Source organism: Ictidomys tridecemlineatus, chromosome 3 (genome assembly GCF_052094955.1).
Source record: "Ictidomys tridecemlineatus isolate mIctTri1 chromosome 3, mIctTri1.hap1, whole genome shotgun sequence".
NCBI classification, from domain to species: domain Eukaryota; kingdom Metazoa; phylum Chordata; class Mammalia; order Rodentia; family Sciuridae; genus Ictidomys; species Ictidomys tridecemlineatus.
This window is the reverse complement of record NC_135479.1, coordinates 211,435,443-211,506,325: the sequence shown is the minus strand read 5'-3', so window position 1 is coordinate 211,506,325 and position 70,883 is coordinate 211,435,443. Positions and strand designations below refer to the sequence as shown.

At 52.3% G+C, this 70,883-nt stretch overlaps 1 protein-coding gene across 5 annotated transcripts; it reads right to left on the bottom strand.

The window, feature by feature from the left end:
- Nucleotides 1-33,280: 33,280 nt before the first annotated feature.
- On the bottom strand, nt 33,281-70,369 carry Igsf5 (immunoglobulin superfamily member 5). 5 transcript variants are annotated; one of them, XM_078044660.1, is made up of 11 exons: nt 70,161-70,369; nt 70,009-70,055; nt 69,509-69,639; nt 67,427-67,505; nt 62,572-62,892; nt 57,492-57,791; nt 47,916-48,056; nt 45,891-45,915; nt 42,544-42,644; nt 40,972-41,045; nt 33,281-33,681 (listed from the first exon to the last, which is right to left on the bottom strand). In XM_078044660.1, the coding sequence occupies exons 4-11, from the start codon at nt 67,482-67,484 to the stop codon at nt 33,586-33,588; spliced, it is 1,116 nt and encodes a 371-aa protein (XP_077900786.1). In that variant the 5' UTR covers nt 67,485-67,505; nt 69,509-69,639; nt 70,009-70,055; nt 70,161-70,369; the 3' UTR covers nt 33,281-33,585. The 5 variants fall into 5 exon arrangements, with proteins under 5 accessions (XP_077900786.1, XP_021580932.3, XP_077900787.1 ...); XM_021725257.3 differs by lacking the exon at nt 69,509-69,639 and having other exon boundaries at nt 70,161-70,365; XM_078044661.1 differs by lacking the exons at nt 69,509-69,639; nt 70,009-70,055.
- Between the last annotated feature and the right edge of the window lie 514 nt (nt 70,370-70,883).

Here is a 70,883-nt window from a genome sequence, read left to right as displayed (position 1 = left end):
TTTTAGCTTCAGAGGATGGAACTTTTTTCATGTATAATTCTATTAGTCGATGCCGAAACTATTATTTTCAAATAATTCTGTAACTTTTATGAAGATAAAACCTTGAAGGTAATTAGACTGGGATAGTTAAGCAGTGACAATTCAAATACAAGAAAAATAGCTGCTCTCATTACCTTTGAAAAATACAGGGTATGAAAAGCAGTCCTGGTTATAGTTATTTGATGTAGAAAGTTCTCATGTTCTTACTTTAAAATATGGTTCAATTATGGTAATGCATTTTCATTTTATTAGAATTAGCTGTACAATAAATAAGTAGATACCCGTTAGGTTTCAAGACAAATGACAAGACCAATTTCAAAGTAGGATCACAAGAAAAAGACTTGAAAAGTTGAGAAACCAGGAAACGTTCCTATAGAAATTACTTTTAATTAACAAGACTTCCAGTTTCACAGGCAACTTGCTTTTTTAATTAGGGAAAATTGACCTTGAACAATGAAGCCCTGTTCTTCTGCTCTAAAAGCATTCATCCCCTGTGGAGTCGGGTTGAGAGGGGCATCTCTACATCTGCACCAGGTTGGGTGTTCAGAGGGGGGTGGAGGCTCGCTCCCTCTCCGCACTCTCTCAAGGGCAAGGAGGAGGAGAGCTCAGGGTCCGCTTGGTGAACTCCTGATCTAGTTTCAAAAACAACCCGCACACCCAGTTAGAAGCCAAAGAGAAGAGGGAGGTGGCCGGGGAGGCAGGGCAGCCTCCTGGAGGCCAGGGACAGGAAGCAGGTGGCCCTGGGAGGGCTGGACGAGGGTCCTGGAGGTCCTGGTGACCCCTCCCCATCACTCAGGCCACATGGCAGGTGACCACCCTCAACCCCTAAATTTACGGCGGTGGATGCTGCGTGCACACGTGGTCAGACTTCTCAGGAATCGGCCTTGCGTGGTGAGCTGCCCAGGGCCAGGTGACAGAGTATACCTGGGGTACGGGCACACGAGCATCCTAGCCCAGGAGCAGGTCCTGAGCCTGCGGGGCGGAGCACAGCCTCCAGAAGGGCCACGCAGGCAATCGGTCAGTGACCCATAGAAACAAGGTCCCACATTGGCTAGGAGCTGAGTGACAACTCTGGGCGATTCACTTCTACTGAAGACCATGAACCATGGTTCTAGAGAGGAGGAAACGGGCCCTTGAAACAGAGCCCTGTTCTCACAGGACACCGCACACACCCTGGTGCCCACATGGGGACGCCCACCAGCTCTCCCTCTCCACGTGCCCTCAGAGCACTGTGCTGCATCCTGGGGAAACGCACCCGGTTCTAGGCCCACACGGGGTAGGCCCCAAGGCACAGAGCAAGGTGCCACCTTAGCAGACACCGCCACCTCCTGAACCTGGCTCCTCCCCATCCAGGAAAGGCACAGAATGATCCTTCCCCAGAGACTGGGAGGAGGAGGTGAAGTCTGCGAGCAGAGTGAACCACAAGCACATCTGCTGTTGTCGGTAAACAGTTGAAGGCCTTCAAGTTCACCCAGGTCAAGCTGGTACCCGTGGCTCTCCCACGGTGCCTGGTACCTAGTGAGAACTCAGGAGTGGAGGTAGGCAGCATAGGATGTGAACAAGCCTGGGCTGAGCAGAATACAATGCAGAAAGCAGCTTCCACCTCAGAGTGCTGCGGCCCAGCACACCCTGACCTTGGACCGGAGACCACAGGCCACACCAAGACCCAGGCCACGTGGGAAGAAGCTGTCCTTTGGGGAGACTTTAATTGCATGCCATCTGTGGCGGCTCAGAGAGAAGTGGCTGAATGATAACAGGAAGAGCGGGAGCTGGGGAGCTGGGGAGCTGGGGAGCCGGTGGCCGAGCTGCCTGGGGCTGGCGGAAGGTGCTGGAGAAAGCCATCCTGTGCTGTGACTCACGTCATCCCCGGGGAGAAGAGGCCTCACTCTTTAGCGAGGAATTGGAGGTGGGCACCGGGATCCAGCTGGAGGAGAGGTCCACTGCGGGGGTAATCGCTCTTAATGGCTTCAACTTTGCCTTTTGCATAAGAGAGATGGCTCTTACCCAAGCTCCCCAGGGCCCTGCGGCCACTTGTGCACAGGGCCACCCTCTGGTCCCACCTGGCTGGATGCTGAACCCCTGCAGGCCTGGGAGGCACAGGGAGGGGAGCTGCCTGGGCACAGCACCGGCTCCGTCCTCAGTACTTTCCTCTGGCAGTTAACTTTTAATTAAAAGGGGAAAAAAGACATTAATTATCAGTTAACGAATTTCCATCTCTACGCAGACATGGGAATTAGTGTGTTTAAAAAAGGCCTCAATAATTATTTCTTAAAGTTTAGAAACTGGGTGGAGATGAAAGTACTTCTCTTCCCTCCACGCTCTTCTGGTTGGGGAAACAGGTGTGGGCACCAGCAACCCCAGCTCCCATGTGACAGGGCTCCCAGTGAAGGGCCACTTTATAAAGAACTCTAAAAGGAAGGGCATGTGGCCCTGCCCGAGGGAAGGGGTTTGCAGGCCAGTCACCTTGGAAGCCAGGGACCCACCCAAGACCCCCTCTGCAGTACACTCCTGCCTTGTCCCCCACAGACCTCCCAAGCACAGAGAGCAGCTGCTCACCTCCAAGCCAAGATGGCTCTTCACACCCAAACCATGACGAAACGGTAGTAATCCAGGGGCCGGATGCAGCTCAGTGGTAGGGCACTTGCCCAGCCCTGGCCCCAGCTTCCAGCACCAGCACCACAAAAAGAAAGAGAGCAAGAAATGATAACCGTGCATTATATGTCTTCAAAGAGTCAGCAGCAGGATTCTGAATGTACTCCCCAAAGAGCAATGATAAAGCCTAAAGGTGAGGAATACACTAATCACCCTGTCAACACACGAATCGAAACACCATGCGGTGTTTCATATATATGTTCACATATCATGTGTCAATCAAAAATTAAAATAGTAAAACAAAACAAAAAGTCATTAGGGCTCAGAGAAAAATGTCCCCAAAAGGTGGGGACAGGGTCTCCCACCGCAGTCTAAGGGAGGTCATGTTAGTGGAGGTTCTCAGTCACCCTCCAGCTCACCCCCGGCTTCTCCCGCTCTGGCCGGCTTATTTATACCCCACGAGATCTTTCTCCCCAAGACCTCGTTCTCAGATATTCTCCCACTTTTTCCAGGACAGTCATTTTCTTTCTTTCCTCCCTTTCCTCAGAAAGAAAATTGAACTGGAGGTGCCTGCTTGAATTATTCAGCCACTGAGAGTGGAAAGTGGAGCAGATCAAGAGGCGGTAAGCTCCAGGGATGAAGTCCTGCCCCAGACATCTGCGCCAGATGTGCTCTCCGGAGGGCAGCGGAGCGCACTGAGACCCGCGGCAAGTGGAGCGAGGAAAGCTCTTTTGTTTATTCCGGGGTTTTATTTTTATTTATTTATTTATGTGTGTGTGTTCAGCCAAAAGACCCCAAAGTTGCTCTTCCAAAGATACCACTGACCAAAAAAAAAAGACTCCACTGGCCACGAGCATGTTCTAAGGTCACACAGCCAAGGACTCACCAGGGCTCCAACCCGACAGGACAAAGAAGGTTACAGAAAGCAGAGACAGTACTGACCCCCTATCATCAAAGACGCTCTGGCCTCACAAGGGGTGGGGGGCTGGCATTCCGAACTGCCCAGGGCCCTGTGTACACGAGGGCCTCCCGCAGCCTGGGGCTACCCTGGCCTGGTCCAGCTGCCCTCAAAACCTGCTGAGTGTCCTCCCGCCCCTCCCTAGCCACTGCCACCCCTTGGGAGGAGCCTGTACTGGGCCACCTTGCTGGGGCTCGCGTCTGTGCCAGCCATCACCAGAGAGGCTTGCTTTCTGGGTTGTAGACCTTCTCATGCTTTTACCCACACACTGCTGACCTCCGTGCTGTCCCCAGGAAGAGAGAGGATCAAACCCGCCAAACTCACAGAATTTCCTGGGCTCTGGGCTCTGTGGGACCTCTCTGAGCTCCAACTCCCTGTTCATGTCAACCAGGACCAGAAATAGTGACCTCAAAGGAGAATCAATGGCTCCTCCGTGTGGGTGGTAAACACGGAGTGCCCTTCTGGCAAGACTCAGTCGAAGACTCGATGCTGAATATTTGATGCTGAGCGGGTCCCCTTGCCTCCGAGCAGGTAGCCCATGATGTCAGCTTCTCCAGTCACCATGACGCTGACCAATGGCTGCACTGAGTGTCCCCGGACCTCTCCATGGAGAGGAGGAGCTTCCGTGGTAATCAGTTCATAACCTGGGGACCCTGTGAGACTTGGGACCATCCCGCTCGCTCCCCATGAGCTTCGCCCATCCCAGGCCCAGGACGGTTTTCTCCTTCCTCATTTCCCATCTAATCCCATCTCTTCCTTTGGCCTTTGCCACTTGGACGTGAGGGAAGAGGAGGCTGTGTCTCCAGCAGAAGCCAGGAAGGAAGCCGAAGGAGGAGGGGGCCCTGGAGATGCACCAGACCCACCCTCCAGCCACACCCTCGCGCCCACTGATCCGGTCAGGGCTCTCAGAACCCAGGCGCTTCCCCTCTACCGTTTCTCACATTGTCCCACATTGGAAATGGATGTCCACAGGGTGTCCTGACTGGGCTAGGCTTAGGTGGCCTCTGGTCCCCAGGTGTTTATGCACACCTGCTAGTTTGCGTGGACACCCGTGGGGAGTCACCCAGGAAGACGCTAGGACTAGAATTGTGCCCACAGTTGAACCCACAGTCGGCTAGTGCCTGAGCAGCCCTGGTGTTCACCCTCACTCACGGGGTGCTTGGTAAGCCTAGCGCTAAGTCTCATCCCTTGACACCACAGTGCTCATCTGGACGAGGGCCCCGTGTTGCGCAGACACAGAGCGGCTGGGTGAATGTGCTTGATCCCGCATCCCAGGGCACTGATACTCCTGAAGATAGATATTCTATGACAAAATAAGTAGGAATACAATCAGGATGCAAATTTCAGACAAAATGTGATGTAGAACTGTGAATTTCACAAGAATTTTGAGCATTTGGAAGGTCATTCTGGACATTAGTGAGCACCCAGTAGCCCAGGGAAAGACACCGTCTGTAGCAAAGAACACCCTGAGAATAACTTTGGAATAACACTGTCCAGAGCCAATAACACTGAGTGAGCCACCAGCAGAAGACAGGAAAACAGATGACCCCCTGGGACTGCACACAGGGCCGTGGAAAGGGGACTGGGTACTGACTTCCTGGGAATCAACAGGATAGCCAGGTGAAGGGAGAATGCTGGTGTAGATCTTCAAGAACGTCTCGTCTTATGCCATCCTATTGATAGGCTTCTTAATGATCTCATTGACGACATTCCTATGGATAACCAGATACGTGGGGTATGTTAGTAAAGAGAATCCAGAGTCTCTTTGTTAGAGTCTTTATTTGAGGGTTCAAATTCTATATTTTGCAAAGAAAGAAAGAGGGAGATTGAGACTCAGTCTCATACAGTAAGAATTCCAGGGTCTTATCAGGGTTTGAAATCTGGCCCATCATTTCATTAAACATCAGAGAAAAATCGAGCCTTTAAATGGACAATAAAATCATTATTTTGATGGAATTTATAAAAATCCAAGCTCTGAAGGCTTGGCTTGAGTTGAGCCATTGGTAAACACAGCAGAAGAAACTAGAAACCAATAAACCCTATAAATACACACTTTTCCAACTCATACTGTCAATTTTAATTCTGGGATCTCTTAAATATTTCGTTTATTGCCTCTTTGGAACCAAAGTCTCAGCAGCTGAAATTTTAATGATGTTGGAAAGTACCTCCCGGGACGCCACACGGGCTGCAGTGACGTGGTCAGAGGACACCAGGCACCCCTGGAGAGCAGCCTTCTGTAAGAACCGGGTCCTCTAATTCAGCGTGCAGAGCACTCACCTGCTCAGGTCCTTCCCACCAGGGAGTGTGGCAGGGCGGGGCCCCGCGAGGGGCTGCAGGGCAGCGATGCACCGTTGCACCCCCTCTTCACCCTCCAGTCCTTAAACCAGACTCGCGGCATCCAGGCACAGAGAGGAGCATGTGGCCTGGACTGCACCCCTGAGCCTCGCGCTTTCTCTCCCCGCAGCACAGACCTTGGTGGAGATGCCTGAAGTGCTCCTACCCAGAGTCCTTCAGCAGCCAAAGCAGCAAATGGGTTTGAATTCCAATGACTCCTCTTGCCTGGCACCATCCTCCTGAGTCCTGGGCTGTGGAGCCCCCTGGACTATGTGGGGAAAGGCCATCATCAGTCAGAGACGTCCTCCAAGGTCCCTTATTCCATACTGTTGGCAACCCTCCCTGTTGCGTTCCTCGCGACAAAGACACTCGGGGTCACTCCAGGGGAACTGGGCTGCATGAAATAACCACACAAGACAGAGAGACCTTTTCCTCTGGGGTCCTGGGACGGCTCCTCTGACCTCAAGGGTCTGCAGAGAGAGAGAGAGAGAGAGAGAGAGAGAGAGAGAGAGAGAGAGTGGAGAGGCCATTCCAATGAGGGGTCAGGGTTCTGGGGGCTGAGTCTAGCTTCATGATGTCCACTGTCAGCAGGTTGACTGACATCTAGGAAGGCCACACCCAAGGGCAGAGCAAGAGAAGGGGACACTCAAAGGGCGGTTCCATGGAACATTCTATCCCCAACAGGGCAAGGGGGTAATATCACAAAGGAGCAGGTGAGCGCAGCTCCATCCATGGGGCAACACACCTACGTCTGAAGATGGGTCCTCAACCTCCGGGACCAGGCAATGTCCAGGTCACTACGAGACGTAGTGGTGGCCAGAGCCTTTCCCCTCCAGGAAGGGGACTGCACATCGTTCAGACTGGCTCCCACACCTCCCTATGAGGGGGACATGGAGGTCGGGGGCCACTTTGTGCCTTCCTGTCACAATATTGGGCTTGCCGTGGGCGCTCAATCTGATTAGATGGACCAGTGGTGATGTCCACCTCATGAGGTTCGCACCATGCTCTCTGTCCACTCCGAGGCTTCTAAGGGAGGGCAATCAATCACTTTGGGATGGAGACATGCAGGACAAATGGCGTCATGATTTGGATGTGAAGTGTCCCCCAAAAGCTCACGCATGAGACAATGCAAGAAGGTTCAGAGGAGAAATGATGGCGTTTTAAGAGCCTTAACCCCATCAGTGAATTGATCCCTTATAGGGAGTAACTGAGTGGTAACTGAAGTGGTGGGTCGGTGGCTGGAGGAGGTGGGTCCCTGGGAGTGTGGCCTTGGGTGCATATGTGTATCTGGAGAGTGGTGTCTCTCTCTGCTTCCTGGTCATCGTGTGAGCTGCTTCCCTCTGCCACACTCTTCCACCATGATGTCCTGCCTCACCTCTAGCCCTGAGGAGTGGGGCCTGCGGTCTATGGACTAAGATCTCTGAAACTGTGAGCCCCTAAATAAACTTTTCCTCCTCTACAATTACTCTGCTCGGGTCCTTTAGTCACAGCAGCAAAAAGCGGGCTGAAACAAATGGGCTTCTATCTGATTCCAACTAGTGATAATCCGACAGAGCAACTGCTGCAGGCTGAAGGTCCCCACAAAACTCAAGTGGAAGTTATCCCTACTGTAAGGGATCAGGAGTCAAGGAGAAGTGGGACCTTGAAGAAGCGATTCACTTTTGAGGACTGTCCTCCACTCAATAGGTTAATGGAGCAACTAGAGAGTGGAGCAGTAATTAAAGCGAGTTTGACGCCGTCTCTTGCAGGAGCTCCTATTGCAAGTAGTGCCCTGTGCCACCTCAGGACTCTGAAGAAGGTACCTGCCAGCAAGAAGACCCTGACTAGATGCATCCTCTTGACCTTGGACCTCCCAGCCTCCAGAACCATGACTGAATAAACCTTAATCCTTATAAATTGCTCATTCTCAGGTATTCTGTTATAGCAACAAAAAAACAGATCAATACACTGACATCTGTACGAGTCTTCTGATTCATGCGGTGCAGTCCAAGACATTTCTGACTTCAGTTATACCCAGTATTTTCTGTGCTCCCATAACCCACAGCCCTTACACACTGTTAGGATTATGCATTCATTCATTTGCAAGTTCTGTTAGGTCAGTGGTGATTTCTAACTCATTCTTTTCATTCACCCCAAGAACAGTGCTTGCTATATGAAATGTTCTTGTTAAATGCTAATTAAATAAATGAACTGGGAATCTTACACTAAGAAAATGGAAATGTTGACTTAACAATAGCAATTGCCAGATATTTGAGCCATGACTGACACCTTGGTTTTTCTGTATGTTCCAAAGTCGTAGAATTACTGAATTTGAAGAAAATGATAGGTTCGGCAAGAGAGAAAAGTGGTCAACTTTTCTCCAAAAATACCTCACTGTATACTTAAAAATCAATATTTTTCACTATAAGTGAAACGTAGAGAAATTTTTACAGCCATGTATGCTCCTTTACCGCCCTTCCTATCTTTATGTTGAAGTTGCCACTTATTTCACATCTACATACATCGAAACCCCACTGGGCAGTTTTAAGAGTTTTGCTTTCAGCATATTTTAAATAACTTAACAAAAATCTATTATTTTTGCCAAGGCATTTACCATTTCTCTTTCTCTATCTTCATTGCAAAGTTTCTGAGCATCCCTCTGGGATCATTCCTCTGCCTAAGACTTTCTTTTGGAGCATGCCTGCTGGGGACTTATTTCCTTTCACCTGAATATCTGTATGTTTCTTTCATTGGTGAGAAACAATCTTGCTGGATATAGAATTCTGGGCTGAAATTTCTTCTCTTTGAGCATTTATAAAATGTTCCTCCATTGTCTCTGACCCCCACAGTTTCTGATGAGAAATTTGCAGTTCACACAGCTCTTCTGGGTGGAGTATGTCTTTGTTTTACTGAAGATTCCAAGACATTTTCTTTATCTTTAGTTCTCAGTAGTTTGAAGATGATGTATGTAAGTTCGATTTCCTTCAAGTGTATCCTTTTTGACATTCACAGAGCTTCTTGAATCTGTACGTTTGTATTTTTACCACATATGGGAAGAATTTTTACCTTTGCATTTATTTCAAGAGTGCCTGTCTCTCTTCACGGCCATGTTCACAGCCGATTCAGACAGTGAGAGCATTTTTACACGTGGGTCATCTGCATGTGGGTGTCTATCGGTCATCTTTTCTCTCACAAGGCCTCTGGGTTTTCTCTGTCGTTGTTGGAACCGTCCTAACTTGTGGTCTGGGCACTCTGGACGTCATTCAACCAGACTGGTCATCAGGATCCGTGGAACTGGAACGGCATTTCGTTCTCTTCCTGCCATCAGTCTGGTTAGGCTGGGCCACAGGTCCAGACCTGCCTCTCGGGGGCAGTGATTCAGGGTGAGTTCAGAGCCTGGCAGGGTGTCTGTGTCCACCTCACACTTGAATCCCTCCAGTCCAGTCTGCAACCCTGGTGGAGGCCCACCCCACAGCAGTTCTCAAAACTCTTGGGTGGTTTCCACACCTGCCCACTCAGGACGAGCCTGGAACTTGTACACAGCCTTCTGGTTCCCTCTCCTGGTCTCCTCCTTACCACCTTCCCCACACTCCTGGGGCTCTGAGGACCCTTGCCTGGTCCTCCACCCACAACGCAGGGCATGAGCCTCCTTGCCCTTCTTCCTGTAACTGGTTCACCTCTGGGACAAAGCGACTCTTGCTGTCACTTCTGCTGCTGTGGCTGTTGCTGCTGCCACCTTGGAAGAGCAGCTGTGGGTCAGGATTCTGCCTTGGGGTCGACCAGGAGAAGGAAACTAAGATGGGGCTCCCCCTGTGCACTCCAGCCTCAGGGACCCCCTGGCAGCCCTGGTCAGGAAGGAAGGCCTCTCTTGGCTCTGCCTGAGGTGCTGCCCCAGGTTCTGGCTGCTTTGAGTCTAAGCAGGAGATACAGGAGGGGAAACGGGAACTCACCATGCATCTGTCCTCCTCAAGCTTTGATTTCCCTTCAATCTGTCCGTTATCTTACTCTGGGTCAGCGATGGGGTGAACTGAGGCTACTCTTGCTCTCTGTGCCATCAGCCCTCCGTATCCCAGGACTGACCAGCCAGAGCCCCTCAAAGAGCCAGCTCAGGTGTGCACTGGCTAGACCTGGCCAAAGCTGGGTGAGGACAGCTGCAGGTGGGTGGGGGGAGGTGGGCAGGAGGCAGGGAGCAGGTCCTGGTAGGAGGTCCTGGTTAAGTTCCAGTTTGGTGTGTGTATGTCCCACATAGCACACGGTGTCTTATCTGGGGCTGCTGTGACGACCCTGTGGATTGATGGCTTATCAGCCGAGGGGACTTATTTCTGACAGTGCTGGAGGCTGGAGTCCAGGGCTGGGCGCTGTGGGGCCAGTCCTGGAAGGCCTCCTTCAGCCGCCTTCTCCCTGAGCACTGGCAAGAAGAGGGTGAGAGAGCTCTCTGGAGTCCCTTTTCAGGGATCCCCCCCCACATGCTCTTATTATCTCCCAAGGGACCCCTAATACATGAACTTGGGGGTGAGAGTTCAACCTGTGAATCTCAGGGGACACAGACATTCAGTGCACAGCAGATGGACATTCTTGATCTGGGAAGTCTGTGTCCTTTGCATGAATTCAAGTCTATCTGGGCATCTTGTGTGACACCCAGAGCCCCCACACCAGCCTCAGTGAGAGAGGAAAGTGGGGGACAGGGGTTGGTGGCTTCTGGAGAGGGTCATCCTCACAAGGCCTGCTCCACCCTGGCCAAAGTCACCCTGCACAGCCCCGCAGTGCCACTCCTTCTCTCCCGCCCCACCAACAGGTCAAGCTTCCACATTCAACACGACCTTCCAGCAGACCCAAGGCCAGCCCATGGACCTCTGCACCCTCCTGGCCCCTTCTGACCCCTTGCTCAGCAACACCACCAACCTCCAGACGCAGGTGGCAACCTGCTCTAGGTCCCCCGTAGATCACCAAGTCCGGCCACATTGGTGAGTCCCATGGCCACCTCACCAACCTGCCACCCACACACAGGGGCTCCAGACACAGTGATCACCTCCAGGCACATGGCGGGAGTCACGTCTGCATCCCACCAGTGGCCCTGTGGGATCCCGGGCCCTGGAGACGGGCAGACATCACCCCGCCCTCCACCTAGCTTCCTCTTCCTTCTTCCTCCTTCTTTTATCTTTTGATATATTTAAAATACAAAAGTCTTGAAGTGCTATTAAAAATCAAAGAACATAAAAGTACGTAGAAGGCACAGTAATCGTAGCATTAAACAAATAGTGACTGTCACCTTCCACCACTAAAACACTCAGGGTCACTCCAGGTGAACTGGGCTGCACGAAATAATCACACAGAGACAGAGAAGTACCTTTTTCTTTGGGTCCTGTAACGGCTCCTCTGACCTTAGAGGTCTGTGGAAAGAGAGAGGAGCACGTGCTGAACTCTTTTATTGGGAAGAAGCCATTCAAATGAGGCAAGAGGTAGGATTACAAGGGAACAGGTGAGTGTAGCTCAGCACCTCTGGGTGCCACCTACACCTAGGGCCACTCCCAGGGCTACACCTTATTATCTCAGGGAGGGAAAAGACTGAGTCACGAGCCATGGCACTACAGCACCAGACTACGGTGATCTTTCAGCCCACCTGGTGCATCAGGACTTAAAGGTGCGTGCATTTGGAGTGGCTCCCCACAAGTGACAGCAGACGCAGCAGCCCAGGAGCCTTGGCACTTGGCAGTCACCAATGTGCTGACAACAGCCTTGGCTACACGCACCCACAAGGACAGGGAAAGAGGCACGCCCCCCACTCGGGCACTCTGCTTCTCCTTGCACAGTGATGCACACCCACACTCGAACAGGCTGCACACTTTCACGAGCACACACACACCTGACTGCCCAGTGGCCCAGGTATGTCCACACATGAACATGCTCACACACATACACAGGGGGCACATGTGCACATGCACGCTCTCACATCACACCATCACACACCCACACACGCACCCCCTTGCTTTCTCCCTCACTGTGCTATGAGACCTGGAAACCAAGGCTCTGCCTCAGGCCCCCAGGCTCACTGCCTTGTTAGGCTGCCAGCCTACACCTCCTGCCACCCTGGACTCCCCAGCCCCACATATGTGTCCCTCCAGCTTGGGGTCCATCATGAACAAGACCTCCAGGCATGTGCTGCAACTGAGCGGCAACTCTGACCGGTTTCAGAAGGAACTTGGGAAGAGCTGATTTCTGGAAATCTGGACACCACCAGGGGCAGCCTGGACACATGATGCAGGTCACCACCTGCATGGTGAGGCCATCGCCATGGTGGCCTCTCCCAACGCTCCAATCCTAGAAGCCCAGCAAGTTCTACAGGGCCATTCACTCTGGGCACTGCGGGCCTGTGCAGGGTGCCTTCAGGCACCAACCCCCGTCCCCCAATATCCTCTCTCGCGTGGGGGCTCTGGGTGACACACAAGATGCCCAGGTAGACTTGAATTCAGGCAAAGGACACAGACTTCCCAGAGCAAGAATGTCCATCTGCTGTGCACTGAATGTCTGTGTCCCCTGAGATTCACAGGTTGGACTCTCACCCCCAAGTTGGTGTATTAGGGGTCCCTTGGGAGATAATAAGGGCATGCGGGGGGGGGATCCCTGAAAAGGGACTCCAGAGAGCTCTCTCACCCTCTTCTTGCCAGTGCTCAGGGAGAAGGCGGCTGAAGGAGGCCTCACAGGACTGGCCCCACAGCACCCAGCCCTGGACTGCAGCCTCCAGCACTGTCAGAAATAAGTCCCCACGGTTGATATCACCAATCCACAGGGTCGTCACAGCAGCCCCAGATAAGACACCGTGTGATATGCGGGACATACACACACCAAAAATGGTTTGCTTTCTTACCTGAAACTGGAACTTAACCAGGACCTCCTGGTCGTGTCAGGGACTTGAACTGGCGACCTCACCCTGCCCCACTTAGCCGCCCCTGTTGGCCTAGGCCTGGGAAGAGCCAGCATCATCCATCTAGGGTGGGGTGCAAGGGTGGCTGGGAGAGAGGGGAGCAGGGAGGGCTGGGGGGAGGATGGCAATGGGCCTGAACGTCACCCAGGACTGCACGGTTGCCTGGTGGCTCTGGACAAGGTCCAAGAAGCCTGAACATTATGCAGGGGCTCAGTGTTGAGCAGACCACACAGCGACCCAGTCCTGGGGGTTCCTGAAGTGGACTCCCCTCCTCCCCCCAGCCACACAGCGGCACCCCAGATCAGGTGTCTCCTCGCCCACGTCCCTGCTCCCAGGTCCCGGGACTAGATCCACAATGTCTGCTCCAGAGTGCAGACTCCCAGCAATCAGACCCTGCCTTGGCCACAGGCTCCCAGCTGTCCACTCCTCGGGGCCCAGGCACACTTTCCACACGTGTGCAGGAACATGGTCAACAACAGGCGTGACCTGAGCGTGTGCCCCACCCAGGGACGTCCCCGGGCTGCCTGGGCTCCCGTGGGCTGTCCCTTGAATCCTGCTCCTGTATTCTGCACTGCCATTGCATTCCTGCAGGACTGTCCCCTGGGGTCATTTCCTGAGGGTTCCCTCCAAGGTCTGGGGTGAAGAGCTACCAGAATTCGTCTCTGTTTAAATGTGGGCCTGCACCCCAGCCCCCTCACCCCACGCTGACATCCTAACACTCTCCTGGGGCTCTGGTCCCCTCTTTCCCCATGAAAACCAGGAGGGGAGTGGGCCGCAGCTCCAGCCAGCAGGAAGCCCTGCCCGGATCTGGGAGGGCCAGCTGGGGAAACTGAGGCAGTGCCCAGCCTCCTCCTCAGGGGGAATTGGCTGCTGCAATGTCACTCACTGCTGGTCTTTGCCCTGACAGCAGCTTCCACTTGGCTGGGCCCAGGAAGCTCAGTGCCGACCTGAATCCCCGCGATGACCATGTCACCTGGAGGACAGTGCGTACAGTATCAGCGAGGAATCCCGGAGCACCCTCCTGCCTCAAGCGTCCTCTGAGGCCCCAGTCCTTTCAGGACGAGGGACAGGGACCCATAGAGAGGAAGCAGGTGTGGCCGCAGGATGGGAGGCTGGGAGAGTGGCCACAGGATGGGAGGCTGGGAGAGTGGCCACAGGATGGGAGGCTGGGAGAGTGGCCACAGGATGGGAGGCTGGGAGAGTGACTGCAGGACAGGGAGGCTGGGGGAGTGGCCACAGGATGGGAGGCTGGGAGAGTGACCGCAGGACAGGGAGGCTGGGAGAGTGGCCACAGGATGGGAGGCTGGGAGAGTGGCCACAGGATGGGAGGCTGGGAGAGTGACCGCAGGACAGGGAGGCTGGGAGAGTGGCCACAGGATGGGAGGCTGGGACAGTGGCCGCAGGACAGGGAGGCTGGCAGAGCATGAGGCAGGGCACCTATGGGCCCCTTTGCCAGCATCTGTGTGCTTCCTTCCAACCTAAGTAACACTCAGGAGGAAACTTCCCGAAGCCCAGAACAGCAGGTTAGGTCTCTGGGGACCTGTGAGTGGTCAAGGTCCCCCTCCCCCTACAAACACAAGGATCCTGCAGGTGCCATCTCCCCATGCCCACCTGCCAGGCCTGTGACTGGGGCTGCACTCCTGCCCTGAGTCCCCTCTCTGCAGCCCCCTACCCAGGGCAGCTGGGCCCCGCCTGCCTTCCCCAGGGAGACTCACCAGGGTCAGGGTCCTCGTCCTGGACACTGACCCACCTCAGGGCCCATCTCCTGTCCTGGGATCTGGGTGTCAGAACCAGCAGACGTGGTGGTGGCGTTTCCCTTGTCCCCGGACCCGAGGAGTCTCTCTGGTCTGCAGATCCACTTCTTTACTTTGGGGGCTCTTGCTTGCTTTACAGCCACACGTGTGTGAGACACGTGTGTGAGACACGGCAGGAAAGGGGGCGACCTTGAGCACAGAGTGTGATGACCTCAGGAAGCATGGAGGACCAGGAGCCCCTGGAGAGCCCCGCCTGTCCCCCTGGGAGCTCCTGCTCCCTCCTGCTGGTCTCTGCTTCAGGGCCCCCATGTGTCCACGCTGGATGGCTAAATCCGTGGCCAGCGCCTCACTCTTGAGGGGGCTCCTTTCGTTCCTGGAGCCCTCTTCTTTGGTCTCTCCTTCCTCCCCTCTTGGCCACCCTGTGGGCCGCCTGAGTTCATTTGCTCCAGTTGAACCTGGGGGACCTGTTGGCGTGGACGGGGTGCATTCTCCCGCTGCACCTCCTCTGAGTCCTGAGTCACCTTCTGCCCGTGGGGTGGCGCTCTTGCTGGGGAGGAGGCGCCCTCTGGGCCTTGGGCTTTTGCTTCATGCCCGTGGCTTCCCCCTGAGCGTACACCAGCACGACCCTGTCCCCCAGTGTGGCCCACAGCCAGGCCTGCCATCTGACACTGGTGACTGGAGCCTGGTTTCTGAGCCACTGGGCAGTTCGAGCCCACAGACCCGAGTGAGCTGGTGCTGCTTCTGTTGAGTTGCTTTCCATTTGGGGACAGGATTCTTCCTATAAAGTGCAGAGGTCATATGACGTCACCAGGAAGCTCTTCCTTGCTCTGTGGTTCCAAGCTGGCCCCTGAGGGTCCAGACCCTTGATGAAGCCTCCACATATAGCTCCAACCCACAAAATAGGGGTGAGATTGGTGTGCCAGTAAATAGCCATGACTTGCCAGACCCTCTGCTGGGCTCCACGGAGCCGCACCGGCACCCTCAGGTACCCACCTTCATTAGAATGAGGATGCTAAGGTCGTAGGCAGAGCCATTTGCTCCAGGACATGTCCCTGGTGGTCAGCAGAGCCAGGATTAGAGCCCTGAGCTGCTGTGGCTGTGACCAAAACACTAGCAACTCTTCACACCATGTCCCCCATCTGGGAGCACCCAGCCTCTGATCCATAGCTTTCCATGAAAATGACCGCTGTAGGTGGGCCTGGTCGAGGTGGGGCCCTCAGGCAGGAGGCAGGACCCATGGTGGTATTTCTTCCCTCAGTGGACACGCCACGTCTCTGGGGAGTTTGCCATCAACTTGGACTCCGCCACCAAGACAGGGTGGCAGAGCTGAGGTGAGAGGTGACACAGCCACAAGCAGGTGGCTTCCAGGGATGACTGAATCAGGGCTGGGGACAGCCTTTCCACAAATGCCTCCATGAGCAGGAGCTCAAAACAGACAAACAGGCCCTGGGGCTCGGCATTGGCTTTGCAGCGGCCCGCCCAGCCCGCCTGGGGAAGAAGCAGCCTCCTGTCGACACCCTGTGTCTTTGCAGGTGCCTTGGAATCAGGCTTGATTTCTGCCCCTAGCGAGTTCATTTCCACTCTACCAACACGGAAACTGAGGCCTTGGGAGGAAGACAGAATCTGACTCTTGTCATCAGGTGTCCTGGGCTCCCTCAGGGCACAAAGCAGTGACCTTGCCTCTGTCCACTCATCTTTGAAGAGAGTGACAGATTGATCTAGTGGTGTCCCAGCAAGAAGTGGCTGGGCTTCAGGACTGGACAGCTTCTCCAGTGGTCAGGGTGGCTCCCTGCAGTCCTCTCTGCTCTGCCTGTTGGCCTGTTCTGTGGGTACAGCAGTCTGGCACTGGCCTTGCCAGGCTGACCAGTTCCCCATCCCACATTCCACTACTGGAAATGTGGCTGGGTGCAGCCTGGCTTGAGAAGGCAGATGCACACCGGGGTGGCATCTCCAGGAGCCCAGCTAGTCCATGCAAGATGCCCAGGGGTTGCTGGGGCTCCCAGTCCAGGGAGTTGGTAGATGGACTGCAAGAACTAGACTCACAGCCAACCTGTTGCCTGCAGGATGCAGACTGAAACCAGCCTAGGTGAAAGGCGCACGGGGCGGAGTCCAGGAGACACCAGCAAGCTTCCAAGGCTCCCTCCCCACACAGGCGTGGGCAGTATTCAGTGCTCCCAGCAGCAGCATGTGACCACACACAGGGGGCCTTGCCACGCAGCATAGTGCTCCCCAGCCTCGGTCCTCAGGGTTTTTATTCAGGTCGATTGCGTAGACATGGATGATGGCTGACCTCCAGCCCCTTGGGAAACCAAGCCGATCCAACCTGGCCCAAGGTGCCCCTAAATCACACTGTTGGGCTGCCTGGAGTGGCCCCAGCCCAGGCCAGGATGTTCTGAGGTCACCTCCCCGGGCCAGCCCTGTCTACAGTGTGCAGGGCGTGGACAGCCCTTTACCCTGCAGCATGGACTGGGTACAAGGGGAAGTGCTGCACCTCACTCCCTAGAGGAGTGCTCTGTTCCCAGCAGCTGCCCAGCACCTGGTCCTGAGGCCAGAAGGAGACGGTGCAGGAGCCTGAGCAGAGGAAGGGGATGTGGCCATCGTATTTATACCACCTAATGACCAGTTCTTCAGAGCGGACAGGCCCGGCCGGCCGGCCTCAGGTCCCAGCTCCGTTACTGCTGGGCCACCGGGGCCTGTTTGTTAGCATGAATCCTCAGCTTCCTCCGCTGAGGGGTGATGATACCCACCTGGGAGGACCCTCACAGTCCTGAGCTCCCCCACATATTGTCGACCTTATTAAGAGCCTATCCTCGTAAGCAACCCTCTAAATTACCCAAAGTGTGTGTTCTTCCTGGGGAAAAGGCGCCCAGAACGTACTGTTGACCACAGTCCCATCCCCAAGCAGTCCCTGGGGTTCCAGGCTGCCCCCTTCAACCCTCTATCTCATCACCATCCCTTGCTGAATTTAAGCAGTCCTGGAAATGAGTTTCTTCTCAAGAACTTTCTACTCTATAAAAACAGTGGCCAAATCTCTCAGTCTGCAGAGTGACTCTTCATCTCACTTCCTCAATACCTGGTGATGATGAAGCTGAAAGTCTGCTTTTAACATCACTTAAATGTTTGCCCAGTCTCTCGCTTCAGTAATCTGCTCTGTATTTTAGGCTTGAAAGAAGCCATAATTCACAGCTTTATTTTATATTGTGTCACACTTAGACAGATGTTACCATTTTTGTCTTTATGATGAAATAAAACATTGATGCTCTCCGTAAACATGGCCGACCATAGTCAGTGCCCCGACCACAATGTGCTTTGGTCTGCAGAGTGGGGAGCTGTGCTTTTTCCAAAGAGCAGACCTAAAGTTTGCATTGGGCAGGTCCCTCTTGCACCTGCCCGCATTTGCCCTGAGAAGATGAAGAAGGTCAAGCACGTGGCACACATTAACTTTAAGGCTGGTCGTTTCTGAGGGTCTGTAAGAGAAGAACCCCTTGGGCCCCAGAGACCGTGGAAGAATGCTCCTCCATCCCGTGGCTTCTTCCTTAACTTGCTCTCCTAATTTATAAGACAATTTCAAGAGCAGCTGCGAACACTACAGTTTCCCCCCAGTTTGCCTGTAAGCCAGGAAGATGTGGTCAATTCATGATGCCAGAGGTGGTCGCACTGAGTCTGGGCTGTCAAATCCTCCTCTCTTCCCCTGACATGTTCCTGAACATGGAGCCAAGTAGGAAAAGGAAAAAGGAGGTGACATTCCCTAAAGCAGATGCCACGGACGCCCTGGGTCCACTCTGCGTCTGTCCACAGAGGCGGTGCAGGGTCCACAGAGAGAGACGCCTTTGCCCAGCGTAGCATCCCTCCCAGGCAGACACCGCCGTCTTTCCTACTTGGCTGTGGGATCCTCTCTGTTAGGGGGATATTACTCTTCCCCGTCATCGGAAGTGGGAGAAGGTGGGTAAACACTGCAGCCTCCCGTCCTTCAGCATGCCGTCCTTCAGGGGGCCCACAGCAGCAGCCCTGATGCCTTACATCCTGCACTATGACTTACGCACTCTGCCATCGGCTCTTCCTATCCCGGCTCTGTCTCCCACTCCCTGGCTTCCTGGAATCACTCTTCTCTGTGGGGGAAGAAGCTCAAGCTAAAGCCCTCCCCACCCCCATCAGGGATGCTACTACTGGATCCTTGTCTAATCGGGACATTGGGGCGGGGGGGGGACTGAATTTATAAGACAATTTCAATTTTAAGTGACAATTTGGGATCCTCTGAACATGTCACTAATATCTCAAAAAGACCTGACCTGTTCGTTGACTGCAATATAACCAGACTTTGAATAAATGTGCACAGACCCGAGAAGCAAAGCTCATCAACCTTCCAGTAACACGAGACTCAAAGACAAGTTCACGGGGGAAGAATCAGAAGTGTCATGGTTTGGATGTGAGTTGTCCCCAGAAGCTCATATGTGAAACAATGCAAGAAGGTCAGAGGAGAAATGGTTGGGTTATAAGAGTCTTCACCCAATTCGTGAATTAACCCCCTGATGGGTATTAACCCAGTGGTAACTGAAGATGGTGGGGTGTGGCTGGAGGAGGGGGGTCCCTGGGGACGTGGCCTTGGGGTATATATTGTATCTGGACAGAGGAGTCTGTCTGCTTCCTGATCATCACGTGAGCTGCTTCCCTCCACCACACTCTTCTGCCATGATGTGCAGCCCCACTCGACCCCCAAGGGATGGGCCTGTTCAGATATTAGTGACATGTTCAGATGGGCTGTCTATGGACTGGGACCTCTGAAACCGTGAGCCCCCAAATAAACTTTTCCTCTCTGCAGTCGTCCTGGTCAGGATATTAATCCCAGCTGCCAAAAAGCTGACTGAAACAGTAAGCCACAGTTAACCTTGAAACAGTTCAGACAGCACCACAACTGAGAAGCTGCAAGGACAGCGCGTGCCACAAATGAGAAGCAACTTGGTAAGGACAGAGCGCGTTCTTCACATCCTGAGGGACTTGGAAGACCAACAAGTGCTCATTGGCTGACTTCAAAGCTCCCACACAGTCACAGAGCAGGGTCTGAAGCAAACTCGGCCTCCGTGAGCCCGAGGCTTCTGTGGTCCCAGCAGGGCCACCCCGACCCTGGGCCAGACCCCCCACCTGCAGCAGCTCCCTTCTTTGTTTTTGATTTTTATAGCTTTTATCCCAGAATTTGCTGACTCACATGACAGAAAGGCCCTTTATTGTAGTTTTCCTCTCTATTTTCTATTTCTAAGCCACACAAATCATCCACCGGCAGGTACTCATAGAACACTCCTGTCTATTAAGATACATGATAAAAATGCTCTGGGAAAAGTATTTAAAGGGGTTTGACGTGAATTTCTATAGGTTCTGGAGGTGTTTTTAGCTAGGGCCTTGATTTTGGTTGATTGGGGTTTGTTATTGCTTGGTCATTTTTACTTTGTGTTTCCTGATACGTGAGGGATAACTTTTTAAAAACTGTCTTTGTTATTGACAGGCTTAAAGACACAAAATTCGTGATTTTGCATTACTAGATATCAGTGCTAGGATCTGACATGTAGCTTCATAAATTATTGAAGTGAGAGTACAGTGAACCTCTTAAGTTTAAAGATGACAGAAAAATCAATTTAGAAAGGGCAGGCACAGAAAAGCTTATATAAGCATCCAGAAAAAAGGCTATGTGCCTTTACCCCTGGCTCAGCAGGCTGATGCCCCCATGGGTAGTCAAAGCATGAGCCTCACAGGGTACACGGGTCTGCGGACGGGGCAGCTTAACAATAGAAATGTGTTTTCTCACCGTCAAGTTCAAGAGCAAGATGTCATCAAACTCAGTTCCTGGTGAGGGCTCTCCTGGCCTGAAGAGGGCACCTTCTTGCTGCATTCTCATGGGGTAACAGGAACTCTGGGGGGCACCTCCCCCTCCTCTTGTAAGGACAGCAGTTCCATTGAATTAGCCACTGCGCCCCTCTCCCCCGCCACTCACTAAACTCTAATTGCCTTCCAAAGCCCCCCAACTCCAAATACCATCACATTGGGGGCTGGGGCTTCAGCATACAAATGTTGCAAGGGAGACATTTTAACTCATAAAGGGAACATACTCTTAGATGCAATCATTTCTCTTTTTAGCATCTACTTTTAGAGAATATTCCCAACTATGAAACAACATGTGCATAAAGATTTTTCCTTGCAGGAAAAGAAAACAATGAAACCTGAAATGGGCAACAATAGGAACGGCATAAGTAAAATATGATAAATTCACTTAAATAAAGATTATATGGTCATTAAAAATGGCAGCTGTGAGGACTATGCATCAATAGGAAAGATACTTACAATGATAAGCGATATTTAAAGGGGGCAAATTGAGTAAATCTGGTTAGGATCAAACTGGTTTGGGGCTTTTGTCTAGCTATGTGTCATCGTTAATTAGAATTGCCAACTTGATTTTGAATTGTCAACAATAAGAGATGCCAAGGATTAAGAGGATTATGGATGTGTCCATGAGGGTGAGTCTAGGAGTGATTGGCATGTGGGACAGCCAACTGAAATGGAGACCCTCCCTAAGCATGGGCAGCACCAGCCAATAGGATGGAGGCTTGAATGGAGTAAAAGGTGGAAGAACCAGGGAGGGCAGCAGATGCAAGCTCCATTCTTCTTGAACGGGTCCTTGATTGCTGCTGAGGATCCTCTGAGGATGTAGGACTCTCCCTTCTTCTCTTCCAAAGGGGACTCTTCAGTGATTCTCCAGGAGGCTTAGGTCGCAGACAAGTGGCACCATTGATCCCTCCTGTTCTGGGGCTTCAGCCTCTTGGACTGCGCAGCTACTGGTTCCTCCAGCTCTCCAGCCTGCAGACGGCCACTGTGGACTGTCCAGCTTCTGGTCATGTGAGCCAGCCTAATCAGTCCCCCTGCTATAATCATCCTTCCTGTTGATCTCTCCCTCTAGAGCCCTGACCGACACACTATGGTTTCTGTTATGGACTGAATTATGTCTGTTCAAGTCGCATGTCAAAGCCTTGAGCAACAAACTGGCTACATCCAGATGAAATCGCTAAAGGTTCAGTGAGGCCATAAGGGCGGGGCCTTCATCCCACCCGACAAGGATGTTTTCAATAAGAGGCAAGGCCGCAGAGATGAACAAGGCATCCCCGGCCCAGAAAAGCCACATAAGGACATAGCTAGAGGGTGGCCATCTGCAAGCCCAGGAGAGAGGCCGCAGAGGAAATCAACCCCGCTGTCAAGTGCAGTCTCCAGAACTGCAAAACAACGGGCGTGCATTGTTTAAGCTCCCGTGGTTCTTCAATTCGGCAGCCCTAGGAAAGGATTCCAGTGGCCTTTACTGAGCCAAAGGCTGCACCTCCCACTATTGATGCTGTGACTCAGGGTGGGAGGTGCAGGGCCCAGAGACCTTCCTCAAAGCTCCCGCTCCACCTCGGCTGCTTCTCAGAGCTTGGCCCCTGACTCCACAGGATGCTTCTCCCAGCTCTTCTCCCTCCCCAGCCGTAGAGGCTGGGCTTAGTACTCAGTGCTTCCTAGGCTGGTGGGAGTTTGTCTGCAGACTCTGTTTTCATGGGCCACGATCTGCCTTAGGTAGTCCTCATGTGCTTGGGTCTTAAGGGTTGATAAAATAAAGGTTGAAAAGGGGGTTGAAGTGTGGTTAGGTGGTAGAGTACTTGCCTTGCAGATACTAGGCCCCGGGTTTGATCCAATACCAAATAATTATGACGATGATGGTGTCAAATAGGTGCATAAGATAAGATTAAAAAGAGCAAAAAACCTTTCCCAACCCTTAGAGATTTACGGACAGGAGTCAAATTGCCATGAAGAAATAATGTTACTGGATCCAACTCCACCTGCTCACCACGCAAAAGCCTATACCAGAGAGATGAGAATGAGAAGCACATCAGCTCGTTCAAGAGCTGGAATCCTGAAAATGGGAGGGAAGCCATTGTCCACAAAGCAAAGAGCAGCTTGGGGGCTCAGGCAGGCAAAAGGCTTTTGTGGGAAGAAAAGTAGCAGCATGGTTCATTGAGCAGAAAGGACACTTGCTTCATCATCCTGGGTCCGAGTTTTTCTTTCTCCTCTGCCAGAATATCCAAAAGATAACGATCAACTTTTGTCTCCTGGGTCAGTCCCTATAATTCTTTAGACACACACATTACTACAAGTTAAACATGATTCCACTTTTAATTAAAGAAAAAGATTCGCAAATCCGTGGCCCACACCTCAATGTCATCTGAAAACCATCAGGTGACCCAGGCTAGGGGAGGATTACCAGCTGGGGCTCTGGGGCCATTGCTGACCCAGCTCCTCTGCCTGCAATAGTTGACGCCAACAGTTAGTGTCTCAATCAGTCAAAGACAGTTTTTTTGGTTTTTGTTTTTTTGTTTGTTTTTAAATTTACAACACTGGGAAAGAGGGTGGGGTGCAGATAAAGAATAACTTTTCAAGGGACAATATGCAAAGTAGAGCTCATCTAAACAGGCGGCACCAGACACATGGTGCTGCCATGATTTGTGTTAAAACCTTGCCAGGAACTGGATCCACCAGAGGGAACAATTTCCTGTGACTTAACAGTACCTTGCAAGGTTTGAGAACTATGAGAGTCACCAAGTTTGCCACTTGACCCAGACAATCCAATGGATGTGCAGAAGTGACCATCACCCTTATGGGCAGCAGTTTCCCACCACTGGCCTTGGTGCATCGCAAGTTGCTTTCACCTGACTGAATTCTGCTCGGCGGCTTCAGCCCCGCCACGCCTGTGTTTCCTGTAGCGAGTCTGAACACCCACAAGATCTTCCCTTGCTTTTATTTTAACCTCTTTTTTTTTTTTAGTCTCTTTGCTTATGGAAGAATCTTCCCTAGATTCAACAGCTGGACCTTCAGAATGGAACAGGCAAAAGACAAATTAACAAGAGAAAAGGATTAATTCCAAAAGCATGCACAGGAGTTCACCAAGAAGGCGTTGAGCCTCAAGGAAGAGGCAGCCAGATGGCTGAGGTTTAGAAAAAGTGGTTTGGAGCTTCTGGGAGGGCAGGAGGCAGCGAGTTCAAGGAAGGTGCCCAGGGGGAGCACAGCAAATAAGGGCCACGGCGCAGATCTGTTAGGGAGAGTCAGGCAGCAGCGCCTCCCCCATTGACAGGAGCCGTGGAGAATCCTCCTCTGCAGGGTGTGATGTGGGAGGGAGAGGGAAACACCTTCACAGATGGAAATTTCCTTTACCAGTGTCAATTTTCTTTAGAAAAGAAAGCTTTGCTGTGTTTAGAGTTTTTTCTGCATCTTCTGGTTCTTCTTAGTCCTTAACACCCCCAAATCCATGTGCTGAAGAGGCAAGTTTGGGGTGGCATACTCGGGTCCCCTGGGACCTCCTGGAGAGCCCTGCCCCTCCCGCCTGTGAAAGCCATGTGCTCAGTGAGGCCTGCTCCGCAGGGACAGGACACCCAAGCAGCCATGCTGCAGGATTCTGACCCTGGGCCTTGTGGCCCTCTCCGGGGAGGAGGGTTTTCCTCTGGCCCTCCCGCCACAGTAGGATCTATGCCTGCGCCTCGCTGGGGACACATTCTGCAGCACCTCTCCCAGCAGTTTGAGCTTTTGCTATGCGGGAAGGAACAGACGGGTGGGCTTCCTGATCCCTCCTCCCCACCAGCCTTCCCCCCATCACGGCCCCCAGACCTACACTGACCAGGACGCTCCCCCAGCCTCCCACTGGGTCTTCCTGGTGGGCTCCTGGGAGAATCACACAGAAGAGTCTGTGAGTGGGAGTCCCCGTGCCAGACTGTCCCCCTAGGCCTTGGCCGCTGAGGAAACTGTGGCTGGTGTCTTCAAAGCCCTTGCATGGCAAGGCACCCCCTGTGGTGCGTGTGCTGTCACTCCTGGGGGAGGTCTTGTCTGCCGTCACTCCCCCCCACTTAGATTTCCTGCTCGTTGATTGCTCCGTGATCTAAGCGCTCCGAGGGTCAAGGAAAACCCCGGTTGGGCAGTTTATCATCAAAGTCTGTGCCATTCCTTCCAGCTCCCCACATTCGGCAGAAGCGGAACCCATCTCCCTTCTTAAAGGACGAGTTTGTTTGTGTATTTAAATGCTGAATCCAGCCCAAATGTATTCTGCAACCCACTCGAGGCCCAGCACAGTGCTGCAGTCCCCGTGCCACTTGGTGTCACGGATCCTCCTCACTAAACCACCAGGAGCCACAGAAGAGGAGAAACCTGAACACGCTGGGAGTCATTTCTTCCCCTCGCTGTTTGCCAGGCCTCTTGTTCAGGTCAGACGGGGCATTGAGGAAGGAGAAAATGCAGAAATGTTTTAAGGCTCAAAGGACATTTGCAATTGGATGGTCTCTGGGCCCCAGACCCTTTCCATTTTGAATGACGATTAACTTTCAAAGCTCATTTTACTAACCCAAAATTAAATCCACAGATCATTTAACTTACCTATACCTCCAAACTTCAAGAGAAAAACGTCATCAGAATACCCTGCGTGTGATCTGAAGAAGTTGTTTTTGAGGTAGCGAACGCAGTGCTCTGCAGGACCCCAGCACAGGACACGAGAAGTCATCGAATCTGCACTGAGAATCACCGGAAATGCAGCAGGAAAGGATCCAGTGGATCTCTGCCTGTAGCCACTCAGGGACTGTGAGGGGTAGGGGTGTTGGTCACCATTTCCCAAAATGTCCTCGTTGCAGTTCCTAACAAAACGAGCTTCCATCTTTCAAGACAGTCACGTTCATGGAAAATTCAGAGCTCCTTACATACATGGCCAGCAGATTGTCTATTTCATATATAGTGAAATAATCATAGTGACACATAGGACAGGTGACGTGTAGGACAGGTGACCAGGCTCATCCTTTACATCAAGGTCTCTGGGACTCTTGGAAGATTCCCAGGCCTTTTCCAGGTATGGTGGGACATCAGCTTGGAGTCACTAGCGCACCTTAACCTTTGAGAAATGTGGGCACTCACAAGCACCCTGGGAAGGGAATCAGAGCTCTCCCTCTCGAGCGCCTTGCTCAGACGAGTCAGGTGAGCCACCTTCGTGAGACCACACAGCAAGTCGGGCCCAGGCTCTGAGTCTTCTTTCCAGGATTTTCCCTCCACAACATGCTTCTGGGGCTTCCAGACTCCAAACCAGGAAAAATCCAACTCTGCAGTGACCCCCGTCCAGAAAAACCTCAAGGTGATTACCCTAAGGGGCGTCTTCCAGGCACAGGTGGACGCTCCTGTCCCCTGGCTTGAGATGCTTGGCACCGAGGGCAGCCAACAAGTGGAAATTGGCCACTGCTGGACGTTGGTCAACAGGCCTGGACAGCCCAGAGATCCTGAAAACAATGTTAGCAGCCACCTAGAAGCGAAATCCGTCTTCATGTCTCGTCTCTGCTTTTGCCATAAACCATTCGTTCTACAAGTGTTCACTGAGCATGAGGAACGTGCCTGTCCCCATCTGAGTAGCATCTGGCAGGCAGAGCTGGCCCCCTTTCCCAGACTCACATGGGAAACAGGCACCAAAGACCTACTGAGGCAACAGCTAGCTCACCAGTGGCAGCTCGTGAGGGAGAAGTCCCAGGGGACATTGACACAGCAGAGGCACCAAGCCAGCCTGGGAGCTGGCAGGGCACAGGGAGGGTGTGACGTTAGGGTCCCCTTAGGGAAGTGATACAAGTGGCCCTTTTATAGGAATTAGACGTCACCCCATCAAGTCACCCCATTCAAGGACACGCTGGGAAATAAAGTATCAGAGGGAAGGACCAGAGGTCAATGAAAAGCCCCTAACCAGGAGGTAGGACGGGCGGCTGATGGGCAGCGCAGGCCGTTCCCACCTCTGATCTAGAGAGGGGCCTGTCGTCATGGTGGCCACAAAGGAACACTGAGCACAAAGCAGGAACCTCAAACTGGAGCCCCTGCATTTGTCCCAGATTTCCTAACCCTGGTTGTACAAGCAGTGGCAGAGTCAGCACCCCGCCACTGAGCTGCCCTCCCAACCGCCCAGGTCCCAGGCCAGCAGAGGAGCTCAGGCGAGCCAGCGGGCCGGCCACCTGCACACAGGAGCAGCACTGGGTCTGGTGCTGCACGACCCTCCATACGTAAAGTCGGGAGGCCTCAGCTCTGCCTCTTGGCTTTACTTCACCACAGCCAGCTCCCACCCAGAAGCACAGGGGAAAGAGCAGCCCCTGTAGAGGAGAAACTTCCAGATGTCTTCACCCCACAGAATCTGAAAGTCCCCAGCTGGTGCTAGGCAGAGTAGTCAGGAAGGGCCACGTCGTGGTGTTCTGAGCAGGGGCCAGCACGTGCCAAGGCCCTGGGAGAGCAGGGTGGCAGACCCTCCCGCCCCCCAGGACTAGAGTGGGATTCATAAGGAGGGAGCCCCACATGGCCCATGGAGGTGGGCCAGTGTCACTGTGCGAGGAAGAAGACACACCCTGCTCTGGAGTCAGAAAGACCCGTCAGAAGATCTGCCGCAGCTGCAGGCTCCACAGCTCACCTGTTCCCAGGCCAAGTGGAGACGGAGGCATCGCTGCACTGGGTGAGAATTCAGTGAGAACCCATGAAAGGGGGCTGTGGGGGACCCCAGGGCTCAGCACACTTTTGTTCTACAAAAGGCACAGTCATCAATATTTTAGACTTTATGGGCCACACGGTCTCTGTCCATCGTGTTGCAAGACAGTAGCCACGGGCATCCGTGAATGAGCTTTTCCTGCCTCCAGTGACCTCACCTGTGGGCGCTGCATGAGAACTCCATCCCATTCCCACATCTTGAAACAGTCTTCACTCAATATTTTTCAACCACTTAAAAATGCAAAATCCACTCTCAGTTGGCAGGTCATAAAATATAAACAGCAGACTGGATTCGGTTCACAGCCTATAGTTGGCTATTCCTGAGGAGCCAACCCCCTTCCTGCACTCTTTACCCAAGCACAAATCTGTGGATGCACACAGTGCACACAGACATCAGCTCTGGCAAACATACACACACATCCTCCAAATAAACACACACCGTATACGTAGGCATGTTCACACGCACACACACACACACACACAAACACACGCATAACCACGCAGCACACATGGCACATGGAGATTCACACACAACATGCCAGACATGCCATAGGCACACGCTATTGCACACCCCCAGCACACACCTGTGAAGAGGTGGAGGGCAGCGGAACCTTCCATTGGCTGCTACTGCCCAACTCCAGTGCACCTAACCTGTCCAATTTGCACTTCCTGAGAAAATAAAGTACTCCATCGACTGTAGTGTTCAAAATTAGTTTTTGATTTAGATAATAATTTGTAATTATTTGAACCATCACAGCCTTTATTACCCATGAAATTGAAGCATATTATCCAATTGTTCCCAAATCAAGTTACCTGGTGAAATACCATACGTTCTTAAGGTTTCGAAAGAGAAATGGAATTGATACATTCTGCGCTCCATTTCATCAAAGAACCTACTGGAACCCTACCAACTTTCTGCTGTGTCAACTCCATATTATCACGAAGCAGGCATAAATCCCTCCACCTGCAGCCACGGGTCTATCCCTTTTACCAACCCTGCCTGTCCCTGCAGGCTCAGGGTTCTCTTTGTTTTTAGAAATGACGGGCACCTCCCAGGAGAGGGAAGGTGACCCTGGGCTGCCGCGACCTCTGTGTTCATCAAGGCTGCGCTATGGAAGGAGCACCTGCTTCATAAATATTGCAGGGTGAGGTCCCCAAGGCCATCACCGCCTGTGGCGTGAATTACAGGCTGTGCCGGGTGAGAATTAAATATTTACCATCTGCAAAAACACAGCTCCCTCCATGCTGCAGGCCTGAGGGGTGGCCGCACATCCGCAGATGGAGCAGCACAGTCCTGAGCACTGGCCACACTGGTGAGGGCACAGGCAGGTTGTGCACGTCCACACGCATGAGCAGCTCTGCAGAGACCTCAGGGTCCGCCATTTGGACCCCTCATCCTATTGATTTGGAAATGGGCACCAAAGCTCTGAGCGGCTCAAGGCAGCCCAATTCTTCCTCCCAATAATGTCCTCTCTGTGTAGGTGGCCCCACCCATCAGGCAGGGAAGTGGGGGACCGCCACCAGGCGGAACGTCTTCCCCTCTGACCCGCAAACACGCCCTCCTTGCCGGGAACCTGCTTCCTAATGTCCTGCCTGCCCCTCCACATCCATTGTCCACTCTTCATCCGCTAGCTGCTCTCCAGGACTGGCCCCTGCAGGCCACATCAGCGGACTCTGGGGGCGTCTGGCTTCTGGTCAGGTCTGGTCAGCGGGAGGCAATAGCCGGAGACTGAGAGGAGAGACTGGGAGGCTGGAGCCCACGCACTCTGGCTCCCTCCCTTCGAGGTCTCCAAGACTTGGCCGTGTCCCTACTTAGCAACGTCTGGGAGTCTGCTCCATAGGGGTCCAACCTCTGCCCGCCCTGTCAGCCTGAGGGTGGCAATAGCTTTTCCACCTACTATACTGCTGCAGTGTTGTGCATCAGCCCTGTCTCGACTGTCCTCGCAGTGTACCTTGTCCTGGGCCCTGCCAGCTGGCTCCTTGCTTAATGGGACCTTGCTCACCTGGGTCCTTGCTTCCCTGAGCTTTTGCTTACCTGGGCCTTTGCTCACCTGGGTCCTTGCTGACCTGGACCTTTGCTTACCTGGGTCTTTACTTAACTGGACTCTAATTCCCTGGGTCCTTGCTTCCCTGAGCTTTTGCTCACCTGGATCTTTGCTCACCTGGGTCCTTGCCCACCTGGGTCCTTGCTCACCTGGGCCTTGCTTCTCTGGGCCTTGCTTCCCTGGACCCTTGCTCTCCATCTTGTTCTCATCTTCTTCCCCACTTGGGGTTCTCCAAGTACTCACCTGGGTCACGGAGAGCATGCTCTCCATCTTTTCACAGGATGGACTCCGTCCCCAAGATATCATAGGCATCTAAACTGGAGCATGTCCCTGTGCCCCACGACCACCACGCATCTTTTATGCCATCCAACCCCTAGAAACATGCAGCCGGGCTTCCTGCCTGCATGGGCCCACTTTTCCTTGCTGTGACCAAAATACCCAAAAAGGACAGCTTAGAAGAGGGACTGGGTATTTGGGTTCACGGTGCGAGAGGTCTGGTCCACAGTGAGCCAGCTCCTTTGCTCTGGTCTGAGGTGAGGGAACATCGTGGAGGAAGGGTGTGACAGCAGAGTGCTGCTCCTCTCCTGGAGGTCAGGGAGCAGAGGTGGGGAAGGGGTCACAGGGAGATGCACCCTCCAGGACCTCCCCAGCAACCGCCCCTCCACACCCACTGCCTGCAGCTACCACCCGGTCAGTCCATTCAAACTAGCGTGGACTGACTGTCACAGCCCTCCCAGTCCAGTGCCTTCCCCTCTGAACATTCCTGCGTTAACACAGGGCTTTCAGGGGACACCTCGCATCTAAACCACACACTGCCCATGACAGCGTTCCAAGGCCAGGAGGCCCCGGGGGGAAGGACTTGGCTCCAAGCTTCCCACTTACCTCCAGCATATTGACATGGGCTTGAGTTCTACTCTAAATAAACCCTAGACCATCCTCACTTGTGGGAAAGACTGGGAATCTGGCCGACTAGCCAGGAGGACAGATGGGGTGGCTTCCCTGGCTAGGATTTATGACTGGCTTTGAGGGACATTTAAATAAATGTTGAGCCTCATCAGCCATTTATTAGGAGTGGCCCCCATCAGTCTTTCTGAGAAACAACCTTGGCCATAACGTTCTGCTGTGACGGAGTCACCTCAGCCCCCTGAGCCTGCCCCAGCTCTCAGTTTTGCAAAGTGAGAGATGATTTTACCACATCAGCAGAACACCAGTTTCAGCTGAGAGCTGCCCTGGGGTTTGCAGGATTCCTAAATAGAAACTGGCGAGTGCCGTCGTAATGCTGAAGAAAACACAGATTGTGTGTTTGTGTAGCTGAGCCGTCCTTGACACATCAAGGTCACTCCCAAGGTGGTGTCTCCAGGTCAGAACTGCAGCAGAACTCTCAGAAACACTAGAAACCTATCATCTCCACTGTGCAACCTGTGCCCCCTGGCCACATGGGGTTATTGAGCACTTGAAACGTGGCTAATGCAACTTAGAAATTGGATCTTATATTTTATTTAGTCTAAATAATTTAAACTCAAATAGTCCCTTGTGGCTTTAATATGGTTTTAGAGAGTTCTATTCAAATAATATATCTATCTCTGGTAAAATAAAAACTAGCCAGGGGACCCCTTTGAGAAACTTCACTCTTGGGATAAGAAGATGGAGTAAGAATGTGCTCCTGGGGACTGTACTAATCTGGTTTTTGTTGTTTTATTATTGTTGGTGTTATAATAAAGTACATGTAGCTAGTTATTTTATAAAGAAAACAGGTTTATTTGCTCACAGTTTGGGAGGATAGAAATCCAAACAGCATGGCACAATCTCTGGCCAAGGTCGTCCTTGGCTGCATCACGTCATGGAGGGAGTACATGTGTGTCTGTGTGGACTATTTCCCTCTTCTTAGCCACCAAGATTCAATCATGGAGACTCCGCTCTAATGACCTCATCTGATCTCATTACAACACAAAGGCCTTACTTCTAGACATTATGTAGGAATGAAGTTTTCACCCTCTTTATACCTTTAATATAAGAACCTGGGGATTAAGCTCCTGCATGATTTCAGGGGAACAAAACATCTTCAAGAAAGAGCAGTGATACTAACACAGCTCCCACAATCTGAGAAACTAGAAGATACCATGAGAACAAGACAACAAACAAGCTCAACGTTGGAACAATGGCCACACAAACCACTTGGCATCGTCCTCCTGAGGTCAGAGCCTGAAGTTCGATTGTATTCTTGGGCGCAACCTCTCTGATTCCTAAAACAGCCACAGAAATGTGATTCGCAGGCTGGTGGGAGATGCTCACTATGGTCAAGAGACTGCCCTTCTCAGTACTGACCTGTTGGTGTCCTAGTTACAGAACACTGTGTGTAGCAGGTGCTGCGGAAGCTTCAAAAGCCACAAAGCACAGGGGACTTGTTTTGTCTCTGGGTTTGGATCCTAGGATGGCTTAGGGAGGGTAACTATTAGGTGATGAATACCAAGTTCACTCACTAGCTCTGCAGAAAGGGTCTCAAACCTTTTTGTCTTTCTCTTCTCCTGAACCCATTCAAGAATGGTAGGGAGAGACCCAACCACACCAGCAAGGAGTAAATAAATCAGTATAATACACAGGAGCACCATTTCTAAGCAATTAAATCAGAAGTTTTTCCATAGAAAGGGTTCTTAGGAACATGCTAGAGCAATATTCAAGGATATTTGAGAGTTTGCATTCTAGTTCTACTCTCAAAAAATAGACATATTGTGTGCATGTGCAAATATGTAACAAATTCCACTATTATGTGTAATTATAATGTATACCAAAAAAAAGTTTTAAAAAATAGGCAGCCAATTCTCCCACATTGGGTCAGTATTGGAAGAGATGACGTTTTTCCAGAATCCTCTAAGCTATGGTAATATTTAAAAAGGATATTTGACAATTAGTAAGGTACTAACACCACCCAATCAGCATAGATACTGTATAGGCACTAATCAATCAGAATGGACCCTGTGTGGACACCAGCCAATCAGAATGGAGCCTATATGGACACCAGCCAATCAAAATGAATCCTGTACAAACAACAGCCAATCAGAACACAAACCTGCCATAGTGCTAGGGAATAGTTCTTGGGCTAATCGTTGGCTCATGGAAGAAGGTCCAGAGTAGGAGCTGAATGTGAGTGAAGATCATAAAAGTACTTAATAAATCATGAGGGTGTCATACTTGTCAGCCAATTACAGGATTAACAAGCAGAGTGGTGCATGATGAGAAACCTCATCATTTTATGAATTTGCATCTTTTAGTAACTTTGAGGAACTTTCTAAAATCATGACGTACCTAAGAAGTCAAGTTCTACTTTAGCACTAACATTTGGGGGTATGGGAGCCTCCGTGCAGTGGCTAATTGCCAACTGGCATGGAAATCTGTAGCGGCCAGTTCAGAGCTCAGGAAAACATAGTCCTACCTCTAGGTTACATGAAGAGGCCGAGCCGGTGGTGACATTCACTGAACACCCCGGAGGGAAAGGGACCTCGGGAAAGGCAGACCCTCCATTTCTAGTCACAACATCCCCATTGACTTTGAGTGGGACAAAGACACAGAAGCAAAGGGCAAGCGTGAAGATGAGAACTCTCCAAAAGTCCCTGCGTTCCTTCTTGGAAAAGCTTGATTTCTAACCATGTGACTCTTTAAAACAGCACCCAAATAGTAAAGCTTCAAGAAGGCAATACGAGATACTGGTATTTTCTTTTTCGTTTATTAAAGAACACGTGATCACTTCCGTGATGGTTGCATGTGTGATCTTTGCCCCCAACAGGCAGAATCCACAGGTGACTCACTGGGGGAGTGGGAGGAGTCTTCAGGGAGCAGACAGACAGGACCGCGGTCTTGTAACATTCGACCCTGAGACTTTCAAACCCATGGAGCTCCAGTGTGCCAGTGGATTCAGAGTTCTGAGTGATCCTAGTCATTCTCTTCCTACTTCTCTGATCATTTGCAATAATTCCCTGCTAAACACACATAAATACCATCTTATGAACAATAAAAATATTTTAAAAGTTGGGGTACCTTCTGAATTATAAATAACGTATTATTGTAATCTTTAGATCTTATTAAAAATTCTATGATAAACAAAACAAAAAAAATGTTGTGGTAGAATAGAGTCCAGTGCCATTTATTAGATGAGCAAGTGGGAGTGACAATAAATATTAACATGATGCATTGAGGGTTCTGCTTGGAAACTTTAAGGCATTCGATAAAACCATGAAACATTTCAGAGGCCACATTCTCCATGGCCTCTGGGAAAACAGACTGCTCCTGCCACCGTTCTGTCCACACCAGACTGCTCCCGCTCCAACTGTCCGACGGGGCCAGGTGATGCTGGCAGACGGATGGAGGCCCCGTGACGTCACTTGTCAGCAGGTACAAAACAGGTCCCCAGAGAAGCCTCCGCTATACTAAAGTCGCGCTCCTGACCTTTTGAGGACTGACGATGTTAAAAGAGACCTGTGGACGGCTTGCTGGGGCCGGCTGCTGTTTTCTGGGTTCCTGGCAACAGAGGAAAAAGAATGGATTTAATCGGTTGAGTTCGCTGTGAATGGAACCTTGAGCAGGAACCGCCGCTCCCCGAGGAGATGGCATTAGGCTGCAGAGGGGAACACGGTGTGGAAACGTGCTCTTCCTTGACTCCGTTATTCTCCACAACACACACTCTAGGGAGTTTCCAAGTCCAGGGTCCAAGAGCAATCCCAAAATCCAAGATTCATTCAGTGGAAGGTAAATTACAAATGCAAAGATTGCCTGGTTTGTTTTATTTTTCAATCTTCCTATAGAAATAGTTCCTGCTTTTCCAGATGGCTTTTTTATGAACACATACAATATTTCTAAACTTCTTCAAATAACATACATCCCTTCTAAAAGAGAGGGGACAAGACTGAACCGACTCTAAATAGGTTCCCCCATCTGTCTCCCTTGGCAGTGGGTGTCACTGGCTCCTATCAGGAAGGAGCCCCCTCTCTGCTCTTCACATTCAGAAACACTCACAAACAAATGGTGGAATCCTGCCGATGGGGCCTGTGCCTGGTAGGACGGCCCTATAAAAATGCACCACCACGTGTTTCCCCTGCCAGCCGGAGGATGCTGGCTCAGATTCCAAGGCTCGGTAGCTGCCTTGAACATCTTAAATAATGTAGCTGGGCAGGATAAATTATTCAGGCTGCACTGGGATGTGAGTCCTGAGCCTGCAGCCACTCTGGCTCCTGACTTTAGTGTATGGACCCCCAACCGCAGGAGGAACCTGGGAACGGACGGGACTCTTTCAGCAGAGCTCTCAGGATGGCGCCTTCAGCTGAGCACACGCTGAGATGTTTATGGTCTATGGCCTTTGTCTCCACTGCTGGCTGCATGGATGTGTTGCTGTTTTCTAAATGTAGAGACTTCTCAGAAGAGGGTATACAACCAATCGACAAATATATGAAAAGATGTTCATCATCTCTAGCAATTAGAGAAATGCAAATCAAAACCACTCTAAGATATCAACTCACTCCAGTCAGAATGGCAGCTATTATGAAGACAAACAACAGTAAGTGTTGGTGAGGATGTGGGGGGGAAAGGCACACTCACACATTGCTGGTGGGACTGCAAATTGGTGCAGACAATATGGAAAGCAATATGGAGATTCCTTAGAAAACTTGGAATGGAACCACCATTTGAACCAGCTATCCCACTCCTCGGACTATACCCAAAGGACTTAAAAACAGCATACTACAGGGACACAGCCACATCAATGTGTATAGCAGCACAATTCACAATACCTAAACTGTGGAACCAATCTAGATGCCCTTCAATAGATGAATGGATTTTAAAAAAAAAAAAAGATGTAGCTTATACACACAATGGACTATTACTCAGCAATAAAAGGGAATAAAATCATGGCATTTGCAGGTAAATGGATGGAGTTAGAGAAGATAATGCTAAGTGAAGTTAGCCAACCCCCAAAAAACAAATGCTGAATGTTTTCTCTGATATAAGGAGGCTGATTCATCGTGGGGTAGGGAGAGAGAGCAAAGGAGGAATAGATAACTCTAGATAGGGCAGAGGGGTGGGAGGGGAAGGGAGGGGGCAGGGGATTAGCAAGGATGGTAGAATGTGATAGACATCATTATCCAAAGTACCTGTATGAAGACACGAATTGGTATGTGAATATACTTTGTATACGACCAGAGATATGAAAAATTGTGCTCTATATGTGTAATAAGAATTGTAATGCATTCCACTGTCATATGTAAATTTTAAAAATTAATTAAAAAATAAGTGTATCACCAGTTTATTTATTGATCTCAACAGGAGGAGGGATTGAGGGGAAGGCTTGATCTAAGCTTTGAGACAATTACATGTCACCCTCCAAAATGACAGAGAAAGAGAAAAAACATCTAATATAACCAGAAGAATTAACAGATCAGGAATGGAGGCAGAGAAAGGGGAGAGGAGAAGATGGGCACCTGTTTTAAAACCTCATCAAGATGCAAAACGTTTTCACACCCCATGGCTTCATGTCAAAATGAAGAGAACTTGCCTTTCCTGTTAACAGCAAGTTTTATTAAAAATTTCAAATTTATTCACCATCTTTGTCCTAACACATTTCGGCCACAGTGATGTGGGCCACTCCACTTCAGCAGCAGAAAGCCCTGTCTAGAGAAGAGCGTTGGTCCGGCTGGACCTCCCAACGGTGGATTCTGCCAGACCAGAAGCGGTCATGAAGCCATGTCGTGGTTTGGTATCTGTTTTGAAATCCATCTCTATTTCCCTTCTGACCCTTCCTAGAATTAATGCATGGCCTGAGGTCTCTATAGCCTAAAACCCCGTTGTTTTTACCCACGTTGGGTACAGTGTGCCTCAGGATCCACAGAAGGTTTAACAAGGGCACAGACTTGTGGAAGCGGAAGCATTTCAGTGTCATGACCTTGCACTTGGTCTGGTTCCCTGCACTCCCAAAAGCATCTCAAACTTCTTTGTGCTTTGGAACAAGCTTGGTGCCATGGACACGAGAGGCCCAGTGATTCCAAATGCATTATTCTAAGAAAATCCCAAGAATTCAGAGAGTCCTCTGCCTTAGAAATGATGCTACCCATGTCTATGAAAATATTTTCCTCAAAGCAGATCCCGGGGGAACATGATTTAAAATGCCAGAACATGATGAAGAATGTTGTCCAGAGAAAATGCCCACAAAGTCTGCAAGAGCCCCAAGAATTTGCACTTTAATAAATTCCCCAAATGCCTCTGCTGTATTGAGATGTGCCAAGCCATATGCTACAGGGATGGAGAGGTGCCAGGGCACCCACATGGGCAGAGCACCACACACCACAGGGATGGAGAGGTGCCAGGGCACCCACATGGGCAGAGCACCACGCACCACAGGGATGGAGAGGTGCCAGGGAGCACGTGCACACATGCACACATACCTACCTCTGTGGACCAAGCAATCTGGTCGGGCATCCAGCATCCAGGAAAACATGTCCCTGGTTTCTACCTGATCATGGCAGGAATAAGGTCATCCCATCCCTCAAATAAAACTTCCTACATTCAGGGCAGACCCAGAAGGGAACAGGGGTAGCAGGGAGGGAGCCTTAGGAAGCCTGGGGGCCAGGCACCCTGGGAACCTGTGCCTTGTCCCACTGTCCTCACCCAGCATCGTCGGTGGCCCTGACCTACACCAGCCACCCTGCCCATGTGGCTTTGGGCCACCGTGGCTGACTTCTGTGGGGCAAATGTCCAGCCACAGCCTGTCACTTTCCATGCTGTCCCTGAGACAAGCCCCGCACGTCTAGAGTTTTCCAGGGACGGCCTCATTGAAAGCATCAGGAGATGCTGTAGGTCTGACAAGACAGGGACCTTGCTATAGCTCGTCCTGCTCTTCTCCATGGTGGCTTGAGCTTCTGGCATTGTGGATCTCCACCCAAAGCAATGGGCAAGAGTGACAGGATGCTGGTGCCTACCCCTTCCCAAATAGCAACATGTTTAGTTAGCTGAGTAGAGGCTGTAACTGAAATTGGGCCTGAGGTCCATGACAAAGGGTCACGGGTCCCCAGCCACACCACCTGCTTCTTGTCCCAAACTCACGGAGCCAGTGTTTAGACCCTCTTCTAGTTGCAGGGGTGTCCACATGACTCCTGGCAGAGAGGACAAGAGGACAAGCACCGTCAACCCCTGGGAGAGGTCCAGAATAAACCCTCCCCTGTGCAGTTAGCACAGGGCACCGTGAACGCCTTAGGACAGTGAGCCAATGACAGGATGGAGCCCCCGCCCGACAGGCAGGGCCAAGTTACAAAGGGGGTGAGCTGGTGTTTGGCAACTGGCCGCTCTTCCCTTCCAGCCACCCTCTTCCCATGTTGCTGTAAGGTCACCAGGTAGGGGCACCCTCAGCTGGTAGGAGCCACACCAGGCTGTTCTAGACAGCAGAGGTGCCCAGCTGCCTCCCCAGCCTTCTGAGCCAGGAGGCCCAGAGGGGGGACCAAGAGTTTGAGCTTCCCCAAGGCCTCACTGATGAGTCCTGTGGGTGACCTGGGCACTTCAGGCTGCTCCTGATTTAAATAGGGGGTTCTCAAAAATAAATAAATAATAAATAAATAGGGGGTTTTTGGAGAAAGCTGTCATGTCCCTGACCCCAGGGGAGTGAAGCAGCAATGTGACACGGAGTCATTTAACATTGGCAGTGACCCCAACCTTAATGTCACTTTTAAGGTGGGTCCTAGTGATGCTGCTTGTCGCCACAGCTTGTGACTCACAGTGAAGGGACTGTCCCTGCACACATGCTCCTCTTAGAGCCCTGCTGTGATAGTACAGAGCTGTTCTAGATAGGGTGGGCCACAACCATCCCTCGGTTAACACCTGAAAATCCCAGGTCCACGGATCACCCAGGTGTGCAGAGGAAGGCACTGGCCTGAACAGAGAGGGCACTCATAGCTGGGCTGCTGCTGCTGCTTACAAAGCCAGGCTCACCCTGCCCCAGGCCTCCTAGAGCAGAGCAGGCGGCTCCACCCAGCGCTGGTGGGCACGCGTCTCTCCATGGACGGGCCACTTATCTGGCCCAGTGAGCTCCCCAGGAGCTGCCATTAGGAAGAACTGAGGCTGCAGCCAGGTCACAGCTGGAGGTCTACAGCTGTTCAGGCTTAGGGAGGGTCTCTGCAAAGTAGTGCAATCTGCAGTCCACAACCCTGCCCTAGGGCAGGAGGCTGCTGGGTGCCAGCAGGGGCCAGAGAGGGCCCACAGAAACGCCCAGTGGCACGGGAGCTCTGTGACAAATTGGAGTCACCCTGAAGAGGGCAGAGAGGAGGCTGAAAGGCCACTGAGACAGGCTCTGGACTCTCCCGGCTGCCCATCCTGGCCCACAGAAAGCTGGCTAGCTGCAGAACGGGGGAGGGCCTGGGGAAGGGGGCATGGGCTGTGCTGTCTACCGTGGATTAAAGAGCTCTGAGGTCACCTCCACAGCAAGAACACAGCCACACAGGCCAGGCCCCACAACCTGGGAGCTCAGGGCCACCTTGACCTGTGGCTGTAAGCTATGTCTCCGTCAAGTGGCAGCTCCCAAGTGACCCTGTGGACAACATTGAAGACTGGGTCTTCTCTGGACCAAGGAGGGAACTATGTGCTTCCAGTTCCAGTCCCTCCAATATGCATCTGGCACGCTCTCTCCTCCTGTAAGTGTGACTTAGCTCTTTAAAACACCTTCCCAGTTTCTAGCCCAGAGAAGACGGTCCCTCTCTCTGGGGTCCTGACTTGTTTCTAAGGACCACGATGCCCTCTGCTGAGGTGCTGGGCTCCCGAAGCCTTGTGCACACCTGGGAAACCCCAGGGCATGTTACCACCCACCCCCCGCCACAGGCAAGCCCCTCCACGGCTGCTGCTCTTTTTCCACCAGTTAATTATTTAGCTGGTTGCATGTCTCATTAGCAGAAACCTCTTAAATTTCTCTCCTTGTGTATTCTCAAGACAGCACTTCAAGCTTGAAGAAACATCCACTCAGAACTCTGAAACTTCACTCTCCATCGCTGCTTCCAGAGTCATCCGGAGTTCCCCTTTCCCTGTTCACACCACCTGCCTTTAGAGAATTGTCTGGTGCAACCCAATCCTGATCTCCTCCCAAGCGCCGGGCCTGGCAGTGCAGACGCGCTTGACAGAAGGTGGCCACAGGCAGCTGTGGAAATAACGGCTGCTGAAACGTGCTCTTGGAATGTCTGTGCCTGGCTGCGGGTGGTGGAGCCCCTCAGCAAGGCGTACCCCTTCACAGCCACTCCTCCCTGCCCTGGGGAGTCCACACAGCATCCCTCACTGCACCTCTTCATCGGCAGATTGGAGCTTCCAGAGGAAACCTGTGTGCAGCCCTTCCGGAGTCATCTCTCAGATTAAATGCATCAGCAGATACATGTGCCAAGGAGATGGACCTTGATGGAAAGAACTGACCTCTCTGTTTTCCTGCCATGCAGCCAAGGACATGACTAGAGCTGGTGCCGGGAACTAGCAGTCTGTCACTAGGCCCAGCTTCTTTGGTGCCACGGTCCCCTCGTATGTCTTCCTGCGTGGCCACCTGGGTCACACTAATGACATGGCTGAAGTCCTCCTGATACACAGGAGCATCTGTCAGCACTCCCTTCCTCCCCCAGGGCCTGGAAGGCGAGGTCCCCGGCAGGATGGATGTGGAGAGCTGAATCCTGATTGCAGGAGGAAAATTACAGCCTGGCTGCCTAGCAATCCAATAAGGAGCTACGCAGAAAAGAGTGATCCTCTGCCAGGGCCCACGCGGGCGCCATCCCTGCAGGCTAACGAACCCTCCGCTGCAGAGCAAACCAGGACCGCCCAGTGCAGTGCACCGTCTGCAGCCCAGCCGTGGGGTCGCTCTCCCGAGAGCTGCAGGGGAGAACACCATGCGCCCTGGGCCCCGCGAGGAACACTCCAGACACTCCTCAGCTGAGGTTGCATTTGTCCAGGTCAGAGAAGGGCGCCGGTTACGCCCAATGTGATTTTAGAAATAAATCTCATTTTCTGCATATTAGCTCTAGTTCATTCATGGGAATAACAAGTGCCAAGGACTCTCCATCGGAGATAGCTCACTGTGCTCCCCGGCTCCCAGCTGGCCCATCCCGAGGATGCCATCCCAGCTGTGTTCAACATCCAACAGTAGCCTCAGCATGTGACGCGCCCTGGAAGCCACGCTTATGAATTCAGCTGCACACCCAACGGATTCACGTGCACATCCAAGTGAGACCTCAGAATCTGCAAGCTCCAAATGTCTGCTCTTTCCCCCCAAAACCCACTCTGCCAGCCACATCCCTCCTCTCAGTAAGAGCAGCTCGAGGGTCCTGTGGTCCTGGCTGGATTTATCGTAGCCCCTCTGCTCTCCCCTCAACCCTAGTCCCACAAGGGCCTCCCCAGCTCCCCAGCTCCTGTCACAGATCTCTCATGCACAGACAGACGCTTTTACTATGTCTTGCACCCAGCACCCAGCATCCTTCCATGAGCCAAGTACCCTTGGTGCAAGTACAGATGTGCCCCCTGTGGGGCCAGGTAATCAGGTCAGCAGGGCTGACTTAAGTCCTGGAGAACACACGGCAAGCTGTGCGCCTTTGTGATCTTGCTGACCCTGCTGGCCGGTCCCCCAGCCAAGTCACCTTCTCTCAAAATGGGCTCATGGACAACTGCACATGTCAGCTTTGGTGTTGGAGCCCTGCTGGAGGGACAGGAGATACTCAAGGTCGCCCCCCATTCCCTCCGCGTGGACGTTCAACAGGCTCCATTTTAGAATCTCACACTGCAGGGTGATAGAGAAAGAAACGTCCGGGTCACCTGGGGAGCAGGGCTGCTGCTCGGCTGTCCCTGGGCGAGGGCTTCCCTGGACTTGGGAGGGAGAGGCGCCGTCTCTGCAATAGAAGAATGAGTTCAGTGTGTTTGGTGATTAGAAAATAAACCGAGTTACATGCACTGAAGGCTATGATGCACAAGGAGATGCGCTTGCTCCTATGGAGAGCCCCAGAACCCAGTAACCCTAGCCATTGCTACAGTTTCAGTCTGGGTGTGCCCTGGTGGCCCATGTGTTAAAGGCCTGGTCCTCAGTCTGGCTCTGTGGGGAGGTGGGAGAACCATTCAGAGATGGGCCTTTGGAAGGAAGAGACATCATTAGAGATGGGTCCTTGAAGGGGATATTGGGACCCTGGCCCCCTTTCTGTCTCTCTTGCTTCCTGGCTGCCATGAGATGAGGGACTGTGCTCTGTCATGTGCTCCCCTCCCAAATGTGCTGCTTCACCAAAGTGATAGGACAAATCCAATGTAGACTGAAGCTTCTGAAATTGTGAACAAAATTAAAACCTTTCCTCTTTATAAGCTTTTCATCTCGGGCATTTCGTTATAGTGACGGAAAGCTAATACAACTATAAATACTGTTTTTCAAAATTCCTTTGAGATTATATAATTTTAGAACTGTATTCTTTTAGTAAAATAAAAATATTTTAAAAACTGACTTAAAATCAATTCCTTTCTTGACATAATAGCCTCATCTAGAGACAAGATGAATAGCTGACCAAGAAAAATATACACAGGGCAAATGGGGGGAAAAAAACAGAGGTTTAGATTTCAGCCAAGATTTTCGTCAAGATGTTTGATTAATTGCTCAAAGTACTAATGAATAAACATTCACAAGAAACTGCAGGAAGTTGTGGTTACACTATAAATGGAAGCTATTTGTGCTTTGTAGAATTATTTAAGATCTGAAGCCTACTATTTGGAATGGGGGTTTCTGAAGATAGAGTTCCAATTTTAGGAAAAAAGAATAAAAATCCTCATCACGGGTTGAATGGCTGAAAATCTTCCCGTGGGATTTGTTCTGCTGGGTCTTCCTCGAAGACTGCTGGGGCGGGATTTGTTCTGACTCTCCTTATCATCAGCCTTACAAATCCTACTGTCCGGAGGCAGCCTTCAAAGATTCTGCCACCCATTAGCCTCTGTGAAAATGAGATAATCAGAACGAAGCTTCAGAAGTGGAGGGGGTCTCCCGTTCTCCAACACCCTGCCCAACCAACGGGCACAGACTACTTGCCAAGTGTCAGTGTGGCGGGGTCTGGTAGGGTTTGGAGAAAACTTCCTGCAAAGGATTAAAATGCCTCCCCACACTTTTTAAAGCAGAAGGCTTTATAGAAAAATCCTGGGGAAAGAACCCAAAAGACGAGTTTCAGATAAACAGGTGGATTTTACTAATAACCTAGTCCTAGAATATTCCCGATTCTAGACTTTCTCCTTCTAAACATTATCCAAGAACTCGCTACCGCTGTGGCTGCTGTGCTCCCCAGGAGCGGCATCCGGCCGGCCAGCCCTGCGTCAGCACCGTCTCCTGGCTGCCTCTCTCCTGCCCCACCAGCTACTCACGGGTGGTCCTTGGTTCATCTGAACTGAATGCATAGTTTTCATTTTCGTTTTTTAACTTTGTCTCAGAAGTTCCTTTCTTTGTGTTGTCCTTTTCAGAATTCCTAGAAGTAGAACATTTTACAAAGTCACACGTTAGTCGGCCACGGACACCCGGGTTGCTTGGCTACCCTCAGCCTCCCATGCAGTCCCGCCCCAGGAAAGCTTCAGCCACGTGCCTGGCTCACAGTGCAGGTGTGCACGGTCCGCAAGTTCACGTCCTCAGGACGGGAGGGATGGAACCTGTTCACCAGAGCCCCATGGGCCTCATGAGACCCACCTGGTGTCCACTCTCAGGAACCACCGAGTCAAGCAGGGGTCAGTAACAGCAGCCACCAGTTTTGTTGGAACACGGCCACACCTGTGCACAGGCCACCGTGTGGTCTGGGGCTGCTCTCGTGTTACAACAGCAGAGCTGGATGTTGTGACAGAGACCAGATGGCTGGCAGAACCAAACCGCTTACAATGCAGCCCTTTATGGAAACCCTGCGTCAACCTCGGAAATACAGCAAGGGGGGCAGCATGCTGGGAACCAGGTCTGGCAATGCTTAGAGGGAGAATCAGAAATATTGAGCTTCAGAAGTTTGGAATACGTTACTCAATGTCTAAGAATTAGTTCTAGAAAGAGTATTCCTCGTGGGCTATGTATAATAGCAATACCCACAAACAGCCCAGGTGGCCAGCAGCAGGGACTTGGTAAAATGAATGACGAGTGTCTCTAGGACATGGCTCCAAGCTGCTGCTAAACTCACGACAGATGAGGACATTCGAGAGCTGCTGGGGGCCCTGTGCCCTGGAGCAGCTCCTTTGGAGGCTGTGGCGGAAGTCAGGCCTACCCTGTGGCCCAGGGCTCTGTGCTAGAGGTGCGCCCGACAGAAGGACAAACAGGAGTGGGCACTTAGGTTCACAAAAGGACGTATGAGCCGCTCAGAGAGGGGCCATTCCATTCAGAACAGCCCCAACCTGGAAACTACCCAAACGCCCACTTAAAGCCATGGGGAAAAATAAATTGCACACCGTGACATTGTGGTGACATTGTGTAACTGTCACGCCATCAACATGTCACGCCAGTGTGGCTCAGCCCGAGTGAGGAGCTCAAGCAGGAAGATGTGCATGAGTACGCGTGACATGAGTCCACTCTGTGACAGTTACAGGAGTCTAGTGTCTGGGGATGTGGGGACCGGAGCCAGAGAATGCTGCCTTTGGTGACAAGGGGCAGACAACAATTTGACGGGGTCTGAGCTGCACTTTCGGGACACTGAGGATGTTCCAGCTCAGAATCTCAGCAGCCAAGCCCTGGCACAAGTGCCCTGTGAACACCAGCCAAGCCCCACGGGCATGGTCTGTGCCCTTTTCTGTAGTCACACGACCATTTAAGACTTCATCAAACAAACAAGAATGCTGTGGGCAAGCCCAGGGCGGAGGACACCCTGTAACCCCGCACGGGGAGGCTGGGGCAGGAGGATCATCACCCTCAGCAATTTAGTTAAGCCATAGCAGATTTGCAAGACCCTGCCTCAAAATAAAACATAAAAAGGGCTGGGGATGTGGCTCAGTGGTTAAGTACCCTTAGGTTCAATCCCTGGTACAAAAATATAAATATATATATATATGGTGGACAAATAATTGTTGATAGAAAATTGACTTCCAGATGGAGTCAAATGAAAAGAGCAAGTTATAAAATAACTGTGTGCGTGTGTGTGTGAACACCCGTGTGCATATGTGAACACGTGTGCCCGTAGGTACACACATGTGTAGAGGACATGATTACCCTGGGTGATGGAGCTGTAAGGGATTTGAACACCAATTCTTATACCTATATTTGTTTAATTGTTGTCTACAATAAACGTGCACTGACTCTATTTAAAAAACTTTAAAACGCACATGTGATTTTGATGCAAAGGGTGCCGTGCATGGCAGGAGTCAGCCCCGGGGACAACTGGAAGGAGACCCTGGTCAGCGAGCGAGCTACCCTGTCCTCACCTCCGGACAGGGAGCCTGGTCCAGCACGGGAGCAGCCCACACAGGACTGGACCTGAGCCCTGGAACAGGCGGCCCTGTTCTCGCTCCCACCCTCCCCCGCCCACAGGGGACACGTCAGGAATGTTGCTTAACCTCTCTAGCTCAGGGTCCTCATTTACGAAATGGAAAAAAGTGGCCTCATAAAGCCACTGTGAGAATCCAGACTGCAAAGCTCCACAGGGCTGAGGTCAGAAGCTGACGTGCGTGGGACGCCCTCAGCCAAGGCCAGCTGTCCCGTGGACCCACAGTCACTGCACTGTGGCTGTGGCTGCTCTCTGCCCAGGACCCTCAATGGCTCTTGATCATCTTACTATGCTTTGAGGTCACCTAAGGCCCCCGAACAGACACCAAAGATGTGGCCATGGTCAACAACGGCGAGGCCAGCCTCCATGCTGTGGTCCCGCTGAGGGGCAGAGTCGAAAAGAGGCCAGAAAGGTTATCAGGGTGGTGTCCCCTCCTCCTCCCTCCCCTAAGTCAGGCCCCATGGGCACCTGTCTTCAGATGCTCCACGGTGGCATCCTCAGAAGACGGCGCCTCTCAGAACCGCGTTATCACCAGCGGCGGGGGGAGATGGATAGCACCTGTCCCTTCCTGAGGACACCCATTTGTCCACTGTACTGAGTGCAGCCAGGGATAGTCTAAATCTTAGCATTAACAGGTAAATAGCGACAGCTGGCCACGACTGTCAGGGCCCCGCAGGGAAGCCACCTGTGTCCACAGCGCCCCCCTCAGGGCACTGCTGCCTGCCGAGTGCTGCGTCCACACTGGTGGGCACTGCTCCGGTGGGTCTCGACACGGTCACCTTTACAGTGCTTGCAGCTACTGCTGGACAGTGTGGGCAGGAGGGGAGTCTCTGTCCTGCCTCCTGTGCTGCCTCCTCTGTGCTCCTGAGCAGGGCCTCCTGCAGCTCTTGGAGGCCTGGCTTTCCAACGCCCCAGAAATCCCAGCGTACTCTCTCTGGTGTCCCCATCCTCAACGGAGAACAGGAGGGACAGTCCTGGTGCACAGTGTCCTCTTGTGGAAGGAGCTGCAAATGCCAGGCACCAACACGTCTGCTCCAGCCCTAAGCAGCCAGAGCAAGTCGGGCAGCCGTCGTCCACCCTGCGCTGGTCCCCGAGGGCCGCCCCGGGAGTCTGTGGCTGGCACATGTGCTCTGCCGTGTCGCCTATTTTCAGGACTTAATTTTGAGCAACACAAACCCTAAAATGGCACAATTATGGGTATGTGTGCTGTTGTTGGTGGTGGTAGTTCGCTTGGTTTTCAAAAAACTGACATGATTTCAAACTTACCTTATTTTAATTTGGTAAACAGACTCTGCAAAAAAAAAAAAATAGAAAAATCAGAATACTAGTTTTAAAAACAAAATCTCACTGATTGTTACAGACGCCCAGATTCTACTAACCCTCACATTAGTATGGGTGACCCAGCAGGCATTAAGAAGTGACCCCCACACCAAATCATCCAAAGGCTTCCAAGAATGAGGAAAGCAGAATTCACTCTTAACCAATAGAAAAATAAGTAAACCTAAGGAACCTGAAAGATAGTGGGTATCCAATTAGTATTCAGTGATTCTGAGTTTGATTACCAATATTATAAAAGACTCCTTCAACAAGAAGTGCCGGCACCACCAATCACCACTGTCATCCATCAGTATTGACAATGTATGAGCCCCAGGGCAGAACTGTACAAAGCATCACCTCATTTAATTGTTGCAACAACCCAAGAGTAGTTATTAGTGTCACCAAATTTAATAGACTAGATATTACCATAGTAGCATTACCCTCTCACGTTATCCTAAGATACATTTTCTCTCAGTTTCATTTGTGCCAATGGTAGATACGGTTGGTATATACACACGTACCCCCAAAGCTGTCATTAAATTGCTAATATCTCTAATCAATGGACCCTTGAACTACAGTGAATCTAGAATCTGAAGACGGGGAGTCACAAGCCACAGACCGAGTCCCCACGCCTGTCTCTCAAGCCTGTATTCTTTAGGACTCCGCTGGGTCCCTCTCAGTCACTCCACTGTCAACCACTTGGCACAGGGAGAATTCTGCAGGTACCAGTCAAGTACCAAAAAATACTTTTGGGGGGAAAAAATTATATTTAGTCATTTGAAGCATTGAAATCATCCTCATGGGGAAATCCAGACTGTAACAGGAGACCTTATTTTTCTTTCTACCAGTACATTAATATTTTCCTGCAAAGGGAAATTTAACTTCACACAACAGGAAACAACTTTCTGATGTGCCCAAACGGGTAGGTTTTATCCTAAAAAAACTACAGCATTCAATGACGCTTCACAGTAGCTACATACCCTTGAAAAAAAGCACAAAATTCAAATAATCCGTGTCTCTGGTGAGAAAGGCGCTGCCTCTTTGGCTTCCCGGCAGAGGGAAGACCCCACAGCTCCTACGGATCAGCTCCTTCCCAGAGGACCCTCAGCTTCCCCGGGATCTCTCCAGCTCCTTCCAAGGGCTTTGGAGTCAAGGGCTCTTCTGTTTTGCGTTTTGTCTCATTTTTTGTTACTGTTTTCCCAACTTTATTAAGTATAACTGATATTGATCTATTATAGATACATCAGTTTTATATGTGTTAAAATTGTATCTACTTCCAGCGTGTGGTATGACGTTTTGACATGTGTGCATCGTGAACTCATTAAAGACTCTTCAATACATCCTTCGCCTCTTACGTCTAATCACCTTTTTATGGTGAGAACATTTGGAACCTCTTCTCATAGTAATCTCCAAGCACACAATGCAGTATGATGAGCACAGACACCCTGCTTTGCAATGGATCTCCATAACTCATCCGTCCTGGCTGACTGAAACCTGGTCTGCTTGGACCTACGTGTCCCCATCCCCTCAGCCCCCACCTGGCAGCTGCCCTTGGACTCTGTGTAAGTTTCTTTCTCCATTCCTCAATGGACAGACATTTGGACGGTTTCCCCTTCTTGGCTAACAATAGTGCTGCCATGAACGTGGAGAGCAGGCATCTCTTGGACATCCCGATTCCGCTTTCTCTGGGTACATACCCAGTAGGCCCTGGGCTTCATTTTGTCTGAGCGCCCCCCCACTGTTCCGATAATGGCCCCTCCTATTTGCATTCCCACCAGTGGTCAAGGCCCCTCTCTCCACACTGTCTCCAACACTGGCCATCTGTCAATAGAATGGCAGATGACAATAGCCACTCTTGCAGGTGGGAAGCTCTATCTGCTCGCCCTCAGTGGGTCATTTAAAAGAGCTCATCAGCTTCCTCTGCTTATACCAAACTTCAAAACTACGTAAAAATTTTACACAGGAAAAAGTTACCTTTTTTCTTTCTCCGAGAGGAACAACAGCAGCAGAAAACGATGATCAGAACAACTATCAGGATAAACACGGACGCGCATAACACTGCGAGCAGAGCGATGGCCCAGGTGGGCAACGATGCACCTGACTTTTCCATGCTGTCTGCAGGGTGGAAAGGAGAGGAGACATTTGAGTGAGCTTTGCCTCGGATCGCGGACTCTGCCTCGCTCTGTATTACAGTCTGTTTTCCACTAATGCCAACAGGGAGCCTGCTGTGGCCGGGCACCAGAGGCCAGCATCCCTTCCGTGAGTTCGGTTAGTCAGCACTGGTCAGCATCTCCATCCTCATATTTATTGTTATCCATAAATAACTGCTGAGGAACCCAGCCCAGGTGTGAGTTGGGAGCACCTGACGCCCTGAGAGGCAAAAGCCTGGGCCGGGGGCGGAAGACTCTCATCACACCCGCACCTTCTGTGTTCACTCAAGGATCATCCTAAGCAGCTGCTGCCGGGCAAGACTGGAGAATGATGGGGGTCTCGCTCCTGGGGGCCTCTCTGAGGTTCCAGAGCCGACAGGAACAGAGCCGGTCACTGCCAAGGAAGCCAAGTGCAGGGCTTTCGCAGCAGCCCCACCCAGACCCCTTCAGGATCTAGTTCTCAGGCTGAAATTGCCTTCCCATAGCTCTCAGGAGCCGCCCTCCTTGGGGACTGCTTTGCCCTCTGAGTGTACAAGGCAGTCAGCGGGTCACAAGAGAAAAATGGCCAGCCGAGGAGGAACGGGCAGGAAGTTAAAGGAAGCGGGCAGAGCAGGAGAGAGAGAAAAAGGCTATTTTGAGTTTTTGCTGCCATGTTTCAGAGGTCTCCAATCCCGGCTTTTTATGTTGTTATTCAAATTCAAATTTTAATTAATTCAAATTAGGTGCATTAACTATTCAGTGCCTCCGTTACTGTCCCATCGTGAGTGCTTGATTACCACAGCTATGGGATACCTCTGTCATGACAGAAAGTCCTACCGGGCAGCATGACTGGCCCATGGTTGGTGGGAACGGCCATGATGCTCCCAGGAGGGCCTGGTCCAGCGTTTCGCTTCTCCCTGCCAAGCCACATGGAAGCCAAACCACCACTGTCCGACTGTGAACTGCTCTAGACAAACAATTGTCACTCAGCCCTGAGTGAGTGAGTTGCATCTTGATGTAAACATGTGCTACTTTATTAGAGGCTAGACATCAGAAAATATTAAAACAGAGGCTTCCTCTGAAGGAACATGGAGTTGGCTTTGAAATTAATGGTCATTCAGCACTTTGGAACCAAAGGCCAGAGTTGAAAATCACTCTTGGATGTTCTTCCTTAGAGCTTTCCTTGAAAATTGACCTTGCAATTATAGTTTGCCATTCCCATGTCTGTGCCAAATGTTCAGAACGAGTGTGGCATGGCTAGAGATGATCACTTGTGCCTTGGGTCTAACACCTCCAAACACCTGGAGGCTGACTCATGGGCAGGTCAGGATCCAGCTGCAGAATCATCTACATCTTGTCTAAAAACAAGAGCTGAAATTCTGGGAAATCTATACATTGAAGAATTATATAATATAAAAAAAATGTGTCTTGCCTTCCTACACAAAGATTCTCTGCTTTGTCTGTAAAGGATTTTTTTTAATTTTTCTTCTAGGAAATTGAGAAATATTAAAATAATTTTGACAGTTTCTCTTTTGAACACCTCACATTTACTGTCCTATCAAACATTGAGGAATTCAACTGTTGCTTCCATTTCTTCTTATATAGCTTATGATGTCCAAACAGGACTTACCTTTCTCAAGGTCAAGGACTGACTTATTTTTCTTATACTCCAAGCACTTGGAACATTTTAGGCATGATGGATGGATGGGTGGATGGATGGATGGATGGATGGATGACTAAGATGCTGAGTTCCCTTCTGTCTCCACACAGAGAAGTCAGGCAGTTGGCTGTAGCCAAGTCATACCTAGAACTCACCTTTCTGTCCATATTGGGATGCTCAGAACAGAATTGTAGGAATGTAGAGAAAGTCAACTGTTTTTCTAATGTCATCTATCTCCACCTTACTCATCATCTTTCTGAAATGAGATAGGACAGAAAAAGACAAGAAAAGGGCCCCCAAAAATTGGGATGGGGAGAGAATAGAATTATACCTTCTTCTACCATACCTCCCACCCCCAGACTTGGAACACTAACACAAGCTCCTCATTTCCAGAGAGCAAGCTAATCATCCCCTCGTTCCACAGATGGAAAACCCCAAGAATCCTCTGGAATGCTTGTTGGATGTGCAGAATCAAGGGATTTGGAATAGTGTCCCAAGTGATTGAGATGCAGGTGGCTGAGGACCCACACTCTGAGAATCCCTGGTATGTCACAAAAATGTAAACACTGCCCAAGAGTGACTCCATTCATTAGAGGGTGCTCCCCTATGCCCCCTCCCACAAATCCATTAGAATAGGATGAAGTCAAGAACTTCATCAATCTGTTCTCAATCTGGGGTTGAAAATCAGCACTGTGGGGAAGGCTTATGACTGACAAGAGCTTCGGGCTTCTCTTGGGGCCTGACTTGGGGTAGCCAGTCAGTCTCATGCCACCGTGTACCTGCTATGTCCCCTTTGGCCTCCATCTCACTCACCAGTAACAATTCTGGCCCAGAGACTCAAAAACTGTGTGGGAAAGTTCTGAAGAGGCTCTAAGTTCCAAGGCACATGTCTGAGATTGCCACTGTCACCCTGCATCCATCCAGTTTGATGGGCTCTTACAAAACTCAGCTTGCAAATATGACACGTTTTCACAATAAGGGAGCTGGCTCAGGTTAAACAGTAAGGTCTGGCTCAGTATGTCAGCCATCGGCAGGACCCCTACCTGCTAAGACGTCATGCCGTGGCCTTCCCCACCCCCCTGCCAGCTCGGGCTTAACAGTCTTTCCTCTGACCTAGAAGCCACTGCCTGCTGTGTCCTTGGGAGTGCCCTTGGGAGTGCCCTTGGGAGTGCCCTTGGGCGTGCCTGCTTGCAGGAGGGGAAGCAGCCTTGCAGAGACTGGTGACAGAGTCAAGGAGGAGAGTGGACCATATTGGCATTACCCACTTCCTTGTTCCTTAGCTCACCAGTCAGCCAGGCGATGCCTGCCCAAAAGCCCCCAGCTCTGACCAAATGGCAACTGGCCTCAGGAACCAGAAGGCTCTTCCTCGGCTCTCTACTGGTGGTGACCACATGCTGCTGGAAGTCTACACCTGGGAGAGATTTGAGCTCTAGTCTCCCTCTAACTCAGGGGAGGACAAAGCCTTGTACAGGAGCCGGGGTGGGGAGGGCTTCGTCCTGGAGCTCCACAGGTTAACCTCTTTTGTTTTAATGATGATCTTATTTTTCATATGTTACACACATGTGTAGACATGTGTGTGTGTCTGTATATGTACACATGTATCATATACACACTGGATATTTTTGTTCAGTATAAGGCCAGTTTTTAAAATGGATACAATTACGGTAGATGGGAAAAATAAATAATAACAGTCATATATTGATAAATCAAAAAATCATAAAGGTGCCCAGAAAACACAGAGTCTTGGAACGGTCTTATCCAGGATAAGACACAGGAGAGGCTCGTCCTTCACCCCGCAGCCCGCTGTGAGTTACCCCAATCCCCCTGGGAAGTCACCACCCAGGCCTGACGTGAAATAAACACGTCTTTAAGAAGTCTGGGGTGTGCCTGCTTCCAGGGTGGTAGGCTCGCTGGCAGAGAGGTGCCATACCTGAGCGACCACAGATGGGGCCTGAGAGGCCCTCTCCCGGTCAGCACCGCCTCCCTCCCTAGGGTCTCCACACCACGGCGGGGGCTGCGTGACTGACCTAAGACGGGCTTTACTCAGCCTCAAGAGTGTCCTTTTCCTTTCTTTCCATCTTGGAAGATGTTATCTCCCAGGTGCTCCCAAAGGAAGGTGCAGTTGTCAAAGGCTGCGTAGAATTTCCTGAAGCCAACTGTGTTCATACAGAATCTCCCCGCCACCATGTACAAAGCACGCTTCTTGGTGAACCGGAGGGACCCAGGGGATCACTGGACCAGTGAGACGCCAGCCCTGGCTCTGCGTCCTGCCTGGGCAGGCCACCCCGGTGCTGCAGGCGCTTCAGCCCACCCCCTCTACCACCACCAGCGGCCACTTGTCTAGTGAGTGAGCCGGGGCAGCCCGTGGCTGATGATCAAACCTGCATGGATCACAGCTCCTGAAGGCTGGGTGGAAGGCGGGCACCTGGAGATTTTTTTTTAGAACAGTGTCCCAACAGATGATTTGGGAACTTTAAGATCCTAATTTCCAGGCTCCAAGAAGACCACTTAAACCAGAGCCTCTGGGGAGAGGCCTGAGCCTCAGTGTCTGCGTCCAGGCTCCTCCGGTGAGCGACACACAGAGGAAGGGAGAACCGCTCTGCTCTTCTCCTGCCCTTGTCACAGGTGAGACACCGGAGCCCGGAATCACACCATTATTGCAGAGCGAAGGGACTGCCACGCCTACCGCCCTTCTCTGCCCCTGAATTTCCGTGGACATGCACTGTGGACAGGAGTCACGCCCTCCTACGGGGACGGTCATGTGTCACCTCCATCCTTTCCCAAGCTGTATACAGACACATGCAAAGAAAACAACCCAGAGATTCAAATGTATGGTATGTCAAGATCATTGTACTGTCAGGTGTATCTAATTAAAACAAATTTAAAAAAAAGAAAACAGCCCAGAGTGGCATGAAGGCCCACAGCGTCTCAAGACAGGGGCGAGAGGGCTGTGGCTTGCTCGTCTCAAGGATGTCCGTGATACTCTAAGTTTCTGTTTCTTCTGTCAGCAAGAAAATCAGCTTTTATAAAACAGTTCTGAAGGTGAGCATTCGCCTTGCAATTCACTTTTCTTGAAGAAGGCTTTTGGGCTACACACCAGTAGGAAGAACTCCGTGCCACGTGGCCTGATCTGCTCCAAGCTCCTCTGCTGCCGCTGTCCTTCCCTCAGTGACTGACAGGGATCACTCCAGAAATGAGAACAGATTCCTTGTGCTTGGGGAAGTGGCATCAGGACTGATGCTGTAGAGGCCTGACAGGCAGAGCTGATCCCTCTCGGCTCCCTGGAAACCTGGCTCTGCCACTTGCAGCCTCGGGCCAGCTGCACCAGCCAAGCCTGGGACGGAGACTTCCGCCAATAAAACTTGCACAAAACACACAACACACTGCCAGCACCAGCTGCTCCAGACCTGGATGAATAATTTAGAAACTAATGACCCTTTTCCAAATGAGTCCAATAAGGACAGACTCACTGCTGCCCACCCACTAAACCTCCTACCCAGCCGTCCTGCCTCTAGCCACTGGAGGTAAAGCACTCGTTTGGTCCCTGCAGAATTCCACTGAGTCAACCTACAAGGGACATTAAATGCCCTCCCTCTGCCCTGCCCCTAGAGCAGGAAAAAAATTGCTGGCTACCTAATCTCTAAAATCCCTTTCTATAGGGTACCATTGGTCCTGCAAGAGCTCCTGGCTGCCCTGCTACCCTGCAAACTGCATGCTTCAACAGACACTTCTTTGCAGAATACAGAAGGCTTATGCATTTTTCTCCAGTCTTCCTTTCAAAGCCTGGACCAGACTTCATCATATTTAAGTAGCGAAAAGGCAAGCTGGTCAGCTCCGTGCCGACGTGGCCGATTCCAGGCTGGGACACGGAGGTGCAGAGTGAGTCTGGAACACTGACTGGACCAAGTGCTTAGAAAGTAAGAGAGAAACATCAAAAAGACACCAAGACAGCTTGAAAGGACTCCTGCAGGCCACCCTGGGACCAAGCTGAGCGTCAAAAGGAATAAGGACAAGAGTGGAATACAATGGATTGGGAAAAATGAGTCCATACCAAAACGGGAAGGAAAAGAGAGACGAAAGGAAGAAAAGAAGGTCTCTTCTTTACAAAAGAATGCCAACAACTAAATATAGAGAGGCTGGTTTACAGCCAGCATAGAAATAACACATTCCAGCAGGGACTTAGCAATAAATGCAAAAGTTATTAGGTGGAAGGCTCTAGAGAAACAGCACCTTCCCACGGTGTGCATGGATCCGACGTGAATTATTAAGGCCAAAGGGTAGCTTTTCACTGGAGAGATCCAGGAGATGCCACCTTAACCAGACAGACATACTCATTACCAATGATAGAGAACACTGTCCCCGTGTGCCCATGTGGCATTACCTACATCTTACAAGATTATATTTAGCCTACTGCAAAGTATGCTGGGAAAAAATTAGGAAAAAAAATCCAAATTGGGGAGAATCCTTCAGAAGTAGACTGGACCCTTCAAAAATGTTTAGACCCTGAGAGGCAAAAAGTTAGGGGAGCCATTTGAACTTCAAGGAGACGGAAACCCTGACACCCAAAGCTGACTCCAGTTTGGGGGAAACGACTCACTACATAGTACATTATCAGAGATAGTGGAAGTACAGACCCCATCCTGTGCAACGGTCCTGGATGAAGGTCAAGCTTTCTGGCAGCCAACCACGTGGCGTCATGTGGGAGAGTGGTCTCCCTGTATGACAGACACAGTGTCATCCCATCTCCAGGTGACCCTCAGATACTCTGGGGGAAGGTCGAGGGACAGAAAAGGAGGGAGGCAAGCATCTAGGGAACATTGAGTGACCCAGATGAAGAAACATGGGTATCCCCTATACCGTCCCCACAACTGCTGTCAAGGTTTTACAAATGTTCAAAGTAAGGTGGAGAAAGAAAAGCAAACTAGGTTTGGATTCGAGCTTATCCTCACCTACTGTCTTGGTAGGGAAAAGCTAGATTTCCTTGAATTTAATCAGCTAGAATAAGCTAGCCTTGACTGAAGTTCCAAGAAACACAAGGTTCATCTCCCGGCCCTGGAAACACTGCCTGCACCAGAACCAGGCCTAAGCAACCCAGAGTGACATCCCACCGCCAGCTCAGGAAGAGCTGAAGTGTGTGCACCCAAACAAGCAGGAGGGGAGACAGCTGCCCCTGTGAGCCGCTCTCCTGCTCTTTCTTATTCCAGAACAAAGGGCTTCCAGAACCTTCTAGACGAGGGAAAAGGAGGAGGGATCCTTGTAATAGACTTCTGCTCCTTGGAATTTGGAAAATAATAGCTACAAGTTAGTTCTCTTGGAGATAGATTTTGACTCTGCAGTACCATTTTCCTAGTCCACAGACCTCCGAGTGACAGAGTGAGGGCCTGTTTATACAGGGAGACATCACACAGGGCTGGGGAATGGACAGTACAAGGTCATTGTGTTTGCTTAGCCTATAGAGTTACCAAATGGTTTAAGAAGCTACAACATTCAAAAGCCACAGAAATTCACATAAAATTCCAGATTTCTACCTTGTCATGGATAGCAGTACTGGGTCCACATACTCTCAGCAACAATCGGCTGGAGCTGGTGTGAGCTGCTCTGTGTGGAGGGGGGAAGAATGATCTGGATCCCCCTCCCCTACCACTCCATCCTCTAGCTGATGTATATATTCATTTCTGTGTTCGTTTTTGTTGTCTGCCTGGTCTCTGGGGACAGCCGAATTGGAAACAAGAAGGCTTACATCAGGGGAGTGAGCAAACACTGCCCTGGGGATCAATCCACGTAGCATGGAGCACAGATGGTGGGTGCTTACAACAGGTTAGGCTCAGAGTTTTTGATAGGTTCAGAGATTCCTGTTATGGGATGAACTGTGCCCCAAAACAACTCACGTTAAATCCCTCAGAATGTGAACTTATTTTGAAAGAGAAGCATTGCAGATGTAAGTTGAGGTCATTCTGGAGTAACTTGACTCCCTGGTCCAATATGACTGGGGGGTCTGGTCACAGGGAGAACACCATGGGAAGCTGAAGGCAGAGTTCCATCAAGATGGCTAAAGACACGTGGCCAAAGACCACCAGCCAACACCAGAAACGAAGGGAGAGCAGCAGAACAGATTCTCCCTCCCAGCCTTCAGGAGGAACAAGCCCTGCGACACCCTGACCTGGGACTGCAGCCTCCAGAAGGACCAGACAGTGACCTCCTGCTTTTGGTCCTCCCAGCCCCCGCCTGTCATCTGCCACACCTCATACAGCGGCCACAGGAAGCCCTTACACAATTCAGTGGCACTCACACGGTGGTGGGTGGAGTGGGTGGTCAGATCCTAGGGACAGACTGCCAGGACTGCCCTGCTGTCTACTGTCTCTACGGCCTGGTCAAAATCCTGTCAACACTGTCCCTGTCACCTCACCTTACAGCAACTAGGGTTGCTGTGCAGGTGAAGCTGGTTCATATTTGAGGTTCTGTTTGGATGTGAAGTGTCCCCAAAAATGTATGAGAAAATGCAAGAAAGTCTGGAGGTGGAATGACCGTGTTAGAGAGCCTCGACCCAGTCAGTGAATCAATCCCTGATAGTTCCCGGTGGGAACCATAGGCAGACAGGGTACGGCTGGAGGAGCCGGGTCACTGAGAGCAGGCCTTCCAGTGTATATTCAGTCCTCTCTACTTCCTGATCACCACGTCCTGAGCCACTCTCCTCCGCCCCACATTTCCGCCGTGACGTTCTGCCTCCTCTTAGGCCCCAAGGAGTGGTATTGGACTTTTATGGACTCAGACTTCTGAAATCATAAGCCCTCCAAAAAATTCTTCCTCCTCTAATTGTTCTTGTCAGGTCTTTTGGTCACAGTGGTGAAAATACTTGGGAAGTGCTTGGGACAGTGCCCCTTTATTGTGGTTGGAAAGTGCTGTTTATTATTGGATGATTATTATTATTTTGCTTTGGCTAGAGCTTTGTTCTGACCTTTGAAAACCCTCAAGTACTGGTGGTTGCATGGTGGGAAAAGCTTTGGACCAAGAGAAAAACTCTCCTTAGCTTCCAGGACTCACTCTGCCCCGCCCAGCTAGTGCTCCTGATTAGAGCACTTTTCCAGATCTCCCTCCGTCTTCTGTGAAACAAAGGCATGAAAGAGAATCTCCAGGCTGAGCACCCAAAACCCCACCGCCCCTGCACTCCCATCCACCCACACCACTTGGAGCTCACAGGCTCTGCAAGGTGCTGGTTAGGGTCTCTGGCCTGTCAAGGACCCCATGTAGATCCCACTGAAGGCTCTAGACTTGAAAGTCATATCCCTCAGTCCAGCTCAACAGTCGATGGAAACATGGCGCATCGTGGATTTGCTGGGCAAACTGGATCAAACCTCGTGATTCTCCCAAGGCAACCCGAACACCCTCCCCAACACTGGGACCTGCTTCCTCTCCTCAGGAGTGGGACCGTCCTGGAAGAGTGTCAGTAGAGGCTAGAGGAAATATTCAATCCAAGTATCTGTCTCTGAATCCAATGCTCTTTTATGATCATTGATTGCCAAGACTTCTGAATGGTTTTCATGTGCAATTCAGGGGGGGAAAAAAAACCTTAAGATGAATTATAAGTGCAGAAGAGATCCCAGGATCTTTAAGCCAACAGCACAAGATATTTGTCTTCATGACCATCCCCAGCTAGAAACCAAGGTCCCCTGTGATTTCCTCAGGCATTGTTTTAGCCCCACACAGAAAACAGAAGCTGGAAGGCACAATTCCCTGGACATGAGGCAGAGAGTCTTCACTCACCAGATGGAGACGGGACCACCGTGAGGTTGACAGCCACGGCCTTGTGGGCCTGCACACTCCTCAGGTTGGCCACACAAGTCAGGGTGCCGTTGCCCTGCGGCGTGAGAGCCAGGACGCTCACCGTGCTGCGGGGCTCGCCCGGCTCCAGGAAGGAGTAATAGCTCGACTGGCTTACGGGGACGGCGACCTCCCAGGAAATATTCGGGAGTGGGCTCCAGCCCAGGGCGCGGCAAGTGACAGTACAAGGCTCGTCCTCAGTGACTACAATGCTGTCATTGGGAATGTACAGCGCTCCCATGACTGAGGAAGAGAAGAGAGAAAGTCGGAGAATCCGCAGTGGCTGTCAATGCCAGCTCCTCTTCCCCTGCGGGGATCCCTGTTCCCAATCACAGGGCAGGAGCCTTTCTTCCCAAAGCCCCGAGGCTGTGTCTGTCCTGGGAGACCCCAGCTCAGGTTTCACCTGTGTCCCTTTCTATACCTGCCAGGTTCTCAAGAGAAGGTGAGATCGCCCACGATGCTCTGGGGAACCGTTTTATGGGGAAGAGAAAACAGATGCATGGCCACAGAGTCACTGCAGTGAGCCACAGGATTGTCCTGGGCCACCCCGGGAGCAAAAGCAGGAAGGGAAACAGCCTCCAGATTCTTTTCAAGGTGGCCCGATCCTGGAGCCTCCCGGGAAACAAGCCTGTCCTTGACGTGGGGTCAACCACATTTGTGTCATTTATTGTGGGGATCACAAATGCTGAGACATCATTACTATCTTCCACATGGCCTTTAGAATATGATTGCAAATCTGAGGTAATGATAGAAATAATGAATCCAAATCATGTATTAAAATTATTTACTCAGATAAATTATTTTTAAAATTTCATCGAGAACCCGTTTGCCTATACCAGCATTCACAATATAAATGATCCATGGGAAAATGTTGCTTATTTTTGCTGATATTGCTAACACAACCTGAGTGTTGGCTCCAGCAAAGACACAGCCTTAGCGAAATACACAAGCATTGAAATATTCAAATTGCACATGCTGAAACTCCCCTCCACGTAATATAATGGAAAGAACACTGGACTAGGAATCAAAGGCTCTGCCCTCGCTCCTGGCTCTGCTGAAAAATTGCCATCACCTCAGAAACAGACCGAAATCCTGGTGCTGTCTTCCTCCTGTCAGTCAGATGATTTGACCAGGTCAGCGGTTCTCAGTTTGGTTTTGGGATCTTTTAACTCTTGAAAATCTCTGAGGACTCCAAAGACTTTTCATTTATATGGATTCTATTGATAGTTAACATATTTAAAACTTAGATTAAATATTTACTTTAACATACTTATTCAAAAACAACAGCCTATTCCATGCCAACATAGATCAACATATCTCATTAAAAATAACTTAATTTTTAAACCAGTAAAAATTAGTAAGGGTGACGTTGTTTCCTACTTATACAAAATCTCGGTGTCTGGCCGGGAACTCTGCTTCTTCCTTCCATCTGTTGCAATATATTGCTTTGTTTGAAAGATGTAAAGACTCTCTCACTTCACACTGAAATGTAATTGCAATGGTGCGGAGAAGCTCCTCGCCTTTGTAGATCATCCTGCTCTTCTTTGATACCAGACCAAAGCTCAGCGGCTCAGCTTTCTTCAAGGCTGGTGGCACCATGGACTCTGAAGCTGGACCAAGGGACTTTCCTCCTCTCCGGTGGGCACTTGGGGCCTTTTGTCCTCGCGTGACTTTGTACCATTGTCCCTATTCACTTGGGGAAAGCGCGGGCCTGCTGAGCCCTGTACACCTTCCCAGTGCCCAGCCAAAAGCTCCCTGTGCACTTGCCAGACGGAAAGCAGAGACTCAGCCCCCATCTGGGAACTCTGAGACCACCAGTGGTTCCACTGACGCCCTGGAGAGGTCCTGGGTGCTGAGCAGTCCCAGGCCCCGCGAACCAGAGCAGCTCGGCCTGACCCGCCCACTCTGAGACTTCCAACTCCTCCGTTCCTGAATATTCCCTGGAGTAAGAAGGCTCCTTTGCTAATTCAAGGGCCATTGTGAATGCGACGAGAGCAGGGAAAGGGCCTGCCCCTTATGTCCACAGGGTTTTGCACTTGTCCTGTGTCTGTCCGTTGTTTGTTTGATGGAGAGGGGTCTTAAGATGCAGACCCTGGAAGGAACAGTATGGCCTCAGACAAGATCGGAGGACCTGGAACTCTGGGCCAAGTGGTCCTCAAAATACCAGGGCCGTTTGGGAAGGGTCAAGTGGTAGACGGCTGATGAAAGGACCCACACAGCCATCCGGAGCATTTTCTTTGTGCCCAGCTGGACTTCCACTTTCCCCGCTGGCTTCACGGAGCTTATCCAGCAGCAGGACACACTCTGTCCACAGGAGGATGACTGCAGCGCTCCCACAGAGTTTGCATGACTCCAGCTGGAGCTCCATCCACTCTTCGTGCTCCTTATTGCTACGTGCAGGGAAAATGAGCATCGTTGGGTAATTGGTGGGCATGTCCTCTCTTTTCTCAAGATGCCTTTCTCCCTCGAGGAGACCTTGTTGCTCAGAGAACATTTGTTCCTCCAACGACAAAGTGCCACCCAGACCCATGGAGCCGTGGTGAAATGATGGCACGCAGCCCCAGCCCTGTGGGTTTCCTCTGCACAACCCTGGAGAAAGTTCTGCCTCCCCTAGAAGCTTCTTCTTTCGTTTGTATTAAAACCCAAAAATGACAGCAGTTACCATACAGAAGGATGTGCCCTGGGCGTACTCAGACATCCCTGTGGACTCGCGGCTTTGGGAGAGGAGCCTCCATGCTCCACTCCCCATCCAGGCTCCCTCCTCCTCTCTCGCTCCCGCTTCCAGGTCCGCGGACCTCCCAGGCACACCGCGGACGAGCCCGTCACCTCCTTCCCTGTGGGTCCCCAATCTTGTCCTCCTTCCCCCACGGCTGCCAGCACCTGTGTGGCCACTTGCCTCTCCCTGGTCTTGTGGGGCTCCTGAGGACAGGAGCTGTGTCTTCCTCTTTTCATCTTGAGCCGCACAGAAGCGCCTGCCCTTTTTAGGAACCCAATAAATACGAAGCCAATGGTCCTGGGGCCACGCTGAGCCCAGCGCTGTGCTGAAGACCTTCCACAGACCCGCCTTTGAGATGCCATGATGAGGCAGACTGGGTACCCCCACCCAATAGACCCCCCACCCACACCAGAATTAAGCTTCTCCTCTTGTCAGAAAGATTTTTACAAAGAGCGCCAACAGGATCTCACAGGAGATCTGCAGAGAGCTCACTGTGGTTCAGAGCTTCCTCGCTCTTGTAAAATGTCAGCTTTGCAGACACAACGTGTGAAGCCTCTGTCTAGCCTACGAGTATGGGACAGAGAGTAGCTGTCATGTTCCCACCGATGCCACTGTCTAATCCAAAGGAATTTCCAGACTCTGGGAAATCCAGATATTTATAGGCATGAGCCCCTCTGGAGCACTGCAGCCTAAGTAAACCTGCTTCCTGAAAACTCCTTGGGTGTCCAGCCTTATCCATCCTCCATCAACGACAGCCCTGTGGCGAAGGAACTAGGGCACAAGGTCACTGGACGCCATGTCCTGGGTCACACCAGGGGTTAGCCATAGAGCTGAACCGTGACCCCAGGCAGTGAGGCCTCAAGTCACAGTAATGTGTGGCACTGTGGCCCTGGCTCTGCTGTCATCTATTGAAGGGAAGGGACTTTGGAGTCCCCAAACCATCCTGAGTCATTTGTGCACCTGGTCTTCACAGCAGGCCTAGGATGTGGGCAGGGAAGCCTCATCCCGGTTTTTAAAAGATGAGGTAGCTGTCTCCTGGGAGACAAAGCCACGCAGAGCTCGTGCCTTTGACGCTCTCGTCCTGTGTTCTTTCCATTACACCACAAGTCATTATCGCAAGAAGCTGCTCGTGCAAAAGGCCAGCGGTCCTAGGTGGCCTCAGAGGATCACTTACTTAGAAAATGTCATTGGACTCTCATTAAACCACACAAAATGAATGACACACTGCAGTAGCTCACCAATTTCTACAGTAAAAAAATCATTTAAAAAAAGCAAATAGAAATAGACATGTCTCTCCATCGAATATTATGAAATCTGATATGTCAGCAACATGAACATAGACAGAATCTTTGGGAATTTCCCTGAGGCAAATATGTAAATGGATGTAGGAAATCATTTTGAAGATATGGCACAGTCTCTTGTAAGTAGTGCTAACGTGGAAACCCAGAACCCCACTAGTTCCTGTGCCTCTATAAACAGTACATAAATATACTGCGAAAGACGACAAAGGGATTGAGCTTGGATCAGAATATTCTAGATCCTTGGCCAAGCATCCCTTTACTTTTTTCCCCTAGTATGTAACATGATCTTCAGAATCTCAGCATCACCTTTAAGAATAGAAAAGAAGTTATCATCATGACACATTATGTTTACGTCCCTTCTCTCTCAGAGGCTCGGTGTATCTGATGGACACACACCTTTGACTGTAATAACCACTGCAGTAGGGGCGGGGAGAGGACGAGGTGGGGGAACTTCAGCCAGGAAGAGAAGGAACTTGAAGCATGTTCAAAGTTGGTCAATAATGTATGCAAAGGAAGACGGTGACGTCTAGGGAAAACCAGAGAAGGGACCGTGATCGTCACGCATCTCCGCAGCAGAGAGAGCGCCTGTCCCTGATCCTGCAGGATGCAGGGATGGGGTCCAGAAAGGCCGGGAGAGACAGGAAGGGACCAGAATGACAAAGCCCATCCCAACAGTCTTTTTTAAAAAAGCAGAGGAAGGAGAAAGGGGAAGAAGAAGGAAAGGGAGAGGTGAGGGAGGGAGGAGAGAGACGAAGAACAAACAGTAAATATTAGTTCTGGGCGATTCTACACCCTGCAAACTGAAGGCCGGGCTGTATGGGGACGGGGGAGGGAGGGAGGGAGGACAGTGACAAACACCACACTCTCCAAGGGCAAGGGTGACACCAGCCGAAGGCAGAACAGGGCCACCCTGTGTGGCCTCGACTTCATAAGGCCCCTTCGGACCCTCCGATGGCCAACCCAGTGGACCGCAGCTTCCCAGCGTGGGGGCCACCTGGACACACACCTTGGACAGCAAGGAAAGCCAGTCCTTCCCGGTCACTGTTCTGGAGGCTGCATCTGACCCACCCCGAGTCGCCGGGCTGTGCGTCGTGGATGATCATCTCGGAGATGAAGTTCCCGCCCGCGTCCTCGTAACTCTGGGAGGTGAAGCGGTCGCTGGTGATGATGGGCTCCCTGGGGGTGACGCTCAGGACCACCGTGCCCTGGAGGGCCCACATGATGAGCTTCCAGCCCGGGGACACGGTGCAGTTGAAGCGAGCCTCGGAGCCCTGCAGGACGGTCGCGTTGTGGGGACCTTCTATGATCTGATAACCGGATCCAGGAGCTGGAAAACAACCCATGCTCAAGGTGGTGACCCGCTATATTACCAGCTGTGCCCCCCCCAATGGACGTCCACCCCACGGCTCGGACCCCATCTTACTGGTCCTGACTCCAGGGCGCCCCCAGGAGACCAGGAGCTCCCCGTGGACACCAGGCCACCACCGCATCCTCCTTTCCAGTCTCCTCCCCTCCCTGTGTGGAATACTGTCCCCTAAAAGTCCATGTCCACCAGGTCCACCTCAGAATGTGACCTTTTTAAATAAGGCCTTCACAGATGTGGTGAGTTAAGGAACTCCAGGTGAAATCAGCCTGGATTTGAGACAGACCTTAAGTCCAATCCTAGGTGCCCCCATAAGAGAAAGGACAGAATGAAGATAGAGGCCGGGAATGGAGCCCTGGGCCTCCAAGCAAGAGACACCCACGGTCACTGGTACCCACTGGGAGCGGAGCGGTGTGAACAGGTCCTCCCTGACACTGCAGAGGAGCCAGCCCTGTCCACCAGCAACCCCTCGGCACTCGCAGTCACAGTGGTGGGCCTGGGCCAGCTCGGGCCTTCCCACTCTGAATCCCCTGCTCTTTGCCTCTGAAGCCACTAGAGGAAGAGCCTGGCCCGGGGCGCACCCCAAACCTAGTTTCTCTCCATCAGGACTTTCCTGCTGCCTTTTGGTGTCCTAGGAACCACCCCCAGTCAGCCAGGTGGCCTGCCGTGTGCACTGGGTGTCCCGGGTAGAGGTCAAGTGTCAGGCAGGTTCTAGAGGAGTCTCCCCGCGGCCCTGCGGCTCCTGGGGAAGAGCCACACTGAAGGACACACGTTGCCACGGGCACCTCACTGAGCACCCAGAAGGCGCTGCGGGAACAGCGCTGCCTCCTGCAGGAACCACGCGAGGGAGGGAGGGAAGCGCTGCGGGCCAGGCAAGGAGACCAGGAGGACCTGCTGGCCCAGGGCAGAGCTGGGGCAGAGCTGGGGCAGGTCAGGGCCCAGGAAGCTCATCCAGGGTCTGGGAAAACAGTCACCATTCTTTGTTTTGACGGGAGCATGACAGAAAAAGAGACAAAGCGTGACTTTAAACACTTAGGTCGGATCCCCTCCCTGACCTGGGCAAGACGCTCGGCCCACAGCTTTGATCTTCAGCTACAGAAGTGAAAAGCCACAAGAGGGGGGATCAGACATGAGTGCCAGGGAAGCCACGCGGGAGCCCCCTGCTCCCCTGAGCCCTGAGCCACACTTCAAGGACAGGCAGACTCACCCCAAGGGAAGAAGCAAGCTCAGCCCCAGCTCCACACTCTGATGACAGGCCTCCTGACCTCACCTGGCCAGGTGGACGAGGGATGGACGTGCCCAGTGGGGTAGGGAACCAAGCCTGCCCCCAGGAGCCCAGCAGGCAATTCCAAGCAAGCCCCTCTGAACCCAGACCTCCTCCCAGCCCTGGGCACGGGGCGGGCACGTCATTTCACTCCAAAGTCAGCCTGCACCGCGATGAAGAACCCAGCACCCAGGGGTGAGGCTTCCGGTGCAGCTGGGGAGATGGGAGGGGGGAAGGGGATGGGGAGAGGGGGAAGGGGGTCTGTGTGGGATGGAATCCCCTTGGGTTTGATGGGCCTTTAAATCACAAACAGGAGGGACCAAATGCTAAGCACCAAATTCCCCTGACAGCTCCGCAGTCCTGCTAGAACCCTCAGCCACCGCCCGGGCCAGGCCTCCTGAGTCAGAAGCTGTTTTTCTGGTCGTGGCCTCGTATCTTACCTGCAGCTGAGTGTGCGAGCCTGCCCCACTGGGAAGAGTGGGAGAAAACTGTAAATAAGACCTTTAACCAACAGAACCTCTGCTCAGAACCTTCCCCTTCCCCGGCTGGCCCTCTCCCCTAAGAGCAAAGAGAAACTGGGAAAGATCAGGCGCCCGCCTGCCCGAGAGCCCAGCTGCGGCTGGTAGCCAGGCCAGGTCCTAGCTCCGTCCACAGCAGCTGATCCTCCTGGAAGCTTCTCCCCTGGGCTCTTCAATTCCCAGCTCCCAGCCCCGGCCCCTTGGCTGCTCTCCTGCTCTGAGGACAAGAACCAGCTGCCACCCAAGAGTGACCCGATTCCCCACCCTCTCACCCCGGCCTGGCACCTCCAGGTGAAACAGGGGCAGCACGCTCGCAGCCTCTGCGGCTCCCGCTTGTCCTCCACAAAGGGACCCTCAACTCCGCGTCACTCCTGCGGAGGGAGGCCTTTCCTCTGCTCCCTGGAGGGGCCGTCACCACCACCCCGGCTCAGGTTGTGGGAGCCTTGTGGACCGCCCTCCATCTTCCCAGGCTCCTCTTCTCTGGCTCCTTGCCACACCTGCAGCCCCTTCGTCCCCTCTTCTCCTACCTAAAACGTGGGATGGATGGGAAAGCAGGGCTGGAGGTGGGGCTCCCCCAGGAGGAGCAGGGGACAGACAGGGGCGGGCAGAGAGAGCGCTGCTTTGGGACGCAGCTCTGGAAGGCGAGAAAGGAGCCAGAACAAGGAGGGCCCGGGGCAGGTGAGCTCCCAGCTCAGGCCCTGGGATAGGTCCCCAGGAAGAGTCGAGATCACCCGTAGACCACCAGTCCCCCGCAAAGCTGCTGTGCATGCCGCAGTCACGCATCTGATCGGGCAACCCTGCCCCACCTCCCACTCCACACCCCAGACTTGGTTTCAGTGATTCTCTCCTCTTAGGACAGACCAACTAGTGCTGAAGACTGAACTCACAGTCCCACAGCTGCTTCAATTCGCCCCAACTCCACCTCGGACCACTGGACCTTCAGTTTATCAGACTCACCAATTCTTTCCAGCCCCAGGGCCTTCACACATGCTGTCCACCCTGGAACACCAGTCTCACTTGCTCCTCAGTTCCACACCCAGATGCTACCTCCTCAGGGAAACCTTCAGAATACCCAATTTAGGCTAAATGATCCTATCACAGGATCTCAAATCCTGTTCCTCTACTAGGCTCTAAGCTCGGTGTTAACAAGGATCATGCCTGGCTATACGCGGCCATGCTCCCAGTGCCGGAAACAAGTGGCACACAACAGAAGTTCTGTGCACAGTTACTAGTGAATAAATCAAGGGGTCGAGTTCCGTATCAGGAGAGCTACCACGGGCCAGGTGGAGAGGGAGGATTGGGTGTCCCCAGGCGCTGCCCCCAGGTGTTCAGAGGTCCCTGCAGGTGAAGCCTAAGTGAAGCATCGCAACGCATTTCCAAATTGGTATTCATCACCAGTTTGAGGATGGGCCCCTCCCCAGGGCTCTAGAATTAGCCCACGATATTCGGCCTCCTAGACAAGACATCAGCCAGATTCCCCTGCCTCAACCCAGTGCACGAGGCTCAGCTACACCAGGAAAAAAAAAACTCTAAGAAAATCCAAGCCAGAGTTCATCACTGCCGGACAAACCTTTGAAGGGTCTTGCGGCCATGGCTAGAAGAGGCCCACACAGTGCCGTGTCCCTGCAACGAGTCCTGAGGGTGGCTGGCCAGCCCTGGGCTCAGCCCGCCGGGGGCTCTCTTCCCCCCTCCACTCTGCAGACAAACGTCTGGCAAGCACCTTCCGACCAACTCACCCGCACGCCATAGGACAGGGTCTCCCGGCCCCTGTGCCCCGCGTGCGTTCCCCACCACAGTCTGGAGCCCCTAGACTTCACATGCAAATCACCCCCAGTCGAGCCTCTCGCAGCGCCCCTGCTGCGTGGAACACGCCCCACGTTTCCTGTTCTGTTCTATCCCCCCCCCCTTTTTTTTTTTTTGATGCTGACATGACCAGATTTTTGGAAGGCTGTGTCTAGCATCCAAAATAGAGAACACAGAGACCTAAAAAACAGCCACAACTGTCCGTGCAGTGACAGGTCAGAACAGCGGCCACTTTGGGGAGGAGCGAAGGGAGGCCCCCATGCCCAGCGGATGGCACGGAGGCGCGAGCCCTGATAACCCTGGCCTTGCACCTGGACGACACAGTGCGCTCCTGGACACGCACTGTCCTTCTGCATGACGCCTGCGAGTCCTGCTGTAGGGATGCCGAGGGACATCTGACCAGTCAGGGAGACAAGCTGAAGCCCTCCGGGAGCCACGGAGCCAGACAAGACCAGCTAGACCAAAGCGAGTGAGCAAGACGGAGGCTGGGCCTCAACCCGAGTCCGCTCCACCTGGGCGCGTCCACCATGTCCCGGAGCAGCCACACCCAGGGGGCACTGTCACACCATGGACCTCACCTGGGGATGCGTGGCAGCCGGGGCACCCACCCTGGAAACCACAGGCACCCCGAGGCGGTGACACCTGGGCCCCCTTCCTTGAAAGCCAGGTCCACTGACGGGGGTGAGAGGGACATCTCAGCAGTGCCGTTGCCTCGGGAAGGTCCCTGATGTGGTCCCCCAACTCTCGGCCACAGCCCCGACGTGGGCTGTGGTGTCAGTTCCCAGCAGGAACAGCATCCCACCGAGAGGGAGGCCCAGGGACAGCCGTGCACTGGGAGGTGCCCTCGGGCAGCTGTGTGCCCGCCACCCTGCCTGCAGCAGACGGTGACCAGTCCACAGCCCTGTGACCCTACCTGCGAGCCCAGCCAGGACCAGCAGCACGGCCAGCACCTCTCTCCAGCCGCCCTCCATCTCCGCATGTTCTTCCTCACCCTGGAATAGAAAGGCAAGTGGGTGACACCCCACGCCAAGAGGCACCTGCCACCCAGAGACGGCCTGAGCCCTCGCAGCTCCTGGCGTCCACGCAGAAACAGAAGGCTCACGGGGGACTTGACAGCAAGGCACATTCTCGGGTCCACCCACCCCGCTGGACCAGCTGTTCAGGGGTGCCCCAGCCACCTGCGTCCACACAAGCCCCTGGGGCTCTGACGCAGCTCAGGTTTGAGAGTCACCGGATGAACAGAGCGACCCTACCCCAGCCCTCCCTTAAATGATGGGGTGCAGCTGGTGCAGCCCGAGCCCTGCATGGCCCACTGAGAGGTACAGTGTGGCTTCCTACCCTCCCTGTCAGTCAGAAAAAAGTCCTGCCCTCCAGGAGCTTACACTCTCACAAAGGCAGAGAAGACAAAACAGATCAATCGATCGCGTCATCTCCTGCAGGTGCAAGAGGTGAGGAGAAAATAGGATGGGCAGGGGTGTGCGTGGGGTGGGGTCTAGCTATCATCTTCGCCAGCTGCGCAGGCTCCTAAGAGGAGGAGAGTGAGCAAGGCAACCTCTGTGTGCACTTCTGCAGGAGCAGCTCCCCTGGCAGGGGAACAGCAGGTACAAAGGCCCTGGGGTGGGCGGGGCCAGGCATGCTGAGAGAGAGCCTAGAGCTCTGTGGCTGAGTGAGGGGTACCTTCAGGGTCCAGGAGGTCAGGGTCGACTAAGCCGCACTCCAGGCCCCACATGTACACCCCTCGACCCTTCCTCCAAGTCCCCCTTCTCCTTGATGGCCTCCTGGCTCACCCCCCACCTGCTTCTTTGCCTTTGCTGTTTCCTTCTCCAGGCACCTGCCAGAACTGTGGGTCCCTCGGGGCAGTTGAAGGCTAGCACACCTGGGCAGGAACGCACCCTGCAGGAGCAATACCCTGTGCCTGGGGCTAGGGTGTTCCTGGCCCTCCCCCCACCCTCACAGGTGTGCAGAGAGGCAGGTGGTTCTCACTCAGCTTTAGCACCCACGGGACTCCACAGCCTGTCCCACCAGAGACCCTGTGCTGGGACCTTGTGGTGTGGGGGCACAGCAGGCCAGGGCTGGCCTAAGAAGGCAGACCCCACAGCCGACCCAGAGGCAGCAGTGCGAGACCCCAAGCAGGCCCGCCTGGGCTGCGACCGCTGTGCTTTGCCCAGGGTCCGTGTGCCCGGCAGCCAGCGGCTCCAGCCCGGGACTCAGGGAACATTTCATCTCACGACAGGTCCTCAGAGCTCCCGAGAAGGAAGGGGGTCTCGGCCTTATATTTCTCTGCTCTCTTCGGAAAGAAAACTGCAACGACTCCTCCCCTTGATTCAAGGTTCAAACATCTCACGGCACGCTGCCCCGGCAGGAGCCGGCCCCCTGCGCTGGCCTCAAACAGACCCAGCAAATGTCTTAGCACCAAATCTCGCCTCGGCCAGGCACAAACCAGAATGAAATCCCGGCTCTGAGATCACTCCGACACCTCAGCCACCCAGCGCCCCATCAATCATTTACCAGTTGTCAAGGATCAATTAGCGCCACTGGACAGCTGATGGCTTTACAGTCGCCTGGAATGCAAGGCCCGGCACAGAATGAGGAGAAATCAACCCTGCCGGTTACGGAAGTGAGACGTTTTTACCAAAAGCAGTCACTGGGGAGGTGGCCCAGAGTTATGGAAACCGCAGCAACGGATTAAGGTCCCCTGGGAGATGCCGTCCCCCTCTCTTGCTCTCCACCCCGGAAAATGGCTGTCTCATGCTCCAGCAAGGTCTGGGGTGGGCAGCGCAGCAGATGGGGGGAGTCCAAGAGCAGGACCAGTGCGGTCACTACAGTCATGGGCTGGTGAGGACACACAGGGCTCAGAGGCTGGGTTCAGTTGGGGCAGGACCACACCGCGGATTTCAAGTGCAACTTAAATCAGACAAGTTGCTCGGGGGAGTTTGAGCAGCCCTGAGGCGTGACTCCTCCTCCATCCCACTATGGAAGGATCCCAATGATGCACCTGTAGTTGAAAAACTGCAAAGTCTTCTTCCGTCTTGCATTGACAGGCCGTTCAGGCAGGGCCTGACCCCTGCCCCTTCCTTACTGGCCAGAGGAGCCCTGGGAAAGCTCTGGCAGGCACCGCCAAGCTGCCTGCTCGGGAAGAGCAGAGGTCTGAGCCGGCTTTCCCTCTAGGGATCGGGAGGAGTTGGATGTCGTAACTTCCAAAAGCACCTGCGAACGTCCTGGTCTAGGCAGCTCCAGGAGCCCGACCCCAGCAGCACCGAGTGGGGCCTGGCAGGGAGGAGTGCCCCGCAGCAGGGCCCGCCTCTCCCTGGACCCTGCGGACTGCCTGCCGGGGCCCAGCTTCTTAGAAAGTCAAGACAACAAAACGTGGGCCTCCTCACGGGGGAGCCACGGCCTCTCCAAGTGCCCAAGGAACCGCTTCCCTGGGACCTTCCCAAGTCCCGGCAGAGGGCCCTCCACACTCCCAGGAGCAGCTCCCGTGACAGGGACACTCACCGACTCCTCCGAGCAGGCCTGTCCTTTAATTTTTAACTCCGCGGAGGCTGGAAGGCAAACGTGAGGTGGGGTGAACGTCCAGGCCCTGATGGGAGACCCAGGAGAGACCCCGGCAGACCTGGGTCAACTGCAGCGCCAGCGCAGTGTCCTACCTCGGGCTGCCAGGAAGGTTCCTCTCCCGGAGACTCCAGGCTGCTGGCCTCTCTACAGGGCGCGCGAGCTGATCCTCTGGCGGCCACAGAACTCCGATTTCTCCTCACCAGCTAACAGGAAGTTCCTCCTGAAATGACCCCGTCCTGTCACAGGCGGGGCCACACGCACACAGGTGAGCGCCGCACCTTCTGCATTAATCATTAGACAACTGCTCGCAGGCACGGCCGGGCCTAGGATCCAGAGGCTCCGGCCTCTTCAGCTCCCCTCCGCCCAGCCCTCCCAACCTCCCAGGCCAAAGCCTGGGTCCTGGTGCTTTTCCACCAGCCCGAGGCTGTCAGCCCCCTTCCCCCAGACTCCGAGGACCTTGGCTGGCCACCACCTTGCTCCTCCCGGCCTCACAGAAGCCCAGGTGCTGGTGAAACCGGTTCCTGCTCCTGCGGGCACCTCGCATCCAACACAGAGCAGCTAGATTGGGGAAAAATAAAATCTAGAGTGACCTGAGGTGGCACATGCCAGCCCTGAGGAATGAGGCACAGTGTCCCTGGAGCCTTTGCCTGAGAACCAAGTCCACCTCAGCCTGCAACCTCACCAGCCCCCAGGGACTAGGTCAGACCTGGGCCTCCATGCTACCCGGCTCCTCAGAGGTACACAAAACCCTGGCCTTTTCAGAGCGCTGTGACATTTCTAAAGAAGACCCTGCTCTACCCGGTATTGAACCGTCT

Coding starts and splice junctions, on each gene's coding strand:
- Igsf5 (XM_078044660.1), bottom strand. CDS start 67,484: ATGGAGGGCGGCTGGAGAGAGGTGCTGGCCGTGCTGCTGGTCCTGGCT. Junction 48,057..57,491: donor GGTGGTCCCGTCTCCATCTG/GTGAGTGAAGAC, acceptor TCCACCCTGCAG/ACAGCATGGAAAAGTCAGGT. Junction 41,046..42,543: donor AGATGAACCAAGGACCACCC/GTGAGTAGCTGG, acceptor CTTCTATTGCAG/AGACGGCGCCTCTCCCTCCC.